At 35.8% G+C, this 72,089-nt stretch overlaps 3 protein-coding genes across 5 annotated transcripts in view; all 3 read left to right on the top strand.

Annotated features, from left to right (window-relative positions):
* The first annotated feature begins 5,318 nt into the window (after positions 1-5,318).
* On the top strand, positions 5,319-35,048 carry LOC129253831 (casein kinase II subunit alpha-like). 3 transcript variants are annotated; one of them, XR_008583740.2, is made up of 11 exons: positions 5,319-5,483; positions 11,079-11,180; positions 13,211-13,261; positions 15,534-15,593; positions 16,618-16,701; positions 20,244-20,354; positions 20,777-20,979; positions 21,384-21,532; positions 21,944-22,036; positions 23,922-24,014; positions 29,172-35,048. XR_008583740.2 is itself a non-coding variant. In XM_054892259.2 (11 exons), the coding sequence occupies exons 1-11, from the start codon at positions 5,334-5,336 to the stop codon at positions 29,291-29,293; spliced, it is 1,140 nt and encodes a 379-aa protein (XP_054748234.1). In that variant the 5' UTR covers positions 5,319-5,333; the 3' UTR covers positions 29,294-32,475. The 3 variants fall into 3 exon arrangements, 2 of the variants coding, with proteins under 2 accessions (XP_054748234.1, XP_054748235.1); XM_054892259.2 differs by having other exon boundaries at positions 23,922-23,936; positions 29,172-32,475; XM_054892260.2 differs by lacking the exon at positions 23,922-24,014.
* Positions 35,049-50,447: 15,399 nt separating this feature from the next.
* On the top strand, positions 50,448-58,544 carry LOC129253830 (coiled-coil domain-containing protein 113-like). Its single transcript, XM_064095359.1, has 6 exons — positions 50,448-50,761; positions 51,252-51,488; positions 51,928-52,083; positions 52,753-52,860; positions 54,128-54,283; positions 55,376-58,544. Exons 1-6 carry the CDS (start codon positions 50,507-50,509, stop codon positions 55,454-55,456), a joined length of 993 nt encoding a protein of 330 aa, XP_063951429.1. The 5' UTR covers positions 50,448-50,506; the 3' UTR covers positions 55,457-58,544.
* A 996-nt stretch (positions 58,545-59,540) lies between these two features.
* The window catches only part of LOC129253829 (small nuclear ribonucleoprotein Sm D1-like), a 12,928-nt gene continuing 379 nt past the window's right edge, over positions 59,541-72,089 (top strand). Inside the window, exons 1-4 of the mRNA XM_064095360.1 lie at positions 59,541-59,797; positions 68,487-68,563; positions 69,265-69,456; positions 70,545-72,089. The exon at positions 70,545-72,089 is cut by the window's right edge and continues 379 nt beyond it. Of these exons, the coding sequence (XP_063951430.1) occupies positions 59,784-59,797; positions 68,487-68,563; positions 69,265-69,456; positions 70,545-70,648 (387 nt within the window). The 5' untranslated portion in view covers positions 59,541-59,783 and the 3' untranslated portion in view covers positions 70,649-72,089. The remainder of the gene's footprint in view (positions 59,798-68,486; positions 68,564-69,264; positions 69,457-70,544) is intronic.

Below are 72,089 nucleotides of genomic sequence, written 5' to 3' on the forward strand. Positions count from 1 at the left end.
ATTCCCATGTCTTTTTTCTTCAAATCCAAATGTATTGTGATATTTCATTTACATCATCATACAATCAATCATTCTACTTTATTTTGATATCAAACATGAGACAAACACTTCAAGAATTACTGAGCAAGACGAGTTTGAAATTTTAGTGTCAAAACCAGTTTGCGCAAAAAAATTGAACAAGATTGGTTTGTGATAAGAAGACTGCTTATTTGGCGATTGGCTCATGAGCATTTCTTTTGTATTCTTTAGTTTCTCTCACTGATCCCTGAAAAGAGAGTGGATTCAGATTCACACCCAAGTTTCTGCACAAAATGTTTCTGATATGCCCCAATATTTATTGTTTGTAATCCGCCATGCGTGAACAATATGCTAAGCCGTTGGTTCAAAATTCAAGATGAGATTCCACTCTTATCATAAGTATCAAATTATGGTAAAAACATAATTGTTAAATCTACATGTATCTTTGAAACAGATTTCCTTTTTGTGGGATGCACTGTATAGATAGACTGCAATACATGAACATGTAGAATTATTGACTGGGTGAATGCCAGGTGCCCTTATCAGTGTAATTAAAAAACCTGGCCTGTCAGCCTCTAAACTTGTCTGGTAGTCGCCAAGGAATGACACCATTCTCAAATTCACATCCGTGATAAAAGGATGATAAAAAGATGAATAGAATCACTACGAAGCAGTTAGTATTGATATGATAAAAGTCAGGTGATTCATTATGTGTATAATGTGATGTTACTACGTTGCATACATTGCACACTTTAACAAATAAATCTTTTGTTGGATTATCAATTAGCAAAATTCATATTTAAATTTTCAGTTTTATTTTGTACTGTATTATACAATTTCAAGGGATTTTATATAGGCCCTATTATTTCCCCTATATTTTTTGTTATGATGAAATTTGGATACTCAGAGGCAAAAATAATTGTAGATATCTCTTTTGAAATCCCATGATTGTTACAAACAATAAGATAATCTGCTTCGTGTAAGACGTAGGCCTACATGTCACACTTTTGTTCCTAAAAGAAAATTACATGGATGGGAAATATATTAAATCACATGTATATTTATTATTCAAAATAGATTGTTTATTATGATCTTTCAGATTGTCTCCCATTTGACAGATGTTGAATAATAATTGTACATTGTACTTTACCAATGCTCTGTAACTACACCTACATGTATTACCTGTACCAAATTTGATTTCTGTGAGAACAACACTTTTTACAGCCAATCGTACATGTAATGTACATGAACATACAGATTTGTGCACTGTTATTTATACAGTGTTGTGATTATGACCACCAGCATTCCCCATCCAAGAAAGAATGTTGAGATGACAAAGATGAAATTGTTTTGACAGTTCATTTCCTAGTTGAGCAATTGTATTCTAAACATCTACATGTATGTATGTGCATGATTGAATGAATGAATTTGTGTGAAATTATGCCTTATGGATTGCAGATATTTGTGTGTTGACCACATGGTGAATTGAATATTATCTGCTATCCAGCCAGTCATTGTTTAAAATATGTCCATATTTACTCAAAAAATTCACATAAGGAAAGTTGTACATAAATATGCATGTATGTCTCGTAGATGTTTTATCTCCTCTGTTTTGTAACCTGAATACATGTAGAGTATCTCATATTTACATTCAGTGTACATGTTTTGCTGAAGACTCTCAGTCAGACTTATTGTTCAATTGATTGTATCCTTTCTGTTAGTGTGCTTATGACTGTTCAGTTGTTGTCTTTATTCTCCAATATCTGCCCAACATGTAATGAATGGTACTGAGGCAAGTATCAGTGGTATTTGTAGCATTGTATTTGTAACAAGGGTCGACCAGCCATACTCACTGTCGCAGCTATGTGCATGCCTTCAATATTAATCATGGGTAGATGACTTAAAAGATCATATGGCTTATCTGAGTCAAAGCATACCCAAAGTCCAAGCAAAGATCTTACATATACATGTACATGTAGAAGCTAAAAGGCAATGAGACTCATTGTTGTGCATTTGATGTATACCGGTAATATACAGTGCGTCCCAGAAAAAATGAAACCGAGATTTAGCGATGATTTATCATAACTTAATCGCAAATACAATAGACAAATGACCTACCATTTTAAAGTTTAGAATCTCCTCTTTCATCTGAAATTACTTAGATTATTTCTCATTCACGCATGAGTGAGCAAAAACAATTTGAAAAGGGGATACCAAAAAGTCACTTGGCGGGCCGTATCTGGGTTTTAAAAAGAAAACCACATTTCTAAAAAGTTCAATATCTGCTCTTTTATTTGATACCTCAATTACAGAAAATGGTCAAGAAATAAAAAAGTTCTGGTTATTTGAAATAAGCCTTGAATTTCAATAATTTCATAAAATGAAGAGGTTTTACAGACTAGCGTTCAAACTCACTCGACACTCCGTTTTGTTGACGATCAGCCATGCATTAAGTCTTTTGTTAACGTGCGATAGCTTCTGTGGGAAACCGGTGAAAACACGTTTATTTAATGAAATTATGGAAATACAAGCATTGTTTCGAGGGATCATAACTTTTTTACTACTTGACCATTTTTTGTGATTTAGGTATCAAAGAAAAGTGAAGATATTGAACTTTTTAGTCATGTGATTTTCTCTTTGAAATTCAGATACCCCTCGCCAAATGAGTTTTTGGCATCCTTTCTTCGAATTGTTTTTGCTCAATCATGCGTGAATGAGGAATAATCTAAGTAATACCAGATGAAAGAGGAGATTCTAAGCTTTACATTGGTAGGTCATTTGTCCATTTTATCTATGATTAAGTTATGATAAATCATCGCTAAATCTCGGTTTCGTTTTTTCTGGGAAGCACTGTATGAAGACCTACATGTATGTGCCTGATGTATACATGTACATGTAGGCATTATTCCTTTATGTTTCCTATCTTGTGCTACATGTACATGTCATGTCAGACCACTCCAATTATTGTATGAAAAGGGGTTGTACATCACATGTACATGTAGATCAATCCTTGTGTGTTGATTTTTTGTATTGTTCTATCAATGGTAGTGTTTGTATACATAGGCCATATTGTAGGCCAATTTGTTTTCTTTTGGATTATCATATTTATATTTTTTTTCTATTAAAGACTTATGCCCTAATTCTTTTCTCGTTTAAAAGGATGATTTTTAAAGAATGTTTTCTTCAGTCTTTTTTTTTCCTTCAATGTTTATTTGTAGTCAATTGTATGTACATTGCACTCTTTAACTCCATGTATGAAAGATTTGACTACCCCCCCCCCAAAAAAAAAGAAAGAAGAAACGCCCTTGTGGTGTTCACTTCAGTATGGTGATCATAATGGTCCATCTCATTCTATCATTCTGCACAGTGCATACATTGTACCTTCCCAAAATAATTCTGTAAATATAAGGTAATATGAAATCAATTATTTTGTATAATTTCATGGGGTGATTTGCGATGCATCTCCCTTGAATACCTTCACAACTTCACAATATCATGGGACCTTGATACTGTTGTAAATATGTCAAATCAATGGTACTCTCTGAGTTCATGTTTAGTGCATATGCTCATCTCACCTGTCAGCTTTCCCCTTGTTTACCCGACCTTTAAGAAAGGGGTTAGTCTCTTGGAAACCCCCTCACTTGCAGCAGGCTGTGTCATTTGTTGTTTACTTGGAAGTAGAAGTGTTCCAAATGTACATGATCAATGTGATCAGTGTCTGAAAGTGGAGTAGGCTAGTAAGGCTACAGTAGGACTACATTATCTAGAGAGCTTATTTTTGCCCTGTTTGAGTACATGTACATGACAATCATAATTTCCCAGGTTTCTAAGCTCAGCAGCTACATGTATTTACTGGAGAGTTGAGAATTCCATTTCCATGATTTTAAAGATTTTTCTGAGGCCTGTTGTGCTCAGGAAAAACTACAATTAAACATGACTTGTTTTTCAACAATCAAAAGCACAAACTTTTTATTTGTGCTTGATTTTTTTTAAATTGTTATCAAACACTACACTTTCCGCAAGGAGCCCTGACCTTCCAAACCAAAGAAAGAAGAAAAAAAAGATGCAGGATTTTTGAATTGTGAGTTGAACAAATTGAGAGATTTTTATTGAAATCTAAAATTTCATTTAGAATTCTGAAATTGGGAGGGATTGATGCAACTTTACAATATGCAAGAGAAGTGCTCATCTATTCAATTTTTATGATAAAAAAGGGAAAACTTATCTTGAATTTGTTAAGTCGGTGCAGGAAGGGCAGTTAAGGGCGTTTCTGCACCGGCCAGGTGTGCGGAAGTGTGGTGCACCGGCACAACGAATTGTCTTCCATGCTGGTAAGTCCCACCCACCCCAGTACAAGTCACCTGAACCACCTTTAAACAAGGAATTCTATCCCCTTGATGAGTGTATGTTATAAGAGAAAGAGAAATACATTTACCAGGTTGGTGTCAGTGTTTCATTAAGCTTTTCGTATGTTAAGAGCGACTTTAAGAACAACTGGTGAACCTTTCTTATGCTCTAAATAATCACCAATGAACATTTAATGGTCAATATCATTTACCACAAGAAAGGATCGCCAGTCGTTCTTAAAGTCGCTCTTTAATATCTTACGATAAGCTTTATGAAACAGCCCCCTGGATGGATTTATTTTCCCCTTGCATTGTCAGTCAGATTGTAGCCAACTCATTTATGTGACATCATACACTTTACATACTATTCTCTACCTATTTTTACTATCCACCGTTGCCCTCACATCACATGTCATCCATACGTGTTGATGTATTTAGAAAATGATGTATATTTAGAGTTCACTGGATTTAACAGGCATGTTAAAGGAAAGCTATGCTTCCAGGGACCATCTTGTGAGTGATATTAAACTCTGCCAGCACTGGTAACTTCAGACTGTACCCGTGTCTTTGCACTGTACAAGCCTGTATGTATCATATACCCAGTTAACATTCTGGATGGACCAGAGGTCAATGATCAATTAACCAAGAGCCGTAAGCCCAGGCAAAACATGGCCCCATCTGATGATGCTCCCTGTCGACCCCCATCACTCTGTGATGCAGATTCCTCAGATATACTAGATGCAGGCACCCTACCAGTCGTTAAAACACATACAGAACAAGATACAGTCCTGCCTCCAGACTGGATATATGAATGTCTATTCGATTAAGAGTGAACAGTCTGTGTCCATGAGAGCCAACTCCTGCTCACTGTGACTTGTCTGTAGTAGTGTCATTTATCCTCTCCATGTACACATTGTGGGGGTGGAAGGGACCATGTCCTCTGCAATCAAGGGTTGCATCATTGCCTTAATGGCCGTTCTTTTCTTTTTCTTCCAATGCTGTTGCAGGCAACAGGATGACTATCAGATCGTCAGGAAGCTGGGAAGGGGGAAGTACAGTGAGGTCTTTGAGGCAGTTAATATCACCAGCAATGAAAAGTGTGTGATCAAAATCTTGAAGGTGAGTTGATCTTGATCTACATGAATTGTTTTTCGAAAGAAACTGGCATGACATTTCACATTGATAAATCTAAAATTGAATCGTAAATTTGGACGAGAGGTATGTAATTTGAGTAAGTTACATATTCACATAGAAACATACCCAGAAAGATTAAGGACTAAATGTGAAACATGTGCTCAAAGTTACAGTTGCTCATCTTGTAAAGAAAAAATGATTTTTTTTTTTTTAGTAATAGAAAGTAAAGTTTACTCTGACAGTTTATTCAATTATGCCATTTCTGTGGAATGTTTCTGAACTTGTATAATGATTAATGAATTCATTTTATTATTTATTTTTTTATTTATTTCTTTTGTATGAAATGAAATACATGTAGACTTACATGTATTTCAAATTTTGTAGATTGATAATAAGAGAGTATTTTATTGAATTACAGTAAATGTAAGTTGCAACGATGGTAATTCTACATGTTCAGGGTGAAATCAACACCCCCCCCCCACATTCAAATTAGATTTTGACAGTGGAATATTTTGATGGGGGTGTACATATACCTCATGAAACCACATAATGGGGGTCCAAGGAACTGATTACAAGATGTAAAATTGGGGAAACTTGGATCTATCGGGCAGCGCGAAAGACTCGGGTAATGCATATTGATGTGTGTATGGGCTGTGCACCTTGATAGAGAATGAATGCCTATTTTCCTTAGTGAGCCCTCTTTGTTTATTTGACTACAGTCCATCTCTCACTTTTGTATTGGATCACCAGTACATGTATATGCCACGGCGAGTGCCCTACTATTGCAAGGTGCTGTGGGTGCACATATAGGGCCACCAAGTAAGCTAGATTGTGTGAATGGTAAATTGCCAATTCATCCACTACAAACTCGTCCACTCACCACATGGTCTACCTTCATTTAGTCTAATGCCATTTCGTCCAACATTTCTTCTTTAACAACCATTTGGTCCAATCATTACTTCGTCTAATCACCAGTTTGTCTATTACCATTCGTCTAATATTGGTCTAATACCCATTTTATTTTCCTTCATTTTGCACAATTAACACTTTGGTTTAATTGGACCAAATGCAGACCTCCCAACATTTTCGCTTTTTTTATTCTTTTAGGATTTTCCGCTAATTGTCCATTATTTTCTGCAAAATAAGATTTTGAGCAATGTACATGTACATGCCTTTATCGAAAGAGGGCAGTAGACATATTCATTCAGCAGGTTACGGTTGTATAGCACGTATGCACACGCACGCCGTATGGCGAGTAATGAATTTCTAGCGTGTAGCAAGAGCACCGCTCTGGTGACCTCGTCGCTCACAGCCACTTTCAATTCGTTATAGATCTAGACCCCAATGTCTAGAACTATTTGCGAATTGATTTTATTAGTATATTGCTGCAAACTATTTTCATGGTAGCCCTAATCAAAATTAATATCTGAATGATTTGAATACTAGATTGTCACTAGATCGACATTTTTGCTTTACTCTTTTCACCTTTTTTCAATTTGGTTTTGTTTACTAGTTCAAGGTAAGGATATACATGAGAAACCTGCTTGTATAACAAACGCATATATTTTATGCAAGTGTATGCACCAGATTGAACCATTTGGGGGCCAAAATAAAAAAAAATGCCCTTACCGCTCTGCTCCCTCGTACAGTTGCAATTATTCTAGGATTTTTGTTGTTGAAATGTTGGGAGGTCTGCAAATGGTATATGGACTAAATGGCTATTGGACCAACTGGTTATTAGACGGAATGGCATTAGACTAAATGAAAGAAGACCATGTGGTGAGTGGACGAACTGATGGTAGACTAAATGATAGTAGACGAGTCGACAATTGAACGAATTGGCATTAGATGAATTGGAAATAAAAAAATAAATTTTTAACGTTGCACTACATGCTCGTTTGAACATGTAGTACTGAATGCCATATTCTGGTGAAGCAAACAGAAAAAAATATTTTTTTTAAATATTTAAACTAGTTTTGAATTTTGATGCGGCATTACGCCATGGAACACGTTTTGCCCAAATGACTGATGACCTTTCAAAGTATGCATTGGTTTTAGTTGTCTTTAAATAAGCACTTGCATGTACATGAAGTTGATTAAACATTGACTTTTGTGTCACAGTATTTACAATTCTAGCATTAATACTGATTTAAGATATACTGTATATCTTTATGAATACAATAGTTCAAGTACAGTATGTGCATTACAGGCAGATCTCATCTCCATACATGTATGTTTGTACATTCACCTCATTAGTACTGACAGGGTATATATATGATGGTAACGATTACTGTATGATGGCATATTTGAGAGGTTTTTGAAGTAGATACAAACACAAAGCACAGGTTCAGAGAGACATACAGTTGAAATGGAAAAGATACATGTATGTACAACTATGAGAGGTCCCAGTTCGGTTGGGGGTATTAGAAATCTTGCCTAAAATGCAGTCAGTATGAATGCTATCTGAATTTCATAAAGATATTCTGCCATATTGATAGGCCTGCAAACACTTCAAATGTTTAAATACATGTAGTTCACCAACAATTAAGAAGGGTAGTATTTCACTTCTCTGCCATTTCAGTTTTGTGTGAATGTTATTTGGGTGGTGCAACATTTGCTCTAGCAACAATTGCTCTGGGCTTTTTTTTCATTTAAAGATTTAGGGTTAAAGTTGCAATAGGGTTTTATGTTAGGGTAAGGGTTACATTTAAGTTTAGGTTCTAGTGAATCCAGGGTTGAAGTTAGTCATTACATTTGTGGAATTTACAGCGGAACAAATTGTCACCAGAGCAAATGTCATGGAGCCATTATTTGGATATATTATGCACTCACAGTGGGGTATTTCACTTTTCTGCTAAATTTCAATGTTGTGTGAAAACTGATGTCAGAACACACAAAAATCACAGACAATATAGCAGACTAAAAGTGCCATGTTCGTTATTTTTTCTTTCAATAGGAGGCTCTTTTGACAGTTTGGGGGCTTATTATATATAGTACATGGACTTAGATTAATTTTTATGTAAGCTTTGTGCTGATATTAAAAAAGATATTGAATATTGTAATCCTAAATTTACCAGGATATGAAAGTCCTACATGTAGTACTCCTTAATTCTTATTTTTAATATTGATTCAAGCTTGACTGAATTGTAAGATGAGATACAGATACATGTACCATGGGTGAATTGAATGGAAACTGGTCAGTGAGTCAAGGAAAACAATTTTCAGCCTTGCATTCATATGAAAAAGGGCTTTCAAGGTGACCAAGTCCAGTGACAAAGCAATCACTCATCTGAGGAATCGGGGGGGGGGGGAAGTTTATCTTAGCCATACTTACTAAAACTTGAAGAAAGGGAAAAAAAAGAAGATTTGTACCTGACTGAATAATGTATATTTGAGCCATGCATTATGATCAGAGGAGCGTGGAGTCGTGGATATGTATGTATAAGTTGTTTTTCACATTCTAGTTTAATAATGCAGGCCTTCACATTTTAAATTTGGTGGAGCTCCATAAATTGTACTCCTTACTTTTTCAAGTATCTCAATCAAGTTTCTTATAACCACTCTCCTGTGCTCTTTTGGGAGCTCAATTTAATAGAAATTGCTAAAATATCTGTTTTCCATAAAATTGGAATGAAATGCTGTACCTATTCATTATTTATGCAAAACACAAATAAATGACCACTATTGACAATTAAAGAAATATTTTTTATCTTTCTGTTTCTTTTATTTGAGTGTTTTTCGATAGACCATTTATTGACCCACATTCATTTGTACCCTCTAAATTTGTATTTTCCCCATTTTGAACGCGTCTGCGTTGGTGTGTAAAATGATTTGCAAAGTGCGTAGCTAGCTTTAGGACCCCAGATCGATGACCAGCTGGCATGCCCCGCCTCTCCGGCCGGTGAAGCTACGTTAGTGCTCAGTTTTGAGCTGGGCAGGGTTGAAATTCCCTTTTTTTTTTTCTCGAGAGCTATTTTGAGAAATTTGTGAGAGCCATTTTTCATTTTACGGTTTACCAGAGGGATTTTTAGTTTTCTAGAGCCATTCTTTTTTGCAGGAGCATGGCTTCGCATCACAGTTTGTCCTGCTTGTTTACAACTTCATTTAATGCTTAACATTGTTTATTTAATTACTATTCATTTTTATTGTTAAATGATGTTTTAATTTATTGTTAATTGTTCATTTAGATCTGTTTGTTTTGTCTTGTGCATTGACCTGGATGTTAGTTCTAACTTACAACTGTCCATCAAATTGAATTGGTTAAGGAAGGATGAAGTTTATCAAATTTGAATAGAATAGGTACTTTCAGTTTCAGTACCGTAATTCTTTTCATAATTTCAATTTCTGATTTAATATAAACTCACTTGAAAATGATTTTTTGAAAATATATAATGCATTGTACAGCTTCATAGCTAACATTAATGTAACGCGCCTGTAATTCAACATGTCAACTTATTTCATAATCTGTGCCAGGGTAGTAAAGTCAATATTCACCGCAAGACACACCAAACACATACACAGGCACTACACTCACCTAAAATCCTTGCTGAAAATTCAAATTTCACAATTGTTGCGGGATCTGCACCATATTTCAAGAGCATGCAGCGGCTTAGTTCAGATTTAAGAAGTGGGGTCTCCAAAAATGTGCTGAAAATAAAGAAATCTGTGGTTTTGTTCTGAGATTGCGACCTTTGCTTTTTCGCAAATATAGGATCTTATCTTCAAAATGGATATAAAAAAAACAATTCACAATTTTTTCTGTATCGAAGTTACGTTGATAACTGGTGCCACGCAGTGTTTTGAGAAATAGTACCCTTGGATTATCGTAGTTCAAAACTCGATATGCAATTTTATGTTACACGTCAGAAAGCGACGCTCTGCAGTTGTGCTGGTTGCGAAGAAAAAACCAAGAAGCGCTGGTTTTAGTGCTCTTGACTATGGCTTGACGAGTGCGGTAGGAGCGCATGTACGATCGCGTGCCTCAAAAATGAAGCCCTGTTAAAGTTGTAATTTCAAAATATACTATATAATATTATATAATATAATCAGCCCTTTTGAGAGTTTGGATTCTTTGGAGGATAGGCACTGATCAGAACTTGGAATTGCAGTTGTTGAAAATATTATATTTGTTCATTTTTATTACATTCATCTTTCCGCAATTGTGTAACCATTGGAGACATGCATGTAGTTTTCATGATGTTTGCAAATATACTTTCAATTTGAATTGCAATTGTTGAATTGACGTTGCTTTCTTCAAATTAAATAGATCATCATTGGATGCATTTATATAGATATACGTGTAATAATACATTACTTAAACTGATATAGCCTTTGTAAAACCTCAAGTATTTTCCACAGTGAAAATTAAAAAAAATGATGAATAGAGTTGTTTTTGTATCCCCCGTCCTGTGAGGTACTATCTACCCCTAAATTTTTTCAAGTCGCATCAGCTTGAGTGTCTCTCACACAGTCATTCTTGTATTTCCCTTGTGCAAGAGTGAAAGTTTACAATGCTATTTCACTCCTGTCCTCAAACGCTAATTGTTATTTTTGTTTCCTTTTTACCCCTTCATCTTTTAGCCTGTAAAAAAGAAGAAGATCAAGAGAGAAATCAAGATCCTGGAAAACCTAAGAGGAGGCCCTAACATCATAGCACTACAAGCCATTGTCAAAGATCCAGTGGTGAGTTTTGTCTGCTATGATATATCCCTTTAAGTGTTATGTCATGTGATCACTTATATTTTTGCCAGTGCTGTGTTACACTGTAGGTAACATGCCTGAAGGCAAGTTACAATGTCCGAAATGACGCCTGATCTTTGATTAATAGAAACGATTTCCTGTGAAGAATTATCGTACACAATGTTTAATCAGTGCAACATAAAGAAAAAGAAAGAAATGAAAATGAAATTCAAATAAAAGAAGAAAGCATAGTGATTTTTTTTGTATGAATATAGTTTGCAAACAAAAAGAAAGAAATAGCATAAATCATACATGTATGTTTTAAATGAATATCTAAACTTGAAGAAAAAAATATATTTGTTCACAATAAACCCATTTGATAAAAAGATAGATATATTTCCCATCCCATGTAATTGGTACCATTTGTTCATATAATTAATTGCAAGTCTTAACAGACTTTTGTATGTATACATGAATCTTTGCAACACAAAAGGAAGGATTTCTAAGCTTGACAGATTTATAGAGCAATATACACATAATACAATTTCATAGTGAAATGCAGAGAATGTACAGGAGTTGAGATCTTGATATTAAAACCCATACAATATAATACACGTGCATGTACAATAGACTTGTGTAGCACTGTATGCTAATTCTTTTCAGCAGAAAAATAAAGACTCTTACAAATGACAAATTAGAGCAATTTACATGTCTGTAGTTCTTAATTCAATTTTGTTAATACTGAGAATAAAATAAGCTGAGATCTTGTTTAATAGTAAAACTCATGTACAATAATAGGCATTATATTGTGTACTGACTACTGAAGATCTTATTCAGAATGCACAACCCAAGGCAAGCGTACTGTAACACTCCCTCTCTATCTCTCTTTCTCTCTCTCTGTCACGCATAAATAGTGCACCATGTAATGCAGTCTCTCCCATTCCTGCACACATACCCCCACACAGTGTACTACCGTTCACATTCCATACATGTCAGCTCAGACAATAAGTATTCCCTCAATATGAAATTGTGATATGTACAGCAGTGTGATAGGGAGTGAAATAAATGCACAGCGATTGAACTTCAAGCTAATTCTTTTTTAAACTCACAGCCGAGGGGGGGGGGGGGCGACTCGAATTATAAAATGATACCTTTGTGCCACACCAAAGTCGTTAATAGGGGGCTCTGGAACTAAATCTTGGTCTTAAAATGAGGGTCTCTGGAACTTCTCGTGGATAAACGATTGCTAAAAAATGCAATGCTCTGGAACTGACCACATTAAAAATTGGGGTTTCCAGAACTCATTATATCGTACAAGGTAGCGGCTATGGTAGCGCACTGGAACCACAATTTATAAATGGATTTCTATATTGGTGATGCTTTGGAATGGAAATTTAGGCAGAAAATGGGGGTCTCAATGTGGCACATACACATTTATACTAATTAGCCCCCCCCCCCTTGGCCTACAGCACTGTTGCTCTCTGTGGTTATTTTTTTTTCCTTCCACGTAAGACGGAATTCCCATTGAAGTAACTCTCAAGAAAATTCATACACACACATTGTAAATAATAATTACAAAAGGGTGGGACTCTTGACTGTTTAAAAAAATAAAAAAATCTTGTACAATTGTGAACTACTAGTATGTGTTATTTGTAATTTGAAAGGATTTTTGTTTGTGATCTATCAACAGTAGTAGGTTCTATTCAATAGATTGAAAATACTCTAGTTTGAAATTTGTTTTTATAGTTTTTGTATTCATCTGCAGCAATGTAGTTGCAAAAATAAAACCAAAGTAAACCAACTGTAAATTAGGATGACATGGCCATTTTTTTTTTCATTTAATTAATTTTTTTGGTTTAAGACAACATTTTTATATAAGGTTCATAACAGGCCTTAAATTAACCCACTTAAGGCCATAACTTGGTCAATAGTGGAGGTACATAATAGTCTGGTACTTACTGTATTACATTTAGTTTTGGTATAGAAAAATATAACTGAAGATTTCTATTTGTCCCCTATTTTCATTCACCCAGTCCCGGACGCCAGCTCTTATATTCGAGTATGTCAACAACACAGATTTCAAGGTAAGGATACCCGAACAACTCTTGAGAAAATTTCTGTTATTTTCCTTTTTTTTAAGTCTTATCAGCTACTTGCATGTTTCAGTTGATAAAACCAGTTTATTAAAAGTTATTATGAGTAGTGGTAGCATTAGTAATAATGGCATAAAACCAATTGAAAGTGGTTTCATTTTGTCTAAATTCATGGTAGTCAATTCGAGACATCGTTAGACATTCCACTCACATTAGAGAGTTACTTTTTAGTAAAATAAGTAATGTTGTCTGGAATTTCCCTCATAGAATGGGCACTGATCACATACAGATCAGTAAAAACAGAAATCTCATTGGTTCTTTCATATGAGAGTATCCCCGTACTATACTCGCTATGTATTTGCACGTTTTAGCCTTTTCTAAACTAATTTTGGTTAAAAATGTTACCTGTGCTGGTAATTAATGATCTAACATTATTTTCATTCTAGCTGACAAAGTTATACCAAACCACCACCTCTCCCAATATTAAATAGTATCATTAAAAGAAGAAATAGATTAGTAAAGTACAATTCTTGGTATTGATTTTCAAAGATGAAGTGACAAGTCAGCACCATATCTCGGAAATTCATACAACTTGCGATTATATTGCCAAGATGTTAGCCCACATACATGTACACATGTACGAGCACAAAAATGTTATTACACTGATATTGATAAAGAATTTTATTGCATTAAAAAGGGTCATGTAAGTCGGTGCAGGGCTCTTTACCCACGTATACACTATGTGCAAGATCGTTATCAGAGACAGGTGAAAATCAAGTCAAAATGGTGAATATGTTGAATATCGGGCATTTTAAGTAAACGCCTCAATTTTTTTTTAGATTAGTGGGTGCGCATAGATGTATATGGAACACCTTTGTTTATGCATTCTAAAACTGACAGGCAATGAATTTTCATAGGAAAAATCATATACATATGTTTTAATGAGATTTTTACTAAATGCTTTTTAAAGGTCAAGTCCATCCCAGAAAAATGTTGATTTTAATAAATGGAGAAAAATCAAGCCAGTATAATGCTGAAAATTTGATCAAAATCGGATGTAAAATAAGAAAGTTATGGCATTTTAAAGTTTCGCTTATTTTTCACAAAACGGTTATATGCACAACTTAGTGACATGAAAATGAGAGAGTCGATGATATCACTCTTCTCACTTGTCACTATTTCTTTTGTTTTTTATTGTCTGTATTATAAATTTTTTTACAGATTTGACAACAAGGGCCAACTTGACCGACCCATATTGTATTAAAATAATTTTAATTCCATATGTTCAGGGAGGAATTAATCTTTGTTTCACTTGACAAAGAGGTGAAAATTAGAATATTCAGGATTTCATTTAATAAAATACAAAAGAAATAGTGAGTGGATGATGCCATCAGTCTCCTCATTTGCATACCGGCAAGGATGTGCATATAACTGTTTTTTTTTTAATTAAGCGAAACTTTAAAATATCATAACTTTCTTATTTTACATCCGATTTTGATGAAATTTTCAGTGCTATGCTCGTTGGATTTTTTATTTCATCTTTTTATTCAAATCAACTTTTTGTTAGGGTGGACTTGTCCTTTAACTGTACCAACCGAATAAAACAAATTCATGGGTAAACATAGGCCCATTTCTAGGTTGACAGGTCCCCCTTCACACAACGATGACTCCATTAATAGTAGTGTTTTGCTACATATTTTCATTTACTTTGTTTCCCCTTTTATTTTTGTCAAGCGGAAATGAATGGAACTATATTATTAAGATTAGATCTTTTTCATGTTGTTTGCCCATAAACTCACTTGCACAGACAGGAGTTTCTAAATTTAGGTCCCTCATTTGCACCTCAGTAAAAACAATGGAACTATAATTAGAATGACATGTGAATGTTTTTTTTCCCCCTTCTCTGTGAAATATTTCAGGTCTCCCATTTTACCATCTATGACATTACAGATAATTAATACAGCGAGCGTGGATGTATACATGAATATTTAAGTGGAATTCGTAGTAGCACATCTCATTTCCTGACATGCTTTTGCTGATCAAGTTTGAGATTAGAAATAGGTTTTTTCTTGTGGGTAGGATCTGTGATTACTTTAACTCAAGAATTTCCATCATTATTCTGGAGCACAATGTATAAATTAAATATTTGACATATATGCAATACTTCAGGTATGTTCATACTTTAATAGTTTCGTGAGTGTAGATTATAGATTAAGAAATAATCCCCCTCCCCTCTCTTTCTCCATATGTTCCACCCATTCAGCAACTTTACCAAACGTTAAAAGACTATGAAATCAGGTACTACCTGTTTGAACTTCTAAAGGTAAGAAATTCTGTTTTTATGCTTTATGATCATTAGAATTTTAAAATCATGTCAATCTTGTTGGACAGTTTTACGATTAAGTGGATGGTTCCCCAAACTTATTGGGCCATATTCTCAAAAGTAGTTTCAATGTACCATGGTATAAAACCATTGACTATACAGATTTTTGTTCATAATCACACTTATTTGAGAAAAATCCAATTACAAATGCAAGCTTTTGGCACGGTGCATAATTGATGGGCAATAATACAAGAAATCTGCACAGTCCATGGTTTTTCACCATGGTACAAATGAAACCTCTTGAGAATATGAGCCAGTTGGTTCTTTCATAAATCTATATCATTGTTTTGTCAAAGTCAATGAAATAGCTTGAAATGTGTCTACGGAAAGGCAATATAAAAATTCAATATTTATTGTTCGAAATAGAAATCTGAGAATAGAAACATTCCGAAAATTAATTTTGCCCAATATTTCGCGAGCCCGGTGGCCATTGTGCAGCTCCATATCGACGAGGCTCTATCCCTTAAATGTTAAACGCCAAACAGGGTAGCAGCATCTCACATCATTTTATGTCTTTGGTCTGACATGGCCGGGGTTTGAACTCCCGACGTTTTTGTTGTGAGACGGACGCTCTACCCACTGAGCCAACTCACCGCTATTAAATATTAGAAAGTGCATCTTTCATGGTTGCTTTCAAGATTGAGGTTAAATCTTTTGTTCGAATACAAGTACCTGAATAATATTCTGATACTTATAAATCGGTTTTCATTGAGAGTAGATGTTGATCCTTTTGGAACTAAACTCCTGTAGGGAAAAACCCTTTTATGCAGAATGCACATGACATGTCTTTAAGAGCATCAATATAAACATAATTGGGTTTATAAGTTCTTAGCAACAACTGAAGTGAGCAAACTGGTTCTTATGTCTGCATATTTGAAGAGCATCGCACTTTGGAGGGAAATTCTATTAATTTTTTTTTTGCAATTCCAGATTTTAAAAGGTGATTTTCAATTTATGTTAACAGGCTTTAGATTACAGTCACAGTATGGGTATCATGCATCGTGATGTCAAACCACACAACGTCATGATAGATCATGAAAACAGACGGGTGAGTATCAGTGTAGAAGACATGTTTGAAGGGGTACTCAGGGCTGAAAATATTTATATCTAATTGAATAGAGTAAAATTCACCAAGCAAAATTTTGAAAATTTCATCAAAATCTGATAACAAATAGCAAAGTAATTAAATTTTAAAGTTTAGCAATATTCTTTGGAACACTCAAAACAGTTATATGCATGTTGTCTTGAACATTTATTAAGTGAGCTGATGATGTCACATCCCCACTTTCCTTTTCCTTATGTTATTAAAGGAAATCATAATTGTTTCATTTTTTCATACATTTAAGAATGATATGTCGCAGTTGTAATGAACTTAGTTGCAGCAATGAATATGTAATGCAATAGATCAGTTGTTATTTCAAATTATTAGTTTTTGAAGGAAAAAATATGAATAAACCCAACTTTGTATATTAAAATACCAAAGAACAAATGGGGGTATGACATCAGTTTACTCATTGAATATTCATGAAGACATGCCTAGAACTGTTTCAGCGGAATGATGCAAATTTTTGAAATGCCATAACTTTATTATTCCTTGTCCGATTTTAATCAAATTATCAGTGTTTTGTTTGTCTGATTTTTCTTTATCTGTTCGAATCATATTATTTTCTGCCGGGAGCACCCCTTTAATTTTTTCTAAAAAGATTATTTATGTGTTATGTTTTTTCTAAAATGATTATGTGTTATGAAGGGTTTAATGAGGGTGTTAAACTGTGCAGCTTTCTGTTCAATACTCCTACATTTTCTTTCACCTTTTGTCATTGACATATATTCCCATTTTTTCTCTTCCATTTGAAATTGATGAATTGTGTTTGAGCCTCTAGTTTGGGGTCAAATTTGGATTTAAGTTCAATTCCCACCTTCAATATTAGAATTAAATTTTGGAGTATGGTGTTTCAGTCATGAAGCACTATTCTATGCATTGCATCTGTGCCAATCACTCTCTTTTTATCTGTTCCTCCCACCACTAAAGATTGTAGCTGTCTACCCCCTCCTCCACCCTTCTCTCTCCCTCTCTTTTTCTTATCTCTTATCTGCCTTCTATGACTGATTCCCATCCCACTGCCTCCAACTAGTCTACAGGCATAGACCTTTGGTTTTCGCAATAGCATATCGCACGTTACAGAGTCTGAAGTATATGTAGTGAGACTACATTCACTACATGTATGTACTGTGGCTGCCTCAGGGAGAGTTTGGAGTTCACTCTAGACATGGTATAATTGTTTAAAGTGTCAAATTTGAGTCTGTGCTTGCAGACTATTCCCCCAACCATCTTTCTTTCTCTTTGTCCTCATCATTGAACCTTATGTTTTAATGATGCTGGAGTTGACTGGAATGGGATTGTGCTGACGTAAACATGTGCTTAGAATCCACACTTCAATACCTAGTTAGTGTTCACCTCCACTTAATTTTTTGTTGAAAGGTTATTATCAATAGTATCATGTGATAATTCAAGCAATTTTTGCAGGGAAATTGACACATTCGGAAGACAGTTGTAAACAAAGTATTTATCAAGAAAGATTCAGTGTTATTATTCCTCAAAACAGCCAGTTCCTTCCTTCTCCCCAACCAAAATTGATATGTCAGACAGCTGATTTTTCATGTGTAATCAGTATTGAAAAAATAGAGTGAAATCATTTGCTCGTATAGACGTATACTATGATTGCGCTTTTTAGTGTAAAAAAGTGTATGGTGTTACATGTAGACCCATTTGTATAATTAGTTAAACATTTTATAGTACTATAAATATTATTAAAGTTAAGTCACCAGTTTCCTCAAGTTTCCCTTCTGGCCAGTAATTCCAACACATATGCAATACCAATTTGAAAATGGTTGATTCCCTTTACATGTGTACATTCCAATATAGTGTAGAGCCAGCATACAAATCAGTACTATTCATTTGACCTTGCTATCAATACTCTATTTTTCATCCTCGGTTGTAAACTAAGCCCAGGTTTTTTTTTTCATATATATAAATTAATGCCTCACTTTTGACAGATGTTTTTGTTAGGAAGTAGATTTGTCTACCATGATTAACTACTTCATCATTCTAAATGACAGCTAACAGTTATAGTATGTGGGTGCATTTCAAAACTATATGAACAGTATATTTGGGTACAGAAAGTAATTTAACATTTCGGTCTTGAAAGTTGCTGTAATTCATTCTTGGTAATTTCAACTCTATTAAAGCTGTTTCTTCATGTCATAAAATGTGCATACATGAATGTTTGCAAGATGTGTACACATGCATGTACACCCCCATTCATCATTTTTTGGTATGTGAACAAATATGTTCTGATTTTTTTATGAAAGGTAAATGAATGTAGTTGCAGCAAACATTTATTTCATTCATGAGAAAGTCTTTAAAATTAAGATTAATTGTCACTCTCTTGTTATAGATCTAGATCTGATACACTAACATGAACTTATCTTTGTGACATCATGAAATCTTAGCTGAAAACTGACAACACTTATGATCACTTACACAGGAAATCATATGTGGGACAGTTTATTAATGTTACTTGGAGAAATAGCTGACTTTTGATGGAATGCCTTGTTATTTTTTTCTCATTTCTCAGCAATTACACATTTTCTTCCATGTAGCCATTCACATAATTTCTGTTCGAACTCATTTTGAGATCGTTACCAGAACTGGGGGTGTTTCACAAAGATTAAGTATGACTTAGAGTCGCACTTAAATGTCTAGTTGCGTGCGGGATAAAAGGCATGACCACATTAGTCAGATCATGCCAAGAGGACACAAACTTATGCATATTGATCAATAAGATTGCGCATTGCATATCATGTACGCGTCTGCATTTAAGTGCGACTCTTAAGTCATTTTTAATTCTTTGTGAAACACCCACCAGGAATTTATCGTTATGACCTAGTCCACCCAAGCAACATCATCAAGTTGATTTGAAAAATCAGATAAATATAAAACAAAATAAATCAAATCAATGGAAATGGCATTAAAATAGATTTGTAAAAAACGAAGTCTTTCCTTTTTTTAAAACAATTTTTTTTTAAATATCTTAAATATGATTCAATTTTGTTTATTTATTCATTTCATTTTGATTTCATTGAAGGGAAGGGTTGTCATTTTGTAGAGTAATTTCCCTTCTAAGTGTATCTGAAATAGAGATTTTAGATCAATTTACATAAATAAGAAGGTAATACATTCTATGATTGTGCCTAGATTATATTAAGCAATGATGTACATGTATGTTCTTCCCAAAGCATTATGCAGTTTCTAATTGTGTCAATTGACCAGGAAGCAGATGGATCGTACATAGCCAATTATGACTATTTCTGCATTATTGTTGAATATTTCACCTTTCCTTTCACTGCTGTTTATTTCGTGAGTGCTGGTGACTCATTTCTTGTCCAATTGACTTAGTACACAGTAAACGCACAAACAGAGGTTTAAAAAAAATTCTCGATAACACTAATACTTGGAAACTCACTTCTTACTTTTGAAGTAACCATTTAATGTTGAGAATGTATTCATATTTCTTTCTGTCCATTTAGCTACGTTTGATAGACTGGGGTTTAGCAGAATTCTACCATCCTGGCCAAGAGTACAATGTCAGAGTAGCATCAAGATATTTCAAAGGTCCAGAACTCCTAGTCGACTACCAGGTAACCTAAAAGGTTTACTCTCACTTTTTGGTTGGTCTAATTTTCAGATAGTCTGATCATCTGATACCACATGGGCTTAACCCAATTGGTCTACTATCATTTTGGCCAAATTTCAGTTTGGTCTAACACTAGACATAGTTTAATCCCTCGTTAGTCTATGCCTCGTTTAGTCTAATGCCCAGATGGTCTCGATTTCCACTTGGTCTTCTATTTGGTTCATGAACAAATAATCCAATCGTATGAAGTGATGTAGATATTAGACAAATTGGGTATAGCCTAACTGGAAATAATACAAAAATAAGGCAAAATGGACCACCTTGCACAAATGTTAGTATATTATTTTCACATGTTGGTGTTTAGGGCATTAATTGTAAAGAAAACCATCAACAACCATTGTCTCAATCTGTATTATTTCTCCTCAGCTGTACGACTACTCACTAGACATGTGGAGTCTGGGCTGTATGCTAGCGAGTATGATATTCCGCAAGGAACCTTTCTTCCACGGCCACGACAACTATGACCAACTTGTGAGGATTACCAAAGTCCTTGGCACAGACGAGCTCTATGAGTACCTGGACAAGTATCAGATTGAACTGGATCCGAGGTTCAATGATATCTTAGGAAGGTAATGATTACAACAATAAGTAGGGTTGTAACCAGGTTTGTTTCTATAGTTGAAATATTGCCCTATGTCTTGCCACGGGTATGCAGGGGTAAAATAAATTGGTTTCAGGGCTTTTTTTACAATAAAGAATACAAATTATAGTCTCTGGTATATCATCAGATGGCTAGGGAGGCCCATTTACGTGTAGATTGCCTTCTCTCCCTCTCTTGCTCTTGGCTAGATTTGACTTACTGTCTTTTTATCTAAGCATCAGATTTTAATTTAATTTGTTTCTGATTAAGTATTATTTTATTATAATATTTTCTTCCCCCCTTTTTCTTTGGGTTTTGGGGATAAGCAGGCTTAGGATCCACCTCGAAGGCATTATTCATATTACCCCCTTTATCTTTCATCCCAATCTACAGGCATTCACATAAACGATGGGAACGGTTTGTCCATAGTGAAAACCAGCATCTAGTCAGTCCAGAGGCTCTTGATTTCCTGGACAAATTATTACGTTATGACCACCAGGAGAGACACACTGCAAGGGAAGCCATGGAACACCCATACTTTTGTAAGGACAAGGATCATGTTCTCACATTTTCATTTTCATTTATATCGTTTTTGCATTTGAGCATAGCATTAGTATTTGAATAGGAACCCAACCCAAACAAAAGGTTTTTTCGAAAGAAAAAGAGAAAGCAGAGGAGCAAATAGGTGAAAGTTTGATTTGCATTCTGCAATTTAGCAAATATTTAAAAGCACAAAGAATTTCAGTATGAAACATATTTTGAGTGGTTTGGTTGATGAATAGTAATATTTGGCACTGTGTTTGTGTTTCCCTTCAAACTTTTTACGAGTAATTTATTTTATTTTTGATCTTCAAACTAGCCTTTTTATGACTTCCAGTACAACATGTCATATCTGTAAATTGTTATTCCCCTCAACCGCAACCACATCCTCTTCCTACCCCCTCCCTCATTAGACCCAGTTGTGAAGGAACAGAACAGATCGATGCCACCAGTCATGAGTACGCAACCCAACACCTCAACTAGCGCCACAAATTCAAGCAGCGCATGTAAGTCTTAACAATGGTTTGGTGAATTGTAGGGAAGAGTGGCAGAGCTCGTGTCGAAAATTGCAACCTATAATCTTGAAATAACTCGACAAATTCCTGATTCCTGTTTTGCTTTTACACATAATAGTGGGTTTACAATCGACAGTGTCCCTGATGGCTATTCAAGACCAAACTTTATGGGACATTAATGGCCAAAATTTCTCAGCCAAGTGAAACATTGATATCTAACTTCTCAAAACTTTTTATCAAAATTTTGCTATTTATTTTTTCATTCATTATAATTTCTCTATGTACTAGTATGATGCGATGCAGTATTCTTGGCCCCATTAAAAAAGAAAGTTTGATTTAATCAGTGTCATCTATGGAAAGCCAGCGAGAACAAGTTTGTCTGTGCATCTGTCTAGATCTGATGTAAGGGACCTCCAGTTAGCGCTCACCTTGAGTGTATTGGAAGAACAACCAACCAAGTTCAAGGACAGCAATTGTGGCTTGGCTGTTAAGATCTTTTATCTCAAAATCTGAAAATTTTAACGATAGCTCAGAAAAAACATGAGTGGCAATTTTCTTCTACAGTGTTCTCTGCATGAATTAGGAGATTGTTTTCCTATAAATGTTTGCCACCATTGCCACATAATTCTAAAATGATGTTCTTTATAAGGTGTTCTCAAAACGTTATTAATGTTGAGATACAAGATTTTAACAGCTTTTAGATGACTGATTATGCTGCTACTGGCTTTCCATAGTTGACATGAATTTGTCTCAAATTCTACAAGATTGTGACTAGACAGGTTGAAGTGCATTGATATGGACATTGTCAATTGTGAATCCATTGTATTGATTTTTTTGCAGTGTAACATTCACTTTGATTAGAAATATAATGGCAATCTCATCAGCTTTTAGGGTGATTTTTCTGATGGTGTTTGTTATGAATAATATTTTTTCTCTAATATCTTCTGTATTTCATACCAATTATTTCAATATGATGGGTTCTTTTCATACAGTTCTATATAGTATTATACTGGGTTGGCTTACATAATTACCAATTGATTCATTAGTTTTAGAATAGAATATAGAATAGGTTGGAATATAAGGTACAAGATTTCTTCGTAATTTGATTGTCCTAATTATCAAATTGGATAAGAATATTTTGAAATTTGGAAAATTCAAAGAGTAGAAAAAAGTTTTGTTTACCAATAATGAAAGAATGATAGGCTAAAGGTCTCTGACAGTTCAAAGAATTACTGTACTTTGTGGTGTATATACAAGCATGGCTAAACTTAACCGCATCAGCGGTGTGGTATATGCATGTCAAAGCAGTGTAATCCAAGTCATGTAATGTGGCTGCTAATAGTATGAATGTTATATGTATATATATAGACGTTCCCCTCAAGAATCCTTTGAGGTTCTATATGCTTCCAGTAGAGACAAGCACCTTAGATAATGTAGTTTGCACTATTCGTATTGTCTGTTTGGGATCATGCATGATCATTTGAAAATACCAGAGAAAATTGAGGACTATGGAATTTACCTGCATTATTTGGGGTGCTAAGTGCACATTTTCCCATTACATGTACATACAATGGATTTTGACATTGGAGCTCAGTACTTTACATATTATATGTTACATGGGGAAGAAAACATCCAAAGTAGATTGTACTTGTAGCTGGTAGAAAATACTTTTTTATTTAAAAAAAATATTTATTTTTCGTTGATAAACAAAAGCAAGTTTTAATGTGTTCTTTTATAAAATATTCTAGCTTCTAAGTGTGAAATGGTCCTCGACAGGCAATACGTTTGTGTGTGTGTGTGTGTGTATGTTTGTTTGTATGTCTGTAGTAATTTCTTAACCACCACCCAATTTCCCACTTTATTCTCCCTCTTCCAGCATCTGCTCGTAAAGGTAAAGGAGAGGCCTTTATTCCATAAAAGCCTATTGTTTATATTTGGGAGCCAGTACAATTCATCCAACTTATACCCAGTAATTAAGCAAAAATTCTAAAATTTGCCTGGGCATGATTGCATCAACAAATCTCACCAATTAACACCATAGACCATGTCAGGGTGCAGATAGATGTATCCCCAAGCAAGCAAAGCAGAGGTGCAGTGAGGGTCCTTAGGAAGTCAGTCATCTTGAGATTTCAGTTGACACCAGACTTTAATAGTGCGAAGTTTTAGAAATCCCTGTCATAAAGCTGCATTTTTGGTCCTCAGCTGATTAAATTGTACCACAATTCAGATTTCAAACTTTCCATTGCATGATTTGGCCAAGGTTAGAGCACGGGTAGAGAGATAAGGACTTTATTACGCGAGACAAAGGAAAATTTTCCATAATAATTAAATAACTTCTGTTTATGAATCTTTGCTGGATGATTAATGGGAGAACTGTTGTTGATGGCTAGTATGCTCTACAGATGTCAAATCTCTTGAAAAGCCAATGATAGACAGTGCTTAAGTAACTTATAAGAACAAATATAGAATTGCAAACAAAAAAAGCAGAGATATTGCATTTTAGAGGAATACGAAGGGTTAAGATATAGCCAATGTCAGAAAAAGAAATTTTGTAGCATTGGGTATTGATTTCTGCCTTGACTCGCACTAATCACATTTAATTTGGTATGCCATTTCATATTTCCACATTCTTTTCATTTTTGGTACAAGTAGAAGAAAAACAAAATCTGTGCAGCATCAATCATCATGTTTCTCTCTAAAGTTTTGCCTAACTTTAAATTACTTATTCATTTTGAAACACAAAGTCATGCCTAGATTCCCATTCATTCCTCTCCCCCCCCCCTCTTTTATCTCCTCGATATTCCCCACATGTTTTTATTTCACCATTCGAAAATATTTTCTTTGTTTTAATTACAAGTTGAACAATCAGACCACCTGGGGTGTTTCGTGACAATTTTCAACACTGACTAAATTGTCAGTTCTGAAAAATTCAGTGAAATTCTTAGTTTTGGTTGGCTCAAAAGCACTGGTATCTGACTGTTGCTATAGTAACTATCAGAGAATGACATCTTGTCAGTGCTGACGAGCTTCATGTAATCACCACTTTCCTTTCTATTTTACTGCACATATTATCTTCAAACCAGAAATTGTCTCATTGCCTACCACTGCTTATTATCTTTACACCAGAAATATCTTTATTCAAAGAAAAGCCAAAGAAAATTTATTTACCGACCATGCCAATGCATACTGTTATGTTTTAAATTCAAACATAATTTGTGACCCCCTAAAATATAATTGAATATATAAAGTAAAAATTGAAAAATTAACAGTTTCTTGCATGTCTTAATGAACATCAGCATTTAGTACTTGTTCATGTATTTCAATTTTTTACTTTTATTTTTCTCATTTGTCATTGGTTGTATTAAGCCTTTAATATTAACAAGTTAAATTGCATTCAAGCTTTTCCATTGAAATATTACTAATTATGTTTATTAACTTTAGTACCAGATATGAAGAAATCATATAATAATTTTGTTACTGCAATTTTTGTCTGAGTTGAAAACCATCATGGTATCTTGTACTGGAAAACTAAGTGATTAACCAACAAAACGCTATTATTTCCATTCCCTTCCATATTTGTAATACTGAAATTCATCTAAAGATGAGTCATGGCTTTGGTATTATTTTGTTAATTAGTTCAAAGCAGCACTAACATTTTGTTAATTTCATATATTCTGCACCAATACTAACAAGCATTATTCCGATGAATTTGTTAATATTTGCATGGTTTATTATTCCAATTCATTATTCATTCATGTATTTGCAATACAGTGTATGTGATTTCAGTGCAATAGAAATAACACCGAATGCCACCTCTATCTTGTAACATGAATTTAAATTGCTAGATATGCACATTCCATGCTTGCTTTTCCATGTTCTAAAGCTAATATAATATTATCAGAGCTTAAGTCTTGCTTGAATAATTCTTTCATTCAAGAGATAATTAGGATGCTTTAGAATTGTGATACAACTTCTGTGACACATTTTATATTGCGAAACGTGTTGCTTTGTGCAAGCTCTCGATCTGTTTTGCATTACTTGTTTCTCCCAATTGTTCTGGGTGAATTTAGTGATAACTTACTGATTGGTCTAGCCCTGCTTCGTCTACTTTGCGATTGGTCTCATCTCACATAGTCTAATCCTACTTTGTTTATTACCAGTTCGCCTCCTAACCATTTGGTCTAAATTTGTGGCTACTCCCTTTTCGCCTAATATTCACTTAGACTAATACCATTTTTCTGCATGAATCTTTAATGATGAAATGAAATAATCATTTTAAAGTAAATGAAGTGGAAATTGGATGAACTGGGAATTTGATGGATTAACAATACGGCACGCCATTTATTAGTTGCAGCGGACAGGACAAAATTCGCAATGCATCATGGGAAAAAGTCGACATCTGTTGCGCGTGCTAGTACAAAAGTGAATGCATGCATAAGATTATTCAGCGCTTGCCGATGCAGCTCGACCGGATATGCTGTTTACTAGGGTCCAGGAGGTACGAGAGAAATTTGCCTGCAAATTACTTTGCAAAATTTAGACCGTTTAATGAATTCTTGCTATATTGTATTCATTTTTGAAGCACTTTGTGCTTCCTGCACCTGCACGCGATGTCGACCCCAAAGTTAGAAATTGGCATGTTCGATGCAACCGATAGATGGCGCACCATATTGTGAATCCACCGAATTAGACTTAATGAGAATAATACAAAGTGGGATATAGCCAAGTGTGGTGTAGGGGAGATCGGAGGTTAGTTGGAACATTTTTGACAAAAATGGCTGTAAAATCCAAATAGATTTTATTTGAGAAAATATCAATATATCAGCTTGAAGCATTTATCTAAGGGCTTCAAATGTACCCCATAAATTTTTAAAACTCTGATGGTTACTGAAAACATTCACCTTGAACAAGACCATCGCAAGCGTTCCAACTTACTCCATATCGGGGTAAGTTGGAACATGGTATGGGGTAAGTTGGAACACTGCATGGTCAATTAAGAATTATACCAAAACTACTTACAATCGTAATATTACATGGTTTTAGCCTATTTGCTTTATTTTTTCAAGTTCAAAATATTAAAAGTGGATTTGTTAAACTTTATGTTTTCTATTATACAGCCACTAACGCAAGCCGACTGTTTAGTAGAATTCCTCTTATTTTTGTGCATTTGACTTTACATGCAATTACTAAGTGTATCAGCAATTTCATGTACTTCTGCATCAAATTTACATGACAAAAAGTAATTGTTTATATTTTTTTAATTATGCAAATAAACATGAAATTTGCCCTAAATTTTGACGTTTTTTTGGGTATGTTTTGCCTTTAACTCTATTTATTAAGCTAGTAGAATGCTAATTTTTGGTGAGAGTATCAATTTTTACCTTTATAACAAATATCCACAAAAATTTGCAAAAAATAGAAATTCTTATGTATTTTTAAATTTGTATTTCTTTGTTTTTTATTGTTTTTTACGATTTACTTTGTCGGGGACTCTTTTGAATTCATAAATAGCATAAAATAAATCCATTTGAACCAACAAAAGTAAAAATAATCATATATTTATGATTTTTGGTTGAAAAACACAATTTGCATTGACCTTGTACATGGAATCACGTTTTTGAGCAATTTTGGGTCCGACACGCACATACAAAATGTTGCGTAATTTCGAAACCGCGCTCCCAGGCATTGCAAATTTGGTCTCAAAAGATGCGCAAGACTTGAAAGTAAAAAGTCAGCGAGCGGTGGGGTCAAAATAATTCGCGCGACGGCGTAGTGACGAAATTTGTCGAGGGGGGGGGGGGCTCAAATTGACCCCTCCCCAGTTTGATAGGGTTAATATTGCATTAGGGGCCTACAATAGGTCTTAAATGCACACTCAGACCTAACTGAGAAACAAAACAAGCATGGTATACAATACATGTTCAGAAGAGTGTGAAATATTTGATATATTTTTTTCTCATATCCAATGTTTTTATTCATAATTATGTTTGGGGTAATATGGAACATGTTCCAACTAGCCCCGTCAATTTTGTTCTAACTAACCCAAGAGGCCCATTTGACATTTATAAGCTTATAGCACAAAAAAGGGAGTTCACCATGGCATATTAATAACCTTATTTTGTAGCTTGGTACAAGTGTCCATTATACCCCCAAACAGGCCAACTTGATCTAGATAATACAAAATTTCTGAAAGAGAAAAAAATTACTCAGAAGGTGAAAAAACAAAAATTCCTTTCTAACTTCACCAGGCTTGTTGCACATGTGTTGTCTGTAATATGGTGGATGACTGTTGATAATAGCAATAAATTGAGGGCAGTATTGCATAAATTTATTTCAAGGCGTTAAAGAAAAATTACAATGTTTCAACTTACCCCGCGTTACAACTAACCCCGATCTCCCCTACTGACCAAACAGCAATTGGAACAAGTTGATAGTAGACCAAATGAGTTGAGATGTAGACCTACAGCTTCTTAACCAAGTGAATAAAAACAATTTACCATTCTCTTAAATCTATGACACACTGACTGGTTGTGCTATGTCATCTAAAAAAATTAGCAAACTGTATGTTAAGAAAATTCCTGCACATTACAATTTTTTTCTTGCACACCTGAATTTAGGATGCTATTGTCGAAAATTACGTCTTCACAAAATCTAAAGTGAGTTTGCGTATGTAACATGAGTAAAGAGAGTAACGCAAGTCGCATAGCAACATACCGTTTCACAGGAGTTGGGTTGCGAATCTAAAGCCACCTTCTGTATGATGGAGAACTCTGGAAAGAGTGATGTATGTATTGTTTAATTTCTGGATTCACGAAGTATAGACTTCATATCGGAAGTCTGCAAAGAGAGGAAATTAATAAATGCTCTTTATATTTTATTGGACCTCTGTCTGCTGAATAAACAATCATGAATTATTACATGGTGCAAATATATATATATGTTTTTAAATTTAATTTCAATATAAGACGTTAATGATACCATGGTAAAAGGAGGTTCAAAATGTTACAGTTTCAATAAGTATTAGCTAGTATTTAGAGTATAAAATCTTTATTATTTACAATGTTTTCTATTTTCTTTAAAGTGTCTATAAACTTATCCCATCCTCTCCCCCCCCCCCTCCATACAGCGATCGACACGAAAGCACGGCCGTCCGGCACCATCCCTGGAGCCCCCTTGATTCCGACACCCACAGCCCAGACTGTCTCACCGATACCCAACCCCAGCCCAGCAGCAGCAGTAGCACCATAGATGCAGTATCCTCTGGACAGTGGTTTAACCAAAACATAGAGAAGGTGTTGGGGAGGGAGGGGGAGGAGGCAAGATGGTGCTAGGTTGTGGGTCAACACTGATACTTATGTCTTGTTTTGGAGCTCATTTTGACAGCTCCTGTTATTGCTATGTTTTCTACGGGAAAATGTAAGGATGGTTCTCTTACCCTAGTATCTCTGTTGCACGATCAGCATTATGGTTATAGAAGATGAGGTCCTCCATTCCCATCACGATCCCTTCCCAACATTTGTTCCACGCTGAAATTTTAAAAGATCCATTCTTTTGGCTACACCACTTCACAATTGTTTCCATCATTGTACACCCTTCCTTGCTTTTGCAAAGAAAACACTTAAATTTAGATCAAGAATCCTTGAAGAATACAGTTTACATTTTTGTGTCTTTGAGAGTTGTTTGATCTGCCATGCCAAACAGCCTGGCCTGGGTTATATTCTGGGATTCCTGATTTTGACACAAGAGAACAACAAGCATTGACAAGGACAGCGCTCTCTACATTGTTTCTCTTGAGTTTATAGCAAGAGGGCATTACCAATATTTTTCTCTAAAAGTAGAGTAGAGTAGCAAGTGGGTTACATGCACTTGTAGAGCAACTACAAAACCCAAGCAAATGATTTGGTGATTTTGAATGTGAATAGTCTGTGTCGAGATAGGAATCAAGTTTGTCCCTTCCTTTTTCAATGTATATGGTGTGTAAGAAATTAACAAGTTATATTTTAGAATGAAAAGGATAGGAGATAAAACAATGTAAAAGTTGTCGATTGGTGGCAGTTTTCATTGAAATCAATGATGCCCATGGCAAGCTGTAATTGCCTTGTATAGTAGCATTTAAAATGGGCATGACTGATTTTATACTATTTCATTGACAGGCTGTGAGGCCTTTAACTTTGTTGTATGATTTTAATGAAAATTTTGAGGCAAGTTTTAAGTTATGATATAAAGTTTGGGTTGTATTTTATCATGAATTTCCTCGATACAGAAAATGGAAATCTGTTCTTTTTTTTTTATATGACTTGTTCGTATGTTTGTATGTCTGAATGTAGTGTGGGTACTGACTTCATACCAAATATTGAGTACCGAATGTCAAGCTTACAATGGTTTAAAAAAAACCTGCAACAAATTGGCGAAAGTTCAGTAACCGTTCAAACTTTCAGTCTAAGAATCTTTTATAATATACCAATATATATTACAGTGATGTTGATATAGGTATTTGCTCAGACAGATCACAAAAAGTTGGGATTGATGTAAGGGGATGGCAGCAGATACTCGGTCTATATCCATTACATATGGTCTAGAAGCATTTGTCTTCTTTTCAAATAGTCCTGATACCTTATGTGCTGAACTCATTTGGTTTCATCATTCTTGGTCTAATTGTCATTTAGTCTAATGCCCACATTGTCTTATTTCCACCATGTCTACAAATTATTTTGCACTTAGTGAAATGAAAATTGGATTCATACACTGTTCATCTAAGCATATAGAATTAGTGGTGTTAAAGCTAGTGAATATCAGACAAAAAGGGTATAATACATGTACCCTAACTTGAAATTAGACGATATGGTAAATGGACTAAAGTGACAATTACCGGTAGACCAAATGTTTTGTAGGCAAACTTGGAATAGACAACTCCAGTTTATACCAAGTGCCAATTTACCAGATCTTCATGGGTTGTGTTGTAGGGAGGAGTAGTTTTGATAACCTTGCACTGAGTGGAAGAGTAAAGGGAAAGTGGGCTAGGGGTATGGCTACTGAGTTCTATAGCTTATGTGGCCTTTGAACAGGAACCACTGGGTTTCAGTTGCCAATGGGTTAATCTGTTGATGACTGAATACATAGGCTCTGTACAGGGTCCATATCTAGAAACAGATAAATGAATAGGATTGCTGAAAGTAGAATTGCTCTTGGGGAGCTGTAGACCTCTTTGGTTGCCATTGTAAGAGTACCTCTTATGACAACTTGTGATATGAACACCATCTTTTGTCCATGATTGCACAATATGTCTATTCAAGTCGAGCAACATATTGATAAAAAAAACTTTCCAGGGCTACATTTGATCTCACCAGCCAAAATTTGCTACATTTATTACAGTTTACATTTGAAATTATGATAACTTCAGGGATTCTTATAGTTTCCTTGCGGACAATAGACTACACAACATATCTTATTCACTATCAATGCTTGTCTGTATTAGAGAAGGATTCTAATGTCATTACTGTGTCGAGAAAAGACAGCACCCTGTCGCTTCTTTTCTATGAAGAGTTTCTCAAGCCAGTGTAATACAGCAGTAACACCAACGAAACTGACTCCAGACTGATTGATGGTATGTTATTGGAAATGACATTAGTCAGTCTGGAGCATAACAGTATTGACAGCAGGGAAGAATTGCACGGGGGCTCCGGGCAATTTCAACCCCTAAGTGCTCAAAAGAGCCATGGAAAATCTTCATTCATTGTAGCGTTAAAGCTTCCCCAATTTTGCAGATTTGCCCAAAAAGCTTGTGAAAAGTAGCACCCGAAAATAATAATAATCATCAATTTTTTTGCCTGACAGAGATGTTGTCATGGACCAGGGGGAAATAATCATGCAAAATATGTGTTGGTTTTATAAATTGATGGCATTCCATGTGAAAGATGTATTTAGCTCAACTTGGAAAGTCTGCAGATGGTTATTCCCAATTCATAGATTTTGTTTTAATAATGCATAGAGCTTGATAGTGGCCTATTTTTGGAAGGCCGGGGCTTTTGTTTGTGGTTAGACAAAGAAGGAAGCTATTGATTTTTATTATGGTAACTTATTTTCACAAACTTAGCTACACTCCTGCCTTTTACAGTGGCATTTTTATACATATTAATCTTCTCCTGTTGAAAATTTATTATAACCCCTAAGAAAATTCATTTTGTTACAGTGTTCTACATAGGTGGTCATTATAGAATTTCATTACAGAAGCTGCTATTGTGACTGGAATGAATACAGTTTATTTAAACAAGTGAATTCCATCACATTTTTTTAGATCATTAATGCTAAAAATTGTGAAACCTCGCTAAAATTCGGTACAAATCTATTAAGCGATAATGTTAGAGATTTTTCATGAGCCATTACATGCTATTTTTTTTCAGGCTATGTTAACCGTTTAAACCCCCCCCCCCCCCAAAAAAAAAAAAAGTTAACTTGGTTTGATTTAATGTGGTGTATACTTCCTCATATGGAGGACAAATCTCCATTTGTTACGCAGCCAGTCGGGTATATGTGTCATTGTGAGATTTTTATTATACTATGTATTTATGAATCAAACCATCATTTTGGGGACATGTACAGATGAACTGAATTTTGTAGAAATCTAAGATTGTATATTTTGTACCACTTTTTCTTCTTTTTTGTTGGTTTAATTTAAACATGTCTGCTTATGGTTTGAGATTTTCAGTATTCTCTAATATACTCTAAAAGATGTCTACAACTATTTCAAAGAGAAATTTCACCTTGTGTGAGGGCTGAACTCTAAACCATTTCAAACTATTTCAAAGAGGAGATCTCAAGATTCTGCCATTCGTGAGGTTGATATTTTTGTCAGTGCAGTTCATTTCAATGAGAATTCCTCATTTGCATTTCAAGAAGCTTTGAACGTTTCTACAAGAATGGGTTATAAAACTGCCTTTGATTTGAAACTTTAATAATGAGTTCTCTCCTAGGTGTGATATCTTATAAGCGATCTACTATTCATCATTCATCTTTTTTTTTTTTCTTCTTTTTTTTTTTAGCAGTCCTTGTTTTATGTTGCATTTTTTTAGTGGAGAGAGGGTCATATTTATTGTTGCCTGTCTCCAAAAACTTCTTTAAAAAAAATGCAACCTGATACTCTTAACTGAAAACACTTCAGTTAAAAAAAAAATAAAAATAAAGTTTACAATTAATCTTTAGAAAAAATAACAAACCTACCCTTCACGCATTGATGGATTTATTAAGCATTACAGGTTTCCAGTTTGTTTGAGTGCATAAATAACTTTACACACTGTAGCGAAATGTTATAAATTCCTGCTAATTTATTTCGGGATTGGTGGGGGTGGGAGGATGATCATTTCTCAATGCTTTTGTTAGAGGAACCTTTGCCTGATACTAAACAGTGGTGCTAAAAATAGTGAACCTCACCAGAAAATGAACATATTTAAAAGTGTTCAAGTTCTGCCATGTTATAGACTGTTAGGTGATAAAATACTACATTCAATAAAGTTTGTTTCTCTGAGCTTGCCCGACATTGTAGTGTTGTCCACATTCAACACTCAGTATGAAGGAATGCATTTTGTGGTGGGGTTTACTAACTTTTTAGCACTACTGTATAGTCTACTGTGTAGTCTACTATTTTTGGCATTCTTGTAGGATTTTTATAAGTGGAATTTCTTTTAAGAAATTCTGTATAACATGGTGAGCTTGAATTATTACCTCTTTGTTTTTTTGTTGTCAGTATTCACTGATTATATTCTGGCTTGGATAAAAAAAATATTGAGATGCAAAAAAATGATAGATCCACCTTTCTTCCTAGTAACACAAACATGGACCACATTGTATAGCTGCTTAATCAGATTCTGAAAAATGATGAATGTAGCTTGAATGTATCATTTTCTCTACTTCAGAATTGTCTTAGAAAAATAAAATGAAAATTCAAAATTGTGTTCTTCCTAGCTACAAAAGTGGACCACAATGTATAGAAGTTAACCCAGATGATAAAAGGTGAATGTACTCTGGAATTGAATATGAGTTTCCATTACTTTGGAATCCCTTTTTTATAATTATATTTGTGATACAGTACTGTGATTATCAGTGTGTCCCCTATGTTTTATTATGCAGGATTTCAAGACAGTGCCCATTTAATGGGAAGATAGAAACATTTTCTTTTTATTTAGCATGAGAGAAATTAAATACTCGTATATTTCATAGACAGAGATAATACATAGAGAAAATTTTTATTTTATCCCTTCACTAAAGAGACTAAAAAACCTTGACTGTTGCTAGTAAAATCCCAAAGCAAGATGTGAATTTTTGGTAGTTTCTGTCATTTTATTTATACTGTTGGCCCATTCCTAGGTTGTTTATAATGGATATGAGATGTGAAATTTAGATGGATATTGGAAATTACGAGCACTGCACTGTTTGTAGGGCGAGACTTTCTTATAGTTTGAATTGTTAGTGATGCTGCATTCTGTAGTATATGCATTTTATTAATTGCTACCAATGGCAAATTAAAAGCAAGCGAGGGCAGCAGACTACCAGTGCTATAGTATACAGCAAATGTAATTTATAGCTACAGTAAGAAAACTTGTCAGGGGAATATAGACTTCCCTTATTTTCTGTGAATACCTTTTGATTACTTGTAAATTTAACCCTTTTTTCAAATCATCATGTAGAGCTCTTGTAAACCTGACATGTATTACATTTCTTTTTCTTTTTTTTCATTCAATATTTGGAGGAAATGGTTTCCTCTGTAATGTTCTTTTGTGATTTGGTTAGTTTTGAAAACACCAAATATATACTAATGTCCACCGTTTGTGAGGTGTGCATAGGAAAGTGATTTTATTTCAGTATTTTTTATGGTTAACACTGAGTGTCAAAGTAAAGTGTCACATGGGTCGATTGAGATACCTACTTTTCTTTCCCCTACTCATTTGATGGTACATAAACATGATAATGAATAATAAATATTGAAAATTATTGTTGTCAACACTACAAAGTATTTATGCTTTTGTTCTTAATGGTGTATGTTCATGGGTTACCAGTATTTTTGTCCCGCCTCAATGAAGTTCGGCAGAGACTGAGTGATCACTTTTCCTGTCGGTCTGTTACAAAGTTTTTTTTTAATTTGCTCTTGTTTCTTTATTTCTTCATCAATTATGTTCATACTTGGAACATATGATCTGTAGGTAATACCACATGGTTATTGAACATGATGGGGTCAAAGATCATCTAAGTCAAAAGGTTTTTTTTTTTCAAATTGCTCCCAGTTATTTCTGCATCAATTTTGTTTACGCTTGGTACAAATGAACATTGGGTAATACAACATGTATGCTGTTGAGGATGATGGGGTCAAAGGTCATCTAGGGGTAAAAAGGTCAAGTTTTTGTTCAACTTGCTCTCATTTCTTATTTCTGCATCAATTATGATCATACTTGGTACAAATAAATCTTTGGTAATACCATGTGTGTTAATGAGGATGGTGAGGTCAAAGGTCATCTAAGGGTCAAAATGTAAAATGATATGAGGTCATGTCCATCCCTTTTTTTGTTCACACTTGGGTAAATGATCCTTGGGTAAATACCACATGTGTGTTGTTAAAGATGATGGAGTAAAAGTTCATCTAGGGGTCAAAAGATCATATTGCATATTTTATTGATCATGAAATCAGGCGAGACTCTAGGCACCTTTTTAAAGAAAGTTAATGTTTTAAATGACAAGTCCACCCCAACAAAAAGTTGAATTGAATAAAAAGAGGAAAATCCAACAAGCATAATACTGAAAATTTCATCAAAATCGGATGTAAAATAAGGTTATGAAATTTTAAATGTTAGCTTAATTTCACAAAACAGTTATATGCACATTCTGGTTGGTATGCAAATGAGTAGACGGATGATGTCATCCACTCACTATTTTTTCTGTATTCAATTATATGAAATATTCTAATTGTCAGTGAAAAAAAGATTGATTCCTCCCTGAACATTTGGAATTAGCATTATTTTAATACCATATTGTTCAGTCAAGTTAGCCCTTATTCTGTAAAAATGAAATATTGTATAATTCTAACAAATAACAAAAGAAATAGTGAGAGACGGACATCATTAACTGTCTCATTTTGCACACCAATGAGTTGTGGGGATACCATTATATGGAAATTAAACAAAACTTTAAAATGTCAACTTTATTCTATATCCGATTTTTATGAAATTTTCAGCATTATGCTAGTTAGATTTTTCTGTATTTTTTAATTCAAATCAACATTTTTCTGGGGTGGACTCGACCTTTAAAAAGAATTATGTTATGAGTGCGAGCATTTCAAAGAATCAGTTCATGAGTTTGAGCGTTTCAAAGAATTAGTTCATGAGCATGAGTAAGAATGAGAAGAGGTCCAGATAAAGTGACTCGTCTGTATGCAGAAGGAGAAACTGCTATCGGGATTATTTCTAAGGTTTAAATTACTAGACGGGGTGGGGGGAGAGGGCGGGAGTTGGTCCATGGTCAGATCGAGAAGTCTGAAGGAGATGCAGGGATAGTGGAAGTACTAATGGTTAAGCTTGAATTGAGATGACTGATCAACAGACGGGGGGGGGGCACTTCCATTGACGAGTGGATGCCGTGCGTGACCATGGGGTTTCGAAAAGCCACCTCGACAAGTATTTCCCATGAAAATGCACCCCTTAACAAGTATTGGAAATAAAATGGTACCCTTGACAAGTATTCCCTGAATGGACCCCCTAAACATGTACAACGCCGATATCTTAATTGTCACGGACGTCGGCTTTACCCGTTTAATTTAATTGGGTTTAGTACCACCCCCACACACCTCGCTCAAATTGGACCCTGAATACGCAATGTTGGGGCAAAAAGTACATCCATTATAAAGTATTTTAGTCTTTTTACACCCTTTGGACTGTAAACACTTAGTTTTTCTAGCGAAATATATACCCTTTTTCATTATTTTAGTGTTTTGGACACCCTTAATACGTTACGTACGTAACGTGCCCTATCTTGAAAAGAGATCCTTTTTACGTGTTTTGGGGGTCACGCATTGTATCCACTCGTCAATTAAAGTGGCCCTATATGCCAAAAGATATCAATTGGTTCACCTTAACCTTTGCAAAGTTGACCTTGAAGTAAACAATGGTGTATTACAAGAGTAAAAGTATTATTTGCCGCCCAAGCTGCATGTCTAAATGTTAATAATGAATTTCACTCTAAATGTATTTTCTCTCGTCAAAACCCCCCAATTTGTATGTAGAGTTGTGGGTATTCCTTCGGAGCACACTTGATTCAGGGCCCTGCATGGGAACGTTTTTTTTTTACAGGGGGTGCTGATGGAAAGTTGATAAGCAAAAATAAGGGTGTTTCACTACAAATTGTAGGTTATATTTCTACATTTTGCCACACCTACCAAAGGGTGCTGCCTATGGGGAATAACACACGCAGCACGGTCAGCACCCAGTACCCCCAAGATTTTCCAGGGCCATTAATTGATTTGTGGGGGGGGGGGGGTTCTTGTTTTGTTTTTTAATTTTTTCAATCTATAATTGATGGGCAATATTTTTGTAAGAAAATTCGATCTACTTTTGATGAGATTTTTGTTACACTTCTTTTAAAAATATTAGGAACGATAACCTTTTATGGAATATCAAAGAAAATACATCATGAGTCCACTTTTAAGAGTGATGTAAAGTGCCCTATTGGGATAGAGTCAATTTGCTGTCGTACCGCAATCTATTATTTAAGAAAATATATACCCTTATTTTAACAATGGTTAGGATTTGAGGACTTTATTATCGTACAATGTTTGGTATCGTGTAGAGTTGGATATAACCAAAGAATATAACGCTTATTTTTTCTTCCTCTGTGATTGGTATCCAAGGTATACGTTCATCATAGCAACGTGTACGGTTTGTGGAGTAACGCGCGCGTACGTGAGCGTCATGCATACATATGTATATTTTATATACACGGTCCGTAAGATCCGCGCGCTATTGGAGTTCATGCACGCACGAATTGTATGGTAATAGGAATTCTAATTTAGGCCAATTCACATTACGGATAACAAACGTTTTGATTTTCTTTGTTTTCAACGAAATTCTCCTAAATTGACGTTAAATAGTGTTTTGACTATAATTAGAGATCATGGCAGACAATGAAAGTGTGACAACGTCATCTCAAGATCAGCAAGATGATCCTTTATACAACCTTTCTGACGACGATCTGGCTCAACTGCTTGAGGATCTCCAGTAAGTTACATTGGCTTTGCCCGGCCACGGCCGGGGGCGTGAACAGGCGGTGACCGTACCGCTCTGCCTCTGCAGCATGCAGCTAGCTCTACCAAGGCCAAGTTGTTGTTGTTATTTTGAATAGGCAATATAGTCAGTTTTGACTATTGTTGCCTTGTTAATTTGCTTTCCTTTTTTTTCAAAACAGAATAATTTCTTTGTTGAATCTATATTATATATTAGTTAGAAAAGTAAAGCCTAACTTAAAGCTCGTGGATAGTGTTGGTAAAGGATACAAAAATTCCAGTTGAATGGATCTTTCCTATTGAATAACGATTGCTGATGATGATTCAATGCGAAATTGACAGAATTTCTTCTTGGAAATATTAAATTTTAAATAAACTCCGAGAAATAAAATCATTCTCCTCGGCTGAATTTCAAAGACAGTTCGCTGAATTTATGCGCACTTATATAGCGCCCACTTTCGTCCACGACTGATTTTTCCCCCTGTTAGTTGATCACTAGCCGTTCCACTTTTAGCAAACCGAAATATCCCTGCGAGCGTAGTCTGCTAATTCCGTGTACCCGCTCGTCGATCATTGTTCTTAGTTTTAGCATGGCCTCCGTCGAGTTTCTCCCCCAGCGAGTTCGGCGAGGAGCACAGGAAACCGTTGAATTTTTGTTAGATGGGTTAGATAATTATTTAAAAAAATGTGGACTAACTTACCCCTTATGCTGTCCCTCCAACCTGTAGTTCACATGTTACAGTAGTTTATTTTGACGTTCATGAAAACGTATTAGAGATGAGTCTGTCAAAATTTTGGCTACAAATTTCCACGTGCGACAAGATTGGTTCATGGTTCTTGAAACTGCGAGATACATTATACTGCATGCTGCATGCGATGCGATGCGATGGACATTGGTCACGCTCGCTCAGCTCGGCGCTTCGGCCTGACATTCTCTCACGCTTTATCCAACTCTATGCATTCTGTTCATACACAGTTTTGCGTGTACGATGTGTTCATGTCTTTCACGTCATATTTCAGCGCATGCATTGGGGAAGGGAAATTAATTTGGAAGTGGGAAAAGGGAGAAAAGAAGAAAGGGAAAGGTAAAAAAAAGAGGATAACAAGTAAAGGAAAAGAAAGAACAAATGAGGCAAGGGAAACAGGAAATAAGAATGGAACGAGCTAACATGATAGCAGAGGCAGATCAATTTCGCGGCCAATATCACGAATATGGGGGGGGGGAATTTTTCACCCATTATTTTCCACGATCGACCGCTCTGAGTTGATTTTTGTTTGTTTCTTTCTTTGAAGGTGTAGACCTAACAGTCAGCTTTATTCTTATAAAACAACATAAATGCAGGGGCCGCAGAATGGTTTTCAAAGTGGGGGGGGGGGCTGAGTCAAATGTTTTTTTTTTTTTTGGGGGGGGTGACCATGCAAAAAATCACAATCAAATGGTCATTTTTACTTTTTTGAACACGGTTATGGAAAAAAGCAGGGGCTGGAGCCCCCCCTCGCTTCCGCGACCCCTGAAATGTATAATCCTATACGTACTATTCAATATAGTGCGAGTGATGCGCGAGTTAAAATTTTTCGTAAATGTCATATTTTGTCCTGAAAATAAAACATCTAACTAATAACTATACTGCAAATACGAAGCACGAGCAGATTTTTTTTTCATATATATTCTGGCCTGATAAACAAGGGACCTGTTCTGATTGTAGTAGCCATGAAGACGATACATAGGCCTATATAATTATGATGGCCTATTTCAAGAATGGAATAATGCGAGCGCGAAGTGCGGGCTGAACATTTTTGACATTCCAACAAGAAAATTGACATTCTAAGCATTAATCCTGAACTGAATAGGTATATAACTAGACAATACGAGCGATAAGCGCGATGGGGAAAATTAAGATTTAGAGCTAAAAACGGGACACTAGTTCATGTTTTGTAAGGCGTGAAGATGGGTAATTAGGCATCTTCCTACGTAATGCGAGCGGGAAGTGCGAGCAGAATTCTAATCTGAAAACTATTTCAAACACTGAAAATGAAACTGACTGGATGTGGATCGCACTCAATAAATGATTCAAGCGCGAAGCTCGAGCGGATATTTTTCGGAAATTATTCTGACCTAGGACGGGAACATTCTAAGGACATTTTGTCATATGAAAATAGAAATTATCTACCTATTAAGTGTCCCCAAGCGCGAGATGAAAATTCTTTCAATTATAAAAAAAGACAATATAGTTATTAGCAATTCATGAAATGTTATTGTTATTATCTTATTTATTACTCTAATAAGCCCAATAAGAGCGAGAAATTTGTTAATATCAATTTCTGAAAACTGGATATTCTAAGTATTTTTCTATTTATGAATAGAAGGCATTGGTTGATATATCTTTAACAATTAATGCGAGCGCAAATCACGAACCGATTTTTTTTAAATAAATTGTCATGAAAAGGGATTTTAAATAGTTTGTTATAGAGATAAATAACTAACCAATCGAAATGTGAGCGCGCAGCGCTAGCTGATAGGTTTTGACAATCAGAGCTGATATGTTTTGACAATCAGACCTGAATAAGAATATTTTGAGAATTTATTGTAAATACGAAGACTAGAGATTGGGTACTTGACAAATAATGCGAGCGCGTAGCGCGAGCTGCATTGATACTCGATCAGACCATAAACGGACTACGGCTGCACATTAAAAAAAATCAATTTGTAAATCAAGCAACGTGATATTTTAAGCTCCATATCAGCCCATTGAGGATTATTTGTATCTCGATATCAAACATGCAAGTGCGAGCGAAAAATTCATATAGTGATATGAAAGATTCTTATTTTTTTTGTATTTTCCAAGTCTTCTTCTCACCTTATTTTTTTCATTTGTCTTCCTCCTCTTTTCCTCCTTTTTTTCTCCTCTCTTTTCCCTTTTTTTATTTTCCCCACTCCTAGAGGGACCCGGGAACTTCGCCCTGGATCCGCGCTCGCATTATTCATGTTATTAATCTAGAAAGATCCCAAATTACTCATCCTTTTCATTATTTACAAAACATGAATGATGTGTCCCGTTTTAGTCTAAATCTCTTTTTTTTACTCTCGCGCTTCGCCCTCGCATCAATAGTTCAGTGATATACATATCCTGTTTACGTTTACAAAAAAGCTTAGAATTTCCCTTCTTTAGGTAAAAATGTACTTCTATTTGATTGTTGAAATATGCAACGCATTCATGGCTAACTGCAAGACGTCCTTGACAGGTGCATGGTTCCTTTTCGATCAGATCAAAACGTATATTTAAAATTTCTGTTCACGCTTCGCAGTAATTATTTAGTTGCATATATACACGATTCGTTCAGGCTCACAAACATTGCCCAGAATGTTAAAATTTCAAATACAAAATTAGCTCGCGCTTCGCGCTCGAACTATTTATATAAGGCTTATGAGATTATTAAATATTTATGTTGATTTATAGGAATACAGCTAATGGACTACCCCTTCAAATAAACATACATAAATCAACTTCGAGCGGCCGATTGTGGAAAATGTGACTGAAAAATCCCCCCCCCATATCAGCGAAGCTGGATCCGCCCCTGTACCCAACATATCATTTGTAAATATGCCTCTATAAAGGAGCTATATACAGTTCTTTACTTGTGTTTCTGCTCAGACTCATTAGAAAGGTGCAAATTGGAAACTTGAAACTGATCATGCATCCAGTGCCATTTGGCCAGGGTATACCAATCATGGTACAAGAGCGATTTATATAGTTTATGGCAATATCGAATTGGACTGTGTCAGGCAAGGTCGCCAATTATAGTAAAAAGATTCTTATAAAATTTTACGTTGTGAAGAAAGTTCAAAAATGGTCACTCGTTTCGTGTTAGATGTCAAGTAAGATTTTTTATTTATTGGAACGTGGAACAAAAGAAAATGTATCATTTTGGATTTTGAAATAAAAATTGGTGGAAACAGCAAAACAGACGGGCCCATATTTTATAATGGCAATTTTCGTACATTTAGCTCTATTGTGCAAGACTCTCTTACACTGGGGAAATGAAACAGAATATATGATAAATGACCATGCATGAATGAATGAATAAATGCATACAATTATTAAAGTAAATAAATAAAAATGTATGTCTATGAGCAATTTTCAAAATATACCTTGGTCGCCCCCAGCCCTGATCCGCCAATTTACATGTGGAAAGAAAAATTTGGGAAAACTGGCGTATATGCTGTATTCTCGACCGCTGGTCTTTCTCACATTCATAAAATATTTTGGGAATAAGTTTTGACTTTATAAAATTATGAAGTCAGAGATCTTTTCATTACAAGAGATTCGTACTTTGTTTCGTTGACAAACAAAAATTACACGTTTTATACAGCCGAAGGCCAAATACTTGCTCGTGCAGTATTATTTTGTCCACCCTATGCGATTGGTGAGGTTGGGGGGGGGGGTAGGCCTATTGGGGAAGGGATAGGCCATGCAGTTGAACAAATAGGCATTTTCACAAGAAAGTGTGTGTGAAGAAATAATATTACTTCAATGCACTATGAATTATGATGCAATTAATTTAGGCCGATATCGCAACATGTTTGTTTTGGGTTTTTTTGCTTTTCTCTCACTCATAACAGTCCGAGTGACAATATATATCCGGTTATTCATGAGGGACGTGTATCGTTTGGTTGTCAAGTTAGAAACAAAGAATTGCAATAATAAAGTTTGTCAGACTAGACAAATTCCCAACGACTCGTTCCCATGCAGCTCGATCCCCACCCAACCCCCCTCCCCTACGTTCTTTCTTTCTCTATATAATTTCTTTCTTTCATTGCATTTTTTCCCCTTCCCGTTCTTTCACCTCCTTTTTCTGATAATGACTTGAAAATCGATCAGCGCTTGGCTTGTAAATCATTGTCCCTGCCATTTTTTTTGCATCTCTCCCACAGTTCAATGTTTAATTAAAGGTCAAGTCCACCCCAGAAAAAAAAATGTTGATTTGAATCAATAGAAAAAAATCCAACAAGCATAATTTTGAAAAATTCATCAAAATTGGATGTAAAAATGATTAAATCAGTATGGCATTTCCAAATTTCACATAGCCTATATTTTTCACAAAATAGTTATATGCACAACTCAGTATTATGCAAATGAGAGTTGATGATGTCCCTCGATCACTACCAACCGCGTAGCCAGGATTTCATTTTGGAGGGGGCGGTAAATGCACGCGAAGCGTGCCAACACTTACAGAGCGCGCGAAGCGCGCTCCCTAGGGGGTGGGTGCAGGGAGGGGGAGTTTTCCCCTCCCTTGCGAAGCTTTTGGTGTTTCATAAATTAAAATGAAAAGGAGCCGTCTCTCTTGTCTTTAGTACCTATATATCAGCTCCAATTCAGTTGACTATATTGTGATTTTGAACATTGTTTTTAAAAAAGATTGTGAACGCACAAAAAAGGAATACAATGGAGGAAATTAAAATGATAATAACCCCGCGCGAAGCGCGGAAACTAAAGCGTTTTATCAATTTTTTGCCATGAAAAGGGTCCCGAGAAAACGGTATTCTCAAACACATATTGGATACTTCCCTTGGAAAGATCAGATTTGATTACAAACAATTTAGCGACAGTGCATATCTTTAACTCGCAAAACAGAGGAGAAGAAGTGTATATGCCGGGAGGAAGATATTCCTCCCCGCGCAGAACAACGAAACTCTGAAATTTCAAAGGGCAGACGTTTCATCAAATGCAGATATCTCCAATACCCGATCGGCTCTAATTCAATTAATTTTCTAAGATTATTGAACTTCATTACAAGGAAAATAGTGCGCAAAAAGTTGAAACTTCTGTGATTTATTGAAATTATATAAAAAGGATACCTAATTTCTTTGACTTATCCTGAAGCGCTTCATTTTGAATTATAAAGAAACTTTGGTGTCATTCAAAATTTCAAACTGAGGGCGCAAAACAGGACAGGAGATGAATGTGCAGGGAAATGACATGAATTTTAATAGAATTTGATAAAAAATATTGTACTTTTTTATTTAATAAGATACGAATTTTATACCTTCCTCTTTTTAAATTAGGAACCTGTTTGCCCCAAAAATTATGGTTGTTTAGTAATGAGCTGAAAAGCGGGAGAAGTTGACTTTATGGAGGTGACGGCAGAAATTGATATAAAGATTTCACCCAACCGGAGCCGACCCGACCAGAAGTTGCGCGATCAATTAAAAAAAAAGATAACTTCATATACTTCGGCCTAACCATGCCCTAATGTATACATTTGAACTTTACCCGGCAAGAAACACATATATAGCTGAGGTGGAAAAACAGGGTTAGAGAAAGGGTGGGGGGAACAATGGAGATCTTCAATATTGTCATTTAACCGCGCGCAGCGCGGAAGCAAAATTCATATGATCTAGAGCAAGAGTGAAGGAGTTTCTCTTTTGAGAAAAAAAAAAGAATAAAAAGAAAAAAAAACCTCAAAGCTACCTTTCTTCCCTTTCCTCCCTTCCCTTTTCCTTTTCTCCTCTCTTTTTTCTCTTTTTTTCTTTTTGGTGACGTTTTTTTTTTTTTGGGGGGGGGGCGACCGCCCCCACCGCCCCCCTGGCTTGTTTGAATTATATTTCAATTAGAGATTTGAAAATAAGGACCAACTTGACTGAACCATAGATATAATCCTCAGCGGTTATTCCACATATTCAGGAAAAAAATAAAATTATGGGGAATCGAGGCCCTATATCGACGTTACACCCGACCCACATTATTATTTTTATTGTTCTTTTGGTAGGCCTATTTAGTTAGTGAGATAGTGGTTATTACCATGTGAAATGGCCATATTATGGAAAGATATACGATCAAACTGAATAACATTATTTACAGAACTTTATCCAATAAATTACTTATTCCATAGGATAGCCAGTTTTCTGAAACTCGGCATGCTGAGCTGTATACTAGGCCCATGGTTTCGATTGAATCAAATTATCTCGGGACACGCAGGATCTCTCCATGTACATGACCAGTGAACTGAACTCTTCATGACCTTTAGGAGGCCCGGTATACAAGATCATTGCATGCAATGTATCTGTTGACCTTATTACGTAACGTCTCCACACGCACTATTCAACACAAACACACACACTCATACCGTACACCCACGCACAAGTGAATGAAATTCCCGGCCAGTCCTACTGCATACACAGAACATACATCCAACGTGCACACTGTACTAGTCTACGAATTCAGACACAATTAACCCAAAGACTGTTTATATATCATTTTAGTGAGAATTAAATCAATGCATTTCCAAAACATAAACAGGATGCACAATCTTGGAATTTTCTTTGAATGTAAGGGTTCTTTCTGTTGGTTTCATTTTCCTTTCTTTTCTTTTGAATCATTAGAATCGTAAAATAAAACTTTTTGTCAATCTGAAACAACGTGAGCTGAGGCTAATACGCGGGAAGTCGGAGAAGAACCAAAAAAAGAAGTTTCTCCAATTCTAATTCTGTGCTGTACGTTATATTCATTCTGATTTATAAATTGTTCCAGTGTTATATTAGCAATCAGAGAGCAGATACTTATTTGCAACAGCTAATATCGTGGTTGCATTTTTTTAATGGGGAAGATGGGACGGTCGAGGTTTGTTATATGCAAGCGGCCCCCAGCCAAGGGCAAGTTCAAACTTCAAGGAAGGTAGGAATGAGGTACGTACTCCTAATATCGATCAAGGCTGTTTAGATCTAAAGTCTGCTCTGCCGTTCGTTGTAATGTGATGCAATCATGCAAGGAAAGTCTGGAAACGGCAATGTATCTACGACTATGAGCTTCGTAAAACCATAGAGCTGTAATAGCTCTATGGTAAAACTGATTGACAACGCAATTGTGTAGCGAGGACTACATTATCGTTCTCGCGTAGCACACGCACGGCAGAGGCGGTGGTGTGCACTTTGAGTGTCTGCATGCAGCTACGTTTCAAAAAGCTGGGTATCCCGGCAAGGTAAAATCCACACATGTAAGAGCATAATTTATCATGAAAAACACCTTTTCATTTCATATCATCCACATCATGACTGTTTTAGGACATACACATTCATATAATATACAAATTAATTAGAATGGTGACATGCCGATTTTGAGGAATTACCAAAACTATCCACCCTCTTTAAAGCCTGGCTAAAATTTAAAAAGGTAGGGTGTCTGGAGAAAAAAAATATTTTTCTTATTTCAAGAAAATATCACATTTTCTTTGTGAATTTGAAGAGAAATGACCTTCAGACTGATAGAAATGTAACGTTTTTGAAAAAAATCCAATTATTTGCTGCAAAAAAGAAGAATGAAATTAGGTCAATTTTCACATTTCAGCATTTCTCTGCCAGTGCCATAGACTGTGTAGTTAAGAAATGGACACACACAAATCCAAATTTTTAGCTTCCGAGAGCTGTTATAAATTTATCAAAAGAAGCCCCTGAATTTTCTCTTTCCATACATGCCAAACACAAGTTAATAATCAATTCAGATCACATTTTTCTAGTAGCCTGAACTTCCCGGAAAAATGTGCCATATTTTCCCCTAAATCAGCCTGTTTTATGCTGACACTTTTCAGTGTGGCTTCAGACACCCTAGTAAAGGGAACGCGGGAAGAGACTAGACAGAGTCTAGACTAGTCTAGCCACTAGCCAGGGTCTAGTCTCTAGAAAAAGAGAAGTTCTTAGACTTAGAACCTAGTCTTTAGGAAATTGTGCAAGACCACCTCTCCTGCCCTGTACAGCACGTTATCCTGACAAGCCCACTCGAGGTGCATTTCTAGGGCGTCTCGGGAGTACAAAGAATTGTATTCCTTATGTCACTCAAACATGAGCAGGGCCAGGGTACCTCGAGCGATGTTCGTGCAGGCTCCACTTACTCCACTCCACTTCACTACCGCTACACTACGCTCCACCTACCCGAACATCGAGCCCGTGAACCAATTCGGATATACCGAGTCACAAAGGTGGGATGGCAACCATGATAATCGTAAAAATTAAACAAAAAAAATATAACGAAAAAGATGAATGGCTTAATATCTTACTCTACACCCGTATTTCATTCCGTTTTCATCCTCCGGTTATCCTGAAAATTGGTGATTTTGGGCCAGTATGAAATTCCTCACACGTATTATTTACGGCCGAATTCAAAACATTGTATGCAACGAACATAGAGGGCAGCAACACACATCAGTGTTGCTATTATATTAGGAAGGTCCACTCGATACGCGGTAGTGAAGTGGAGTGGAGCCTGCACGAACATAGCTCGAGGAAGGCCAGGGGGCACTCTATCCGATACCTCATAGAACTTCAGTTGGAATTCCGCAATTGAAAATTTATGTCAAATCAGATCAATATCAACATTTTAATTTAAAAACTATTGTAGAGTAAATACTGACATTCAAGGTCCATATGATAAAGTGAAAGTGACAAATAAGGTGAAAACATCATCGATTACGTCATAAACAATTACCCCAAAAAATATGAATGATACACCTTGATCAGAATAGTGTGATGGTCACTACTGCTATGGCCAAGCTGCTGATTGGAGCTTAAATAATGGGGAAGGCCTCAGGCTCAGTTTGGTGGTTAACCTAATATCTCTGTGGAGGAAATTGCAACAAGAAAAGACAGGTCTAAGTCTCTAACGTTAGGTCTAGAGTCTAGTCCAGTTGAACACCAACGAATTTAGACTGAATCTTTAAGTTTCGGTACATGTAGGTTGGAATGTGCTACAGATAAGATCCACATTTTTACATTGGAAAAGACAAAGTCAGACTCAAGGTTTGTTACAAACATTGAGTTGAAAGTGAAACTCAAGCAAGATTAGAAATAACATGTTTGGGTCTTTGTATAAAGTTGGGGCATACCCTCAAGTAATTACACTAGATATCCTATTTATTGTTTGTAGGCTGTACATTTGGGCATTTTCACGGTAACAAATGATGGGAGTTTGCTTAAAAGCAAACTACCATCATTTGTTGCTTTAGAGATAATCATACACACAATGAAAAGTGTGTAAAATTGTGCTGTGTCACGTCAGTTATTGTGAAAATGCCCATTTAGAGGCATACATTTTACTGGAAATTTGGGGCTATTTAGACTCATTTTTATGAAATTATTGAGCAGAACAGAGTATGATGCTGTTACAGGCACACCGTGTCCGTGTAGCATTAATTTACATTTGGTCCTAAATGTCAAATTATGGCAATTAGGTTGACCACCACTTGATGCAATATGCACATTTAATTCTTAGGTCATGTAGCTTAATACAGATTTGTTATGTACTAGTATAATCTTCTTTTTTTTTAAGAAAATTAAAAAATTGTCACTATGCTACTGGGGTGTCCTTAATGTGATATTTCCCAATGCTACATGGACACCGTGACAATTTTGATATATTTTGAAACTATGCATAGGAAATCTGAGGTATTTATATGCACATGTAGCTACCTGACATATCAAGTGTTTCAAGTTTCAAGGGTAATCAAGTATTACTGAATATCCTGCCTGAGTTTCAGGTCACATGATGACAAAGGACAAAGGTCTTTTAGGGTCATTGAACCTAGACAATGTTGGGGGAATCAAAATCTTAATCAAGGTTAAGTTGTTTTTAATGTCGTCATAACTTAAAAAGTATATGGACCTAGTTCATGAAACTTAGACATAAGGGTAATGGTGTATTACTGAAGATCCTGTCTGTTTTTCAGGTCACATGACCATGGTCAAAGGTCACTTAAGGTCAATGAACTTTAGCCATGTTGGGGGTATTTGTGGAATTGTCATCATAACTTTGAATCTTTATAATTTATGAAACTGGGATAGAGCAATCATGTATCACTGAACAACCTGTGTGAGTTTCTGGTCACATGACCAAGGCCATTTAGGGTCAATGAACTTTGGTAATGTTGGGGTATTTGTGGAATTGTCATCATAACTGAATCTTTATGGATCTAGTTCATGAAACTTGGATATAAGAGCAATCATGTATCACTGAACAACCTGTATGAGTTTCAGGTCACATGACCAAGGCCTTATAGGGTCAATGAACTTTGGTAATGTTGGGGTATTTGTGGAATTGTCATCATAACTGAATCTTTATGGATCTAGTTCATGAAACTTGGATATAAGAGCAATCATGTATCACTGAACAACCTGTATGAGTTTCAGGTCACATGACCAAGGCCTTATAGGGTCAATGAACTTTGGTAATGTTGGGGTATTTGTGGAATTGTCATCATAACTGAATCTTTATGGATCTAGTTCATGAAACTTGAATATAAGGGCAATCATGTATCTGTAAACATCCTGTGTGAGTTTCAGGTCACATGACTAAGGTCAAAGGTCAATGTTAGGGGTATTTGTGGAATTGTCATAACTTAAAAAGTTTATAGATCTAGTTTATTAAACTTGGTCATAAGAGTAACCAATATCCCTGAATATCCTGTGCATTTTTCAGGTCACATGACCAAGATCAAAGGTCATTTAAGGTCAATGAACTTTGGCCTTGTTGGGGGTATTTGTTGAATTGACATCAGAACTTAAAAAGTTAATGGATCTTAGTTCATGAAACATTTACATAAGGGTAATCAAGTATGAATGATTGTTTGGCACTTGTCTTAGGTCACATGATCATGGTCAAAGGTCATTTCGGGTCAATGGACATATTTTATTATCATATATAATTTTTTTTTTCTTTTGTTAATAATAATCAAACAGCTGTTTTCAAAGTCAGCACTGCTGCAATATCGAATAGCGTAATGCAGAAAAGACTGCCAGAGGCCCTGCACTTGTTCTCTTTGTGTATCTCTGGACACTTCGATCAGATCCAGAAAGCATCAATTTTCAGAAATCTTCTTGCATGCACACACCCAAAGCTCATAATTTATTAAGCCACTACACATTGGCCTCTCTCAATCTGCTGCATGGCAGTGCATGCTCCTGTGCAGACCAGCACCATTACAGAGTCCACCATTTTCACCCTGTTTTTACAAACAGTAATTTCTTTACAAAAGGCCATCTCTTTCATGATGAGCATATCAAAAAACCTTGAATAAACAAAAGACAACCATGTACAGTAGAATTTAATAAATTTTTGGATATTTTCATTTTAAACTGGTCTCAATTTTATTCATGTTCATTTTTTTTTCCTATTCTGTTTTGAAGGATTGGCAACAAAGCATTGCAGAATGAAACAGAGATGTTTGATAAATACCTCAAGCGTGTGGAGCCCAACATGGCTGCCATGGCTACTGTGGCCCCTACCCCAAGTCAGTCAACACACGATACAAGGGTGATGCGTAAGCGCAGCAAGTCCAAGGGAAGTGGCATAGATAAACACCTTAAACTTGCCTCCGAACAGAAGTGTGATATAGCTCAGAGAGAAATTGAAGAACTCCGTGAGGAGATTGAGAAGTTGAAAGAAGAGTCAGAAAAGGTTCTTGATAATTACAAGGTAAGGCCACGTTACATAATCAACTCACCTTAATAAACATTTTGAGATTTGATAATCTAAACAATTAATTTTCAATTACTTAACAAAGAGTACAAAATACCACTGTTACAGAAACAAAATTATTGTGTATTTATGCAAATTGTGTCTTATGATTTCTTTTGGCAGTATTTATGTATGCTGAAAAGAGATCATGATCATTTATCTCCTTTTCATGAAGTGATATTTAGATCATTTCCTTTCTAGATCCTACATGTATTATGCTTAATTCTTGGGGTTGATTCGCTAACATTCTTATAGTATTTAATGCTTTATATCATTGTTGACAACATAATAGGGTGGTCCCCGATCTGTTTTTTTATCTGACCCCTGTATACATGTCATACTGAACTCTTTGTGAAACAGCCCCTCGTTTAGTCATGGATTTTTTAAATTGATTTGATGTTGTCACAAAGTAACTCTACAAAAAGCATGCCACCATGTTGTATTACAGGCTGTAATGGAGGAAGCAGATACGAGGTGCGCTGAGCTGAAGAAATCTCGCTACGAGTTTGAGCGTGATATCTTAAAGGGCTCTGTCAATGACAGAACCAAGAAAGTTGTTGCAGAGAAGGTCATCCGCTACTATGAGGACAAGCAACGGTCTAGAGATGCTCTCATTGAAAAGCTAAGACTAAAGAATTCCACATTGAAAGTCCAGAAGAAGAAACTGCATCTCCAATTGAAGCAGGTATGAAAAATTTATATGATAATCCAAGGAATCATTTTAAGCATCAGTGATAATGTGTTCAATAGTCATTTGTTTCTTTCTTCTTTTCCTTTTTTAGTTCATGCCCATTAAGTTCCAGTGTATCATTTGAAGAAAAAAAAATTACACATCTATTTGTTTAGTTAAAGACTTATTGGCTGCAAAGCACCATTATAAAGTATCAAATTTGCTAATGCTTCCAGAGCCAGAATTCAGGTAAACCATCTAGGTTAATATATAAGGACTCGAGAGAGAGTTGTTGCGTTTTGCTTACATTATCAACACCACAGAATTAATAACGACGGTGAATATAGATAATTTTTGCTGTTTTTGAGTTTGAAAATATTTGTAAACACTTTTCGTACCTATCACTAGCAGTCTTTGTAGACGAGTTTGATTTTATATTTGCTTTCATCTGTAGAAAGAAGAGATGGGAGAGGTGCTTCATGAAGTAGACTTTCAGCAGTTGAAGATTGAGAACAGTCAATACCTGGAGAAGATTGATGAGAGAAACCAAGATCTTCTTAGACTCAAACTCATGGCTGGAAACACGTTGCAAGTCCTCAACTCCTACAAGGTCAGAATCTTCTTGTTTTGCCCATTTACTCTGTTTTATCTTTTATGTTTTTAATTTCCAAGCTGAGATTCCCAATCATTGATCTACTTTTATTATAGATAATGATCTGAAAAGGAAAATTTGTTTTAGGGGTAATTTAATCCATTACATTGAGGCAGGGGAAAAAATGATTTTTTTTTTTCCCCCTGGAGCTACATGTTGAACTCCAAAATGTTCTACATTGTGTTACAGTCTACATCCCCGTGGAATGTCCCCGTGGAAATTTAAGGAGCTCTGTGTTATTTTCCAGGTATCTTGGGGCATTCTGGGATGAATTTGCCCCAAGGCTCCCCCTTTAATATTTTCCTGCCTAAATTTTATGAATAATGCAGATATACATGTACAGTCCTTTTTTTTCTCTGTTCATAATGGTAAATTTTATCAAAATGTATATTGGGTCTTGGTACAAGCAATTACTGCAAAATAGGAACTCTTTCAGAGGAATGATACATGTAAATTGTTTTATGGAGTCATTTTTTTTGGTCATAAATACTATTGCAAACATATGGTTTGGGGGGAGTTTAAATATGCAGGTCATTTCCTGACATTTGCACTCCTTTTTTATTTTCAAAAACCGTTTATGTGATTTCCTATCATTCACCATTCTCTGTTGCTGTTCACTCACTGCAGAAAAAACTCCAGACCCTCACGATGGAATCGGACAGATTAGGAAATGAAATCGCATCCAGAAATGAACTACTTTCAAGAATTGATGCTGAAACAGAAACTGTAGAGGAGGTGAGTGTATATCTTTTTGCATAAAAACAAAATGTTATGGGCTGATAGGTTTAAAAAAGAATATTTGAAAAATCATCCCCGGTAATCTTTAATTCATTGTTTCACTTGGTTTGAACACTAAAATTTAATTTTGTGTTAAGTTTTAATATAGATAAGAAAGATTAGTAAGTACTAAAACTGGTTGATTTTCATCATCTGCGGTGACAATGAATTTCTTATGTATTTCATTATTTCACTGGTGCAACGGTCTCCCTCCACCTCAAGAAATCACTGGTAGGCACCCGTCAGAAAATAACTTGTTATGACTCAGGCCTACTAAAAAAAAAAATCACTTTTAAGGCACAGCTAAGGCTATGGTAACAGATAAATAATGTAAATCATTCTGCAGTATCATCCAACATTGCAATTTAAATTTTGTCTCGCCTGCATAGCAGAGCGAGATTATAGGCGCCGCTTTTCGGACGATGACGGCGTCATCAACATCAAATCTTAACCAAAGGTTAAGTTTTTGAAATGTCATCATAACTTATAAAGTATATGGGCCTAGTTCATGAAACTTATACATAATGGTTATCAAGTATTACTGAACAACCTGTCAGAGTTTGAGGTCACATGAACAAGGTCAAAGGTCATTTAGGGTCAATGAACGTAGACCATGTTGGGGAATCTATCAAAATCTTAACCGAATGTTAAGTTTTTGAAATGTCATCATAACTTTAAAAGTATATGGATCTAGTTCATAAAACTTATCTTGGTTTCTCTCAGCTAAACATAAACATCCTGCTTGAGTTTCAGGTCACATGACCAAGGTCAATGAACTTTGGCTGTGTTGGGGATATTTGTTGAATTCCCATTATAACTTTGAAAGTTAATGGATCTAGTTCATGAAATGTGGACATAAGGGTAATCAAGTGTCACTGGTCGTCTTGCACAAGTCTTTGGTCACACGATCAAGGTTCAGTGTCATTTACAGTCAATGAACATAGTATTTTATCATTATATGTATGGTGTTTTCTGTGAATAATTATTCTATAGTCATTTTCAAAGTCAGCACGGCTGCTGTATTGAATCACGTACTGCAGGCAAGACTGCCAGAGGCGTTCCACTTGTTATCTTTACATTCCAAATTAATTTTCACTATTTTCTATGGTTTATTGACTATTGTCTTCCCCCCCCCCCCATCAATTTGATTGCCAAAAGTCCAAAGAGCAGTTGTCTATATAATGACATTTAATTATAGTTATTTATGTTCTCTTTACGTGTCCAGGAGAGGTCCTCAGCGGAAGAGTTGAACAGAAGGCTTCGACATCAGCTTGAGGATTACAAGGTTCCTGAGGTGGTAGAGTATGTCCAGGAGAAAGCTGATCTCTATGAGCTTCAGAAGACGGTCAAGAGCTGGGAGAGGAAAGTCGAGATTGCAGAAGTAAGAAAGGAAAATGCTTATTGGCCATATCTACCAGGGATACATTTAATAAAGACTTTAAACTATGGTAACTTTGCCATTATTGTAACCTTCATTGGAGTCTTGATTGTGATTGGCTGCTGAGCCCTGTTATCATGGTAGTTGCAAAAATGGCAAAGTTAACCATATATTTTCCTCTTTGTAAAAGGGACCCCAGTAGTTAGAAGTGACAGTAAAAGGATAATTTGGCATGAAACTACCTGGAAAAAATACAAAAGAAATAATGTGTAATATCTTAACAAAGTCTAATCAAGAGATTATCTGATATCTCAATCATGTTTTCTGGTGAGTTTTTATCCAATAATCAAAATAAATGCATATCAGCTATCACTTTCTGCACCAGATTATGAACACTCATGCTGGCAGCTCCACAGTATGATACATGTTACATAAACAGACATCTCATTGGTTCTATACTGCATATCAGGAAATTACATGTGGGCTCAGGGCACTTCGCCTCCAAATACTAAAAAGAGCTCTGGAAAATAAGAAAAAAATCCTGGAAAATCCCCATTCCTTGCAATGTTAAAGCTTCTCCAATGTTGCAGGTTTAGGAAGTATGTCGAGAAAAATTGAAAATTTATTTGCCTGATGCAAATTGGTGCTTTTTGAACAGCACCCAATTGCGAAACATTTTTATGTGTTTGATATGTTAGTTATTTTTTTTCTTTGAATAGAGTGTAGTTTCATTAGTCGAGGGACATTTTTTTTTACAGTTTCAACTGGATCTCAATTGGCTGATGATAACTTTTCATCACAGTTTTTAATAGGAATGTTCAACTTGATGGAACAAAACATAATTTTTTCCAATCTGTTTCCATCTTTTCTTTTTTTATTTTTTTGCTTTCTACATTGAACTACAGGTTGATAATAAAAAAAAGTATATGATAATAATATTCCGCTCAAGTATTGCATGATAAAAAAAATAAATAGATGTTTACAAGATGAAGTGATACAATTTAGAAACAGGAATGCCCCAATTGGTTAATGTAAATTTGTTTTAATAGAACCTTTTCTTTATTCCTATATGTCCTTTCCTTCTTTTATTTGTAGATGGCCTTGAAGACGCATCGAAAGACGTGGCAACAGATGAGAATGTCCAGTGAACACCAGCAGTGGGGTGTCATTGCATAAATCTGTTCCAATTCCCTAACCTATGAACTATTGTTAGAATAATGACATGCCCCTGTATGCTTTTAAACTGGTAGGATCAGAGGAATTAATACCTGGTTCTTGGCTTCGCTTTTCCTATTCAAGGTGTGACAGTTGACGCAAATTGGGAACTGGGGAGTGTTTCATAAAGCAAGTACTCGGTGATTTTCACTGACTAAATTTTTCTGAGCCAATCAGATGAAAGGATTTCAGGAAAAAATAAAAAATTAGTCAGTGATGATAACTATTTGCTTCATGAAATGCTCACCTGGGGCCCGTAACACAAGGTTAGCAATGATCGTAGAACATTTTTCTACGATTGATTGCATTGACTACAATGTACAATCAATCGTGAAAATTAATCGCTAACCTTTGTGTTACGGGACCCTGGACTTGATACTTATTGCAGCATGAATTGTACCTGTACCACAAGTTTATATCCTTCATTGGGGACAAGAACAATAATGTGAAAATATGTATAGTATATATAATAGATTTATATTGTTCATCATTGTAGGCTAGGGGCCGAGGGTATTCTAAACATTGTCTTTTCTCAGAGATATGACAGAATCTGTATTCAGGTGGATGTCATAACTTTTGTCATTAAAACTGTCTTGAATTTTACATCTTCTCTTTATCACGCTAAAAAAATACACAGTTCATGAATGCGCATAATCCCAATATACAAGCAAAAGATATGACAACATTTATGACAAAGCCTAGTAGTCATTAATTTTGTGATTTCGTTTGGTACCATAATATCCCGATAACCTGCCGACTAAATATTTAGGTTGGATTGTTGTTTTAGTTCCACTCGTCATCCATGACTATTTTCAAAAATGTTTTTTCATGTTACAAGTAGTTGGGCCCTACATATTAATTCCTCCTTTTTTATGTTTTCCTCTTTTTAAAAAATCTCTCTTCTAATAATCCTTCACAGCTCCCTGTTTTTATTTGTAATTAAGCGTGTCAATATACGCGCAGTCACGCGATGCCAGCTATATATCAAGGATGTGCCACCGGGCCTTCCTGTTGGTTAGAAGGGCTCCCACTCGGAACTAACAGTGATTTTGATTGGTTTGCTTCCGAAAAGATGGGCGGGAATATGGGAGAAAAATGACAGAGGAAGGACAATGTTCAGAATACCGATTTGTGACAATCATAGCGGTGTCACATCTCAGGAGAGAAATTACAAAATTTATGACATGGTTCCAGAATACCACCCCAGATCTAGAACTGCAAAAACATGTACATGTGTATAAAGAGTTTCCATTGTTTTTTATACAATGATCTGGATTCATAAACAGTGGATTTTGATATGTGCATGAATTCCCTCAGTATCTATCAGTGACTATGAAAACAGAAACAATAATACTTTTCTGTGCATTACAGCAAGGCAACCAGGTTGTCATTCCAGTATTAAAGATGGAAGGGAAACATCTTCAATTTCCAATAGCTTTCATTATCTCGATTGATCGAGCTGTACTGACCAACTTTGGCAAAAGGAAGCAAGTGACACATCAGTCAAATTTGAGTTATTGTTGTTTCTGAAACACCCTTTGTATGTTGCACGTTCAGGCAAAATATGGGGAAGAAATTATCGTTCTATGGAAAAATATTGAAGAAAACATGCTGTTAAATTGCATTGACGCCTATGTAAATGACTAATACACATTGCTCATTTACACCAAATGATACTTTTGTAACTTGCTTAATTTTGCCAAAGTACGGCAGCATAGCCATGATGTTTTCCCTCTCTGTAAACTTTATTCATTGTATATTCATTTGAAGTAGAGAGCAGAAATTCACTGTGATGAAAACAAATGTAGAAAGAAGCACAGAAGTATGAAATGTTTTTGTTATTCAATGAAAGACACACGTAAGGTTTATATTGTGTATTATGAATGTGATGATCAGCAATGAAAAGAAGCTTGCAGCACTCCTGTGTGAAAGGTGCAGGTCTGACTTTCATGAAAATGCCTTTAGCATTCATCTGAAAGAGAAAAGTACTACTCCATATTATTGAAATAACGACCACGTCTGTGATGTTCCTAACATATAATAAATGATGGTGAACCAGCAATATAACAATAATTCAGAAATAATAAAATGCATATGCATTTATGATGCTCATAATATCTGCTAATTGCATTTTAATTCTCTTATTTTTTTCATTCATGATACAAGTACATCCCTGCTATACATGTATTGCAACATATTTTCGATGATTGTAGATTCTGATGCAACTTCAATTTACATTTTATGAAAATATTTATATTTTGGGGAAAGTAAGCATTTGGAATTAGACTTGTCCATTACTTCGTGCATCGACTCACATGTTGAAAGAGTCATAAAATACTCCGTCCAAAATCAATCTTCTGAAAGGTCAAGTCCTCCTCAACTAGAAATTGATTTTAAAAAAAGGAAAAAAAAAACAAGCAAGTATAATGCTGGAAATTTCATCAGAATTTTTTATGAAGAATTGGGTGTCGAAATAAGGATATAACCTTTCAAAGTTTCGCTTATTTTCTCAAAGTAGTTGATGTGCACAACACGTGTGAAATTTTGAACATTATGCTTGTTTTTATCCTTCTCTACTACAATTTTTAGTGTTTTTGTTTACTTCTTGGGTTGGACTTGACTTTTAAAGAGAAAGATCACCTTGATTAGATCATCATTTCCAACATATTGTGAGTAAATGTTTATTTTGAAGAAGAAAAATTGTTGCAAAACCAGTATTTATATATATTATATATAAAATAATGTTCTATGAATTATTGATCATTTGTGGCATTTTGATAATGTGCCTACACTACAGATGAGAACATGTGTATATAAATTATAAATGAAAATATGCATTACCTCCTTTGTTTATACTATTCAATGTATGTTTCGCCTTATTTTAGATTTAAATTTCAAGTTATTTCCACTCATAGAGATAACATAAAACATAGATAAAAAGCAACTAAGTATTATTTAGATATTTCAGATTTAAAAATCTTTATATTATTGTTTCTTACTCGATATACTGTTTACTGAAAATAAAATATTTGTTAACTGACAAGAGAAACTGCTTATTTCTATTTCAGAGACTACCCTCCCCCACCCCCCCCCCAAAAAAAAAAAAAAAAAACAAGGAACAAGATAAAATGAGAATGAAAAAAAATGAATGTTTGAAGTTGACAAACTAAATTGAATGAGATGCTGTATATTCGATCAGTAGCAGGGACAGTGCTACAAGGAGTGTCTGCCCCTGTGACTTCTAAAAGTAATGGGGAAAAGAAAAAGAAAGGGAGAAAGCCCGGGAGAAAGACAAGAGCATGGAAGAGAGATGACATGTGTCATGTGACTAGTCAAATATTCTCCTTTGGAAAAGAATATAAAGTGTAAACGAGTGAGAGTAATTCAAATAGAAAGGGAAGGGACAGAGGGAGAGAGAGAGTTGGGGAGAGAGAAAGATGGGGATGCATGGATTCTCTCTTTTGCAGTGCCTTCTCCCCCACCTACCCTTTTCCCTTCGGTCTCTGTCTCTTAATTTCTTGTTTCCATGTCCCTTCTTTATTTCTTTAATTCAGATAATTATATACATATTTTTCTGAAAGTTTTTTCAATTCTTTATTTGGCTTCGTTACCAGCGGCACTGTCCCATCAAATGCAATCCTCTCCCTATTAAGTGGGGGCTTTGTCTTGGATCAGGTAAAACAAATTATATTCTGATTCTTTGAGATAAAAATCCGTTCGAAGAATGAATATAAGTAAAACCTTAAGCCAATATCCACCCTTGCACCCCTTCCCCCCCTCTCGCCAAATATATTTACAAACACTATACTATACATCAATAAAAAAGAACATAACACAAAGGTTTCAATCTTATCCCATTTTTAAAGGGCAGTACTCCCCCTCCCTTGATCAAGTGTTAACTCCTAGCTCCTAGATCATTACTTTATTGAAGGAAATGGAAAAAATAAATGCAATAAAGATAACATCATTAGATTCTAAATAGCTAAATCTATCAAAATTTAAATGTTAAGTTTCCGTTCCTGTTTCATAACAGGAGTTTTAAATCGTGATCAGGCTGTCAGCGGTAATTCACTTCCAAGTAAATGCCACCGGGAAATGCCAGTGAAATGATTTTTCTTGGGGCAATTTTAACTTGGCTAAATTGACGCTGGCGCGGCGGGCGCGACATCTGCATGCATGACTTGGTTTGCTGCCATCTGCGTCAGCCACAGTCCATTGTTTTGGTACACGCGCGTCGATTGAACGTCCAATTTTTATCGTCGGATGCTGATCGCAATCCGACATCATCATGAAGCTAGTCAGGTAATTATCAATTTTTATTCAATAATTATTAATTGATGGATCTATTTGACCTGCATCATGAAAGTCTTAATCTTACTTGTATGGTTTATGGTTTATTTTCACATTACATGTCGGTTTATATGACACCCATGAAAATGAACGAGTGGGACTGAAGTAGTGAAGATAGGTTGGATGGAAGCCCTTGCATTTTAGCAAGCTAAATACCGGGGCTCGCCCTTGTCAGTAGTGATGAATATTTGTACAATATTGGTATAATTTGGAATAAATGTAGATCTACTGATAGATACCAGGATGTTTCATGAAGTGTCATCGAACGTTATTGTCGATATTTTACAATGTTTTATTAATAATAATATTTTAATATGATTAATATCGACTTGTCACAATTGTGTCACGACAAAACGGCTGCACCGTCTGTAGACTAGTGTTTCCGAATATGGTTTATCGCTTATCAGAACCGCAATGCATAATGGGATCGGAAAGGGGGCTGGAGAGCAACGGCCCCCTTTGCGATCCCATAATAATGCATTGCGATTCTGATCAGTAGAGGCGCACGGCCAATATTGGAGACTGTCTCCAATGTGGGAGATTATCTCCAATATCAGAGACTTTTGTAAAGAATTTGGGTATCCAATTTCAGAGACAGTCTCCAGTTTTGGAGACCAATTTCCTTTGTTTACATTTGCTGCAAAAGGATTACCTTGGCGGCAAATAAAAATGTGATAAGCAGATTCCTCATGAGAAATTACCCCTTTTCACCGTCTACTTTAAAAATTCACCATCTACTTTTGTTTTGATAAGGATTTTTGTTGTCAATCACACACAAAACAAATGGGCTTCTGACCTCAGTGAGACAAAATTTTGGGTGGAAAAAATCATGCTTTTGTTGGTGTTGTTTCTTTTGTCCTTTTGCAAAGCAAGTCTCCAATGTGGGAGATTGTCTCCCCTATTGGAGAGAGTCTCCCATATTGGCCGTGCGCCTCTACTGCTGATCATTAATGATACTGATAATAAATTAATACAGTAATACTAATAGTTAGACTTAGAGGTGCACGTAGCCAGGCGGCTTCTTTTTTGAGAGTAAAAATCATTTACTAACGTAAGGTCAACGTTCTCGCCAGGTTCATTCTGACGCTTGGCGGCGCGAAGCGATGATACGCAAGCCGCGCAGCTACTATTACTACTACACGGGGGGGGAGGGTCGCGGGAGGGGGGTGTCCCCCCTCCCGCGCGGAGCGCGGTAGCTATCGAAAATATCAATATCGACGAGCTTAGATTGCTGCTAAATGCACCACATTTGATGTCTATTTAATGCTTCTCCGGCCACACAGCCGTAACGGTTGCGCGAATTGCGATCGATTGAAGCAGAAAGGCAAGTACTGATGAAAAAGGTCAAAAGAAAAGATTTAAATTCAATCTCATTTTATACTTACAGTTTATAGATTTATTCACATCAATGACATCGATAACGTACTCCATACTTTCCAATGTCTAGATCGCTACGTCCTTAGAAAGTGCGATTCATTTTGTGAATGCGTGTCAATGACCGACTACATCTACGGACCGCATGCGCGCCGCGCCACGCCCTTACTCAATCCAAAGATTGTTCCGACTTTGTTTGGAAGCCTCGGAAGAAAACTTCCGAGGCTTCCAAATAATGGGCATCGGTATTCATGAGACGATATAATTTGCATGTTTGTTTTGTTTTCAGATACTCACTGAAACTATGACTCTCATAATTAAGACTTCTGCTGATGATGTTTATACTAATAATATCCAATCAAGATTCGTTTATCACTGTCAATTATTGCTATGTTCATTTGTATTGTTCTATACTCGCCTATAAAATAATGAATGTGTCCATCACGAGCGGGAGAAATATTTTTAGTCATTCATCATACTTTAATATTACGATTTTGTTCTTATTATAATTAATTGCGATTTAAAATGTTTTAAAAGTAAAGCTTAATTGACAGGAAAGTAGATTTATACTCACTGTCAATTATTCCTATATGTTCATTTGTATTGTTCTATACTCGCCTATAAAATAATGAATGTGTCCATCACGAGCGGGAGAAATATTTTTAGTCATTCATCATACTTTAATATTACGATTTTGTTCTTATTATAATTAATTGTGATTTAAAATGTTTTGAAAGTAAAGCTTAATTGACAGGAAAGCAGATTTGTATTTTTAAATAATGCACTATGTAGGCCTACAAATACAGCGTGTGTGAAAGAGAGGAAGAGGGGGGGGGAGGGTTGTAGCTAGGATGGTCGAAGGGGGAGCGCGAAAGGGGAGGGGTCGTGGCGTGGACAATGACAAGGGGATGTTGAGATCGTGCGTGTGTGTGGGATTGGTGAAGAAGTCAATATTCGAAGCGAATGCATATTTATAGACATGTCTATACTACTACTGATGATGACGGCTGAATAATCTTTCTTTACATGTATATTTTGGCGATTTTAAATTTTTTAAATATTTTCTTTCATCATGAGTGGGAAGATCGAGGTACGTGATTCAATAAATTGCATCAGTTATGTTACAGAAATTCACGAACAGATTATTAAAATTGAAAAAAAAAAAGAGTCAGAAAGATCTTTTTATAGCCCCCATCCAGCGTAAACAACATGAAGAATATTTGAGGTCACGAAACCAGCTGATTCGCATTCATACAACAGGTTAACAGGTCACGCACATGGTACACAGTCATTCCAAGGGCGGGAATTCGGGGAAACCCGTTTTCAAGCACAATGATTGGCTCAACCCAGAAAGTGAATACTAATTAGATCACGTGCCATCGGCTTTGGGGCGTCTCGTTCACATTCCAACTCATTTCATAAATATAATCCACTCGCAGTAATTAGGCTAACGACGTTGTAAAATAACTCTATATATAAAACACAATTCCGATATAAAACATATATAACGACATAAGTGAAATTGAAAAATTCATCCAGCGATATTCAAATTATACTAGCGACTCATGTGGGCGTGGGCAAACGAAATACATATCCTCTAAAACGTTCACACATATCAACTTCAATAATTCGTACTTGAAATGCAGGGTCCGCGGAAAGGTCTTGAAAGTGGGGGGGGGGCTGACCACCATGCAAAAAACGCAATCAGGTGGTCCTGTTTTTTTACATGGTTTTGGAAAAAAAAGTGGGGGAGCTGAAGCCCACCCAGCCCCCCCCCCCCTGTTTCCGCGGCCCTGAAATGAATATCTGTGAATGAATTGTCAATTCCACTTTGTTGAATGTGTACTTTTATTGAAATCTATTGAATCACGTACCCCTCCCGACCAAGTCCAAGGGTTGATTTTCCACTCGCCATAAAGATTATGCAGCCACAATCACAGTAGACACATCCATAAAAGAATATTAATTTAATTCGCTCCGAACATTGACTTCTTTTCGCCAATCCCCTCCCCCACAAAGTCACAAACATCCCATCATTTTCATTTACATTGCCCACGACCACCTCCCATTATTCTCTTTCTCCTTTACACAAATTAATTTCAAATAATATTTTATTTTAAATCGTAGTTGTTACCGGGAGTTGTTAAGCAATTGTACAACAAATTCACGAAGCATTCACTGTAATGACTAATTGGCAGGCAAAGAGTAATAAAGAACAATACAAATGAAAATACACTGTGCGTATAACTCACATTAAAAAACGAGTCGTAATATGATAAAAAGCGTGAATAAAATTAATAAAGATTATTACTTATGAAAATTATAACAGATTCAATGAATATCTGAAGAAAAAAAAAACATTCAAATCGGTTTTGGATCCCATCTAATTTTGGAAGACTCGGATAGATTTTGATGCCATGTGCGATTTGTATTATGTATGTGGCCATGGCGAGCGCTAGTGCAGTGACACAGAACTTGGTAGACACACCGTCGCGAAATTAATCAACACTTTCAAAAGATCGATGTAGAGATCAAGACTTTGGAAATTATGGAGTAAAATTGGAATATAAATGTGAATAATCATTTTGCTGTGAGTAAATGAGTTGGACATTATATCAATCCATTCATGTGGCTGTGGCTTTGTCATTATTAACGTGATCTTTTAATAATTTTCTCAATTCGTTCTACGGCAGTGTCATCAGAAATGCATTCAATGAATTCATGTAGATGTAGCTATAATAAGGCTGGGGCCTGGGACGAGATGAAACTAAATTTCGATCGAATTTTTTTATTATTTTTTGACACACTTTACTTTTGACAAAATAAATGACAATATCAACTGAAATTCGTAACATCTAAATTACATTGCCCAACCCAGTAACCCACGGTACCCCTCTCTTCTCACTTTATTTTTGAGCGTATTTTACTACCATTTTAAAGACGTAAATAATGAGAGCAATGCGATACGCAAATGCGAGGTAAACATCTTCGCACTTCCCACATAAGAGAGAGAGAGAGTTAAATTGGGCCTCGAGTCGAGGTCGTATCGTATACAGCATAGTAGCGAAGCAAAGAAATCCCGGGAAGAAATCTTGGAAGAAATAATCGACAAGTTTATTTTAGGATCTGAAAAGCAGATTGTTTTTATTTAAAATATATTATTCAGTTTTTTGTGTGGATCTAGGCCTGTTTTACAGTTGTCGGCCACGGTTGTCGGGGAAGTTCACGGTTGGCGGATTTGCCCTGAAAATTTTCAGGGTTGTCGGCGCCCGCCAACCGTGACGCGTGGTAGCGAGAACGTTGCGTAAGGTTACTCTCATACGAAGCCAGGCCTTCTATCTATACTAGATAGGGTGTCTGAAGCCACACTGAAAAGTGTCTGTCAGCATAAAACAGGCTAATTTAGGGGAAAATATGGCACATTTTTTCGGGGAAGTTCAGGCTACTAGAAAAATGTGATCTGAATTGATTATTAATTTGTGTTTGGCATGTATGGAAAGAGAAAATTCAGGGGCTTCTTTTGACAGTAAGGACAAGTTTATATGATCATTTTAAATAAGGATTTAGAGATAAATTGCAAACCCTTATTTTTGTGTGTGTTGAGATTGCCATTTCTCCATGCGTTTTCTATGGGAAAATGACATTTTTGTTTTGCACAATTTTTTTCACTTTGTCGCAAGTTTTCATTGTGATCTGGTTTCCAAATCTTTATAAAAATCATACCATCAGATAGAGCATAAAAAATCCTATTGGACTCTTTATGGACAAGTTTTTGGCATTAATAATAAATTTATAACGGCTCTTGGAAGCTTAAAATTTTGATTTGTGTGTGTCCATTTCTTAACTACACAGTCTATGGCAGAGAAATGCTGAAAATTTACCTAATTTCATTCTTCTTTTTTGCAGCCAATAATTGGATTTTTTTCAAAAATGTTACATTTCTGTCAGTCTGAAGGTCATTTCTCTTAAAATTCACAACGAAAATGTGATATTTTCTTGAAATAAGAAAAATATTTTTTTTCTCCAGACACCCTACTATAGACCCACACAATGGAAGCCAAAACCTGAAACTTTCACCCCCGAGATTTCTACTTTCCTTCTAAAAGATCTAACTTTTGTTAGCTCTAAATCATGTAGGCCTACATCATTACATGGGATAAAACTTCATTTCCGACATTTCTACGCTCTCGTTGTTATTTTTAAAACAAGAATTCATCAAAAAAATGAAAAAATATTGTGAAAAGACGGAAGAGACTTGCCCGATGTTTACGCCGCCATCTTGTTTCTTATTGTACTTCCCCAACGTTACGCGACGCTCGCGTCCGTAACGTTGGGGAAGTAGAAATCTCGGAAAGTAGAAATCTCGGGGGTGAAAGTTTCAGGTTTTGGCTTCCATTGGCATTGTGTGGGTCTATGAGAAGAAGGCCTGGCTTCGTATGAGAGTAACCTTACGATAGTAAATGATTTTTACTCTCTAGAAGCCGCCTGGCTAGGTGCACGGCCAATTATGGGTACCTCTGGCTCACCCAAGGGTTCATTACATGCCGCCGCGCACAGAAAAATCAAGCCATAGAAGTCGTGTGTTGTGGACCCAAGAAGTGAGATCCCAGCACGCGCGACCCACTAGTTAGAAATCCACTGCCAAACGCGGTTCGTGGTGCGAGGTTAGTATAATACTAACCTCGGCCTCGCAATACGTGTGGGTGCCTCTGGCTCTGCTCGGGCGAAGTTCGTGCAGGCTCCACTTCACTACGCTCCACTCCACCTACCCGAACTTCTTCGGGACGGTCAACCCGTTCGGATATTCCGAGTGACAAAGGTGGGATGGAAATGTTTTTGTAAAAATTATAGAAAAAAAATATTAGGAGAAAGTAAAATAGCTTAATTTCTTACTCTTCATCCGTATTTCACTCCGTGTCCATCCTCCGGTTATCCTCAAAATTGGTGATTTTGGGCCAGTATCTTTTTTCCTCACACGTATTATTCACGGCCAATTTCAAAACATCGCAGGTGTTCGGTCACACCGATCGCATGCGATGTTTTGTCATTCACCGTCCCGAATTTCAGTTAGGTGGAGTGTAGTGTAGCTGTATTGAAGTGGAGTGGAGCCTGCATGAACTTCGCCCGAGGTAAATATGGGAGACTGTCTCCCATGTGGGAGATTCTCTTCAATCAGAGACTTGTAAAGAATTTGGGTATCCAATATCAGAGACTCCAGTTTGGGAAACCAATTTCCTCTGTTTACATTTGCTGCAAAAGGATTACCTTGGCGGCAATAAAAATGTGATAAACAGATTCCTCATGAAAAATTACCCCTTTTCACTAGGACTCCGTGATCATGTTTTTTTATGATTTTGATATTGTCATTTGATCACGAAGCCTTGAACCGCCTCCCCACTCACACGTATTGTGAGGTTAATATTACTAACCTCGCACCATGAACCGCATTTGGCAGTGGATTTCTAACTAGTGGGTCGCGCATGCTGCGATCCCACTTCTGGTGTCCACAACACACGACTTCTATGGCTTGATTTTTCTGTGCGCGGCGGCATGTAATGAACCATTGAGTGCCGCCTCCCATATACATACAAGAGACATCTTTGAAGATAGAAATCACGTAAATGTTTGTGATTTTACTTATCTATACACATCTATACGCATTAGGCGTATGAAGGTTCCAAAAATTTGTTAATTAAAAGGTCAAAAATTTGATGTTTCTTACCAGACCGATCTCGTGCAGATCCCTCGATCCATTTGTAATCAACGCAAATACAATGGGCTTGACCCTTGAACCGCTTATGTATGACGTACCTTCGATTAACGATGTTACAAAATGCCGTTTTAAAGAACAATTAATAGATAAAAATTATTATTTAACAAATAATAAAATCTAACACGTGATTATAAATAATAATTATTTTTAATCAAGTTTCAAATTTCATTATCTATAAATTGTTCTTCAAAACAGCATTTTAAAGATATTTTAAAGAAAAAAATATTGCAGTAAAGCATGTCAAATTGTGGGCATGTCACTCTAATTACCGGTAGCCATTGCCGCATCTGCATTAATCGGCGATTATTTCAATTTTAAATTTAAGAATCTTACCCAAATGTTTGTTGGAGTACAGGCCTAGATTCTTTTCTCCTAAAATTGCATTCATTGCTCCATTTTATTAAAATAGTCATGAATTCTGGAATGGAGAAGTAATGATGCAGAGGCCTAAAATGTATGTATGTCTCTGATTTGAAACATCCAATACATTTAGTAGATCTACACAGCCATCCTCTACAAAAAAATGTTCATCACTTGCCCTGTCGGGCAAGTGATAAAAAAATGTGCTTGCCATGTCCTGGTTGTGCAATTATCACCCCCACTTTCAAAATAGAATGATTGCGATCAACTTTTTATAAGCTTCGATTGTTTAGTTGGGGCATCTCAAACCGTTGCCTGAGAAAAATGGCGTCTAAAATTCGGACCATACGGACTGATTTTTCATTGTGCAAGTCAAACTTTGACCGGGCTCAACTTCTTTTTCTTTTGCTTTTAATCTAGTTGCAAAATTTCAGGGAATTGCCAAAGATTTACCAGATACCACAAGACACCCTTCGACTTTGCAAATGATCTCTAGAACCATTTTTGTTGGGCAGTGGCAGATAATTAGAGGAACAGCAAAAATAACGAATGACAAACTAACATGTTTGCATGTTAGTTTAGTTATTAGATTGCCATTGGCAATAATTGGTTGTCATCAATCTACAATTTTGCGAAAACAAACCTAAAGGCGCCATCTGTCTGAAGTCTTATTTTGATAACAATTATCATCCCTACTTTCATGATGGAATGATCGCAAAATTTTTATATAATATTTGATATATTGGTAGCTTGTTCCGGTAGCTCTGGACACATCAAATGCGGAGTGAGGACATCCCGAACCGTTGCCCGAGCAAAAAGGTGGTTAATATTTGGACCGTATGGACTGAGTATGCAAGTCTTAACTTGCTTGTTATGAACAACCAAATGAATGAAAACAATTTCTCTTACAATTCTCCTTTAATGTAACAATACAGTAACTCTTTTTTGTGAAATCACCAGGTCTTGCGATTTTGGAGACATTCTAACTTTTAAGTCTCTAACTCACAACTTTGCAAATGGCATGTTTTGGTGTTTTGTTTTCCATGTAGTACACATTCTCTTTCTCTTGCAGGAAATTTTTATATAAGGCTTATTTCTAAATATGTCTCTTTTCTTACGTTTTTTTTTCTCAAGATTTCTTATGAAGCTCAGTCATGAGACTGTCACCATTGAACTCAAGAATGGAACGCAAGTACATGGGACAATCACAGGTATGTACAGCATCAAACCACTGTCAACTAATTATTCATGTTTGACAATGTCACCATGTGTCATATACGCTAATTATCATCAGGAGTGAGGATGATGGCGAGTGCATTCATGATGAAACCTAGCGACCCACAAAGAAAGTTCTTTTCTGAATTACAAAGTCCATGAAAGAGATGATGGTCTTTTAGTTGTCATGGAAATAAAACTAATCTAGTTCTTTTCTTTTCAAGAGAGAATAAACAAAAACTATCCGAGACTGTTTCGTACATGGTGACACTGTCATCAATATCAATGAAAAATCACCTATCTACCACAGAAACATATGAAGAATATTGTGAGCTTGTCACTAGTTGTCAGCATATGGGAATCCTTTTTCTGGTAGGAATTTTAATTGGGCCTTTACAATATCTTGAAGTAGATACTAGAGGCTTTATCTATTAAGAAAGTTATAAAAATTGTAAATCTTGCGTATAATTAAGAATAATGTGAAATGCCAAATTGTGTGAGGGGTATCATGGAAGCAATTATTGCTTCTCCTTTGGTACATTGAGAATTTGAAAATTAAGTTGCAGGTCATGAAGTTCTTTATATATTTTCATACATGAACATTTACAAACAAAAGATCAAGTAGAATAACACTTTCCTATGTATTGAAATTATTTTATCTCATACCGTTTGCCCATCTTGACTTTTTCTTCTATAGGTGTTGATGTCAGCATGAACACTCACTTAAAGTCAGTCAAACTCACACCAAAGAACAGAGAAACGCAGCAGCTGGAATCTCTCAGTATCCGTGGCAACAACATCCGGTATTACATTCTCCCTGACAGCCTCCCCCTGGATCAACTGCTTGTAGATGACTCTCCCAGAGAGAAGATGAGGAAGAAGCAGCAATGTAAGTCACTGCGATTTTGTCTTCTCAAAAAGGCAGTCCACTTTAATAATAATAATAATATAGGGTATTTATATTGCGCACATATCCACCTTGTTAGGTGCTCAAGGCGCTCCTATATTACCCGTCTAAGCTAGGCGTTCATAGAGCCTTTAGAGCCCACTTAGTTTTGATAAAAGCAGAAAAAAAGTGGGAAACATAATTCAAGCAGGGTTTGAATGGATCTAAGGCTGTGGACTGGGATGCCCTATTGTCTGGCCTGCATGCCCCTCTCATTGACGTTGGAGATTTGTCATTCTGCAAGTAAAAGGGAAACATGGCCAATATCCTCAAGATTTTTTATTTCTTTGCTTGTTTTTTTACATTTTGTGACACAGTGATAAAATATCGAGGTTTTTTGCAATCGATAGTGTCATATTGCCCTGTTTCTTGTCAAACAATTTTTTTTTTTCCCTTTTCAATTTTATCCATTTGTGCTATAACCTATAACATAGAAATGTGTCACATAGAAAGTGGCCTTGCCCTTAAAATATCAAAATACAAGGCATGTTGAAGGTTTGGTGCAAACATCAAATGAACAACAAAGTTACAAATTTGTAAAAATTTTATTTTGTGATCTCTTGCCAGCAGAATTCACATCATAAATGTGAATTCCGTAAATGCCAATTTCTATCATTTGTCCGCTTTTGTCAAAACAAATTTGTGAACTTCCCCTTTTAACCCTAATTCTGCAAAATTTGGACTTATTATAAAAAGCATCTGAATGGAGCTTGTTGAAATAAAATAATTTCTCAAGGATGGAACTGGCTGGAAATTTGAGGATACTCTCTTTGTTCATTGTTCCTGATTTAGTGATGCAATCAAAGAATTTGTGAAGAAGTATTTAAAAAAGCCACAGTTTTGATTTTCACATACAGTCAACGCATAATAAAAATGAAACTCAACAGCACCTACACTTTTCTAAGATTAGAGTGTTTCTGTTAGGTTCATGATTCCTCAATAATATCCATATTCTTGAACCTTTACCAGTCTCTAGATGCATTTATGTTCCAACTAAATGTATGTATGTCACTATATTTTGTCTTTTTCAGTTGGATCAATGGGAGGAAGAGGACGTGGACGAGGAGGAGGAAGAGGTCGAGGGCGTGGTGGGCGTGGTAGGGGCCGTGGTGGAGGAGGAGGTGGAAGGAGATAAACATAGTACTTCACATCGCATATGTACCTTTTGTCCTGAATTGTTGTATAAATCATGGTTTGTAGCCTTCTATTCCCTTATTGTTCCCATAAAACTCTTCATGAATACTTTCTGCCCAAGAATATGAATCCTTGATATGTTTCGATGATGGTAGATGGAGATCATATAATCACTGTTTTTGGGGGGAGGTTTATTCTGTAAAGCAAACCAGGCTTCCTGATGAGGGATTGCGAAGTATAGAGACTGTTGATGGGTGCAAAGCAGCTGCATGTGCTTTTTCATTCATTCACCAGAATTCAAATACATATATTAATAAGTCAGAGAACCTTTGTAGGGAAGAAACATTTTCAGATGATGTAAAATCGTGGGAAGAGTTTCATGAAGCGGAGTTGTCAGTGAGGTTTGCTCTCAGCCAATCAAATGCTGGGATTCCAGTCGCTCATAAAAGTTGTGAGTGAATATCACTGACCAAATGCTTCATGAAACTGTCCCTTTGGCTCTCATCTCTTATACAACTGTGACTGTTATTTCAGTAATATTGAAATGTTTTCTTTGAAAATAGCACTTATTCTTGTATTCCGAGGCATGTTTTAGCTTTGAAACCCTTAGCACATAGTGTAAAAGTGATTCAATATTGCAGTTTTCAGAAATCTGTGAGTAATGTTTCATAAATCTGCAGAATTAAGAGGGATGATATTTGGAAACAGAATTGTTTGATGATGAATGTCTTTGAGTACTTAGAAAATGTAGCCCTGATCAGTTTAATTGAGGATTACCCGCCTCGGTTTGGTGGAATGAATGATAATTTCTTTTGAGAAAGAAGTACATACAATGTTGCCATCATAGAAAGTTGTACCCATTGAAGAAGGTATTGATACACTGGCAGTGGTGTAGTCTGGGTAGTATTTTGAAGGAAATTTTCGCGGATTAGTAAGGCACATGAAATCCCAAGACATTTGATATGCCGCAACATGCAATTTAGCTATGTGTATTCCAGTTACAAGCATCACATAAATGTGTTAGCAACTACTCAGTGATATACCAAAGAAATTGCATGGGTGGTAAAAACGCTGTCTTAAAATTGATTGAGCACTATGGTATTAAAGATGCCCAGTGGTGGAATGTCTCGGGAAGTGGACGTCTGTTTGTGTCATTACATTGTGCAGACAAGAAACTCCTCTTATTCCCATTATTGTGACATTGTTGGTATATTTCCAATCCTTCCTCGACTTGCATATTTATTCTATCATGAAAATATGTGGAAGATATTTTTTAGATAGTGAATAGGGGAACGGGTGAACATTCCATTGTAAATATGTAACTTTAATGTTTATAAACCTTAATCAAATAGGGCGTACCCGTTTTCAATATCTGTCTGATACCTGCCTGTACATGTATGCTGCAGTTGCACCAATGAATCGACTCTAGACCTGTCAAAGCT

Source organism: Lytechinus pictus, chromosome 2 (assembly GCF_037042905.1).
Source record: "Lytechinus pictus isolate F3 Inbred chromosome 2, Lp3.0, whole genome shotgun sequence".
NCBI classification, from domain to species: Eukaryota; Metazoa; Echinodermata; class Echinoidea; order Temnopleuroida; family Toxopneustidae; genus Lytechinus; species Lytechinus pictus.

What these genes read in the sequence shown, in the direction of transcription:
- LOC129253831 (XM_054892259.2), top strand. Translation starts at nt 5,334, where the DNA reads ATGGCCGTTCTTTTCTTTTTCTTCCAATGCTGTTGCAGGCAACAGGAT. An exon ending in ACCTGTTTGAACTTCTAAAG is followed by an intron (nt 15,594 to 16,617) that starts GTAAGAAATTCT and finishes TTATGTTAACAG; the next exon opens with GCTTTAGATTACAGTCACAG. An exon ending in CATGGAACACCCATACTTTT is followed by an intron (nt 21,533 to 21,943) that starts GTAAGGACAAGG and finishes CTCCCTCATTAG; the next exon opens with ACCCAGTTGTGAAGGAACAG.
- LOC129253830 (XM_064095359.1), top strand. Translation starts at nt 50,507, where the DNA reads ATGTTTGATAAATACCTCAAGCGTGTGGAGCCCAACATGGCTGCCATG. An exon ending in AGGTTCTTGATAATTACAAG is followed by an intron (nt 50,762 to 51,251) that starts GTAAGGCCACGT and finishes GTTGTATTACAG; the next exon opens with GCTGTAATGGAGGAAGCAGA. An exon ending in AAACAGAAACTGTAGAGGAG is followed by an intron (nt 52,861 to 54,127) that starts GTGAGTGTATAT and finishes TTACGTGTCCAG; the next exon opens with GAGAGGTCCTCAGCGGAAGA.